The sequence below is a fragment of the Rutidosis leptorrhynchoides genome, chromosome 2, assembly GCF_046630445.1.
Source record: "Rutidosis leptorrhynchoides isolate AG116_Rl617_1_P2 chromosome 2, CSIRO_AGI_Rlap_v1, whole genome shotgun sequence".
Classification (NCBI taxonomy): Eukaryota; Viridiplantae; Streptophyta; class Magnoliopsida; order Asterales; family Asteraceae; genus Rutidosis; species Rutidosis leptorrhynchoides.
Genome location: NC_092334.1, coordinates 529415678 through 529487766, shown reverse-complemented (window position 1 = coordinate 529487766; position 72089 = coordinate 529415678). Strand labels below are relative to the sequence as shown.

Below are 72089 nucleotides of genomic sequence, written 5' to 3'. Positions count from 1 at the left end.
GTGGAATTGGTGCCACTTCATTCTCATTAAACTCGGGATTTGGATTTTCTAATTCACTAGCTTTTCGTTTCTTTCCTTGATCGTATTTTTCTTTCGTAATTTCCTCGGGTTCACTTTCCTCTTCGGGTTCACTTTCCGATATTTCTATAGTTGGTTCATCCGGAAATTGTGAGTCTTCCCCAAAAATACCACTTTCGTCATCGGATATGTTAATGACTGAAACACAATCTGAAGGTTCTGATTCGGAGTCGCTGAATGTGATAATAAGTTTCGAGCCCGACATCTATCACATAACAACTAACCCATTAGTACTTACATAATATTTACATATAAATTTTTAACCAACAGTGATAAGCAATGGTTTTTTTTTTTTTTTTAAAATCAGACCCGGTCAAAGTCCAGACTTTACTAATGTATCCTAACGACTTCTCGGTTAGACACACTAATGCAAACCTGGTTCGCTAAGACCAACGCTCTGATACCACATGTCATAACCCGTCCTTAACCATAAGAACGCGTTAGATAACGTATGATTTCATTGCGAGGTATTGACCTCTATATGAGACATTTTTGAAAGAAAACTGCATATATTATACATTACAAACCATAACCATTATTTTTGTTACAAGCTTAAGACAATAAAAAGAAGATTAACGTTTAGCGATAATCTTCGACTTACAAACTTTACAAATGATGACAACAACACGGTTTCTAGCATATTTTACAATACAACATCTCGGATATGCAGTTTTATTTTTGACACAAACATGCGTACGCAAGATCCTGGTTAGATCCAACATGATGCAGCGGAAGCTTTAGAAATCACCTGAGAATAGACATGTTTTAAAAAGGTCAACATAAAGTTGGTGAGATATAGGTTTAATGCCGGCAGCAATATATATATTGACCACAAGATTTCGTATATAAACAGTTTAATAAAAGTATTCTAAGTGGTTGAGCACTTGGTAACCATACTTAACATTTTCACGTCGCATATTCCCTTTAATATGAAATCTTACTACACCGTACCAAGTGTAGTCACAAAACGAAGTACTGTGCAACCGTTGAATACTGGTCGTCCAGTCCGGTTGGGGTTGTCAGGCCCGATAGATCTATCAACAGGATTCGCGTTTACAATACCGCTGTAAATATTAGTTACCAAGCTACAGGGAAGTATGCCAGTGGTACAACTCAACGTAGAACATATTTTTCAGTTACTTGTGTCAATATCGTAAAACATAAAATACATGTATTCTCATCCCGAAATATTTAGAGTTTAAAAGTGGGACTATATACTCACTTTTGTCTTGAAGATATGTAATTTCGACTTGGTCTCCGATTGATATCACGAACCTATCCATATATAGTTTATCAATATATTTCTATTTTAAACAATCGTCACATATATATACTTTTTATACTTTTAATAGTTTTAATAATTTCTTAGTCCGTAGTTAGCAGTCCGATGTTAGTAATTCAATTTTAATGGTTCATTTTTAGATGTTTAATATACCCGCAATGAAATAAATAAAACCCCCAACGAAATAAATAAAACCCCATCGTATATGTATTGGTCGAGATTAATCTTGACCCATGGTACCGGTGTTGTCAAATGACGTGTTGCGTACATAAAGTACCGGTGTTGTCAAATGACGTGTTGCGTACAATCATGGGATCTTATGATTAATCTTCTCGTGTTGCTTACGGGTGATCCTGAACCATATGAAATTGAATTATGAGTACATATATATAAAATATCATGTTATCTTAGAAGTATGTGATTTTATGTAAATTTTCCCAATGAATCCCGAAGTTGAAAATGTCTAGGATAGCCAATTTTGTTTCGGTCATAGTTTCTTCGTTACAAGTCCGTTTTCGTTGATTCAAATTGCCATCTTCTTGGATCGAGTTCTTCTTTAAGACTATGAACTGTAAATACCTTGGTTTGTATTCAAAATCATACGGCATAAGTGAAAGTTTAGTGAAACATATGAAGTTAAACATTTTTGTTACAACAAAATCATTTAATGACCATTTTTCCAAAAATACTTATACTTTGAAAAACCAAGTTTTACCTTGTTAAATTAACATATAAATAAGTTATGTTACATGTCTTGAAGTATTTTAAAAGTTAAGTTAGAAGGATCTATTTAGTTTGCAAACAAGTTTGAAAACATTCAAACTATGTTCTTGTTGTTAAACTTTTGTACCACAAAATAAGATAGCTATATATATATGAATTGAATAAGGTTATGAACATAGATTCTACCTCAAGTTCCTTGGATAAGTTTGCTGTAAAAGAGGAGTAAGAAGCTAGAATCAAAACGGTGATAGAAGTGGATGAAAGATTGGGAGTAAGTTGGTGTTCTTGGAGGGTTTTCTTGAAGTGTTTTTGTATGGTTTTCTTATGGTGTTTTAGTATGGTTTTTGAAGCTAGATCTTCTTGGAAACTTTGCTGAATTGATTAAGGGTTTTAAGGGTTGTGAAAGAGTGTGTGTTTAACTAAAAATGAGGTTAGAAAATGAACTAGAAATGGTGATACTTATAACCTAAAAAAAACGTGTATCATGTAATACATGATAAGATTTTTAGTTTGTAATTTTGTTAATTAGTCAAGTAATCATCCAAAAGTAATTACCTAGCTCTAAGGGCATGAATAATGGCTGGTTAGGTGGTGATTTTGATGTGTATTTACTATTAGTAAATACGTATAGGAGCTAGGTATGATACGAGTACAAATACTCTAGGTATACGTATAGAAATTTTGTGAAAAATGGAATGAGGATTCAAATATAGCTATCTTTTGTGAATACACTTATATGGTTTTATGTATTTAAGTCTTTAAAAGTGATTAAATACATTACTTATACAATATATGTATAAACATTATATGTCTTAAGTATTTATGTCAAATAACGTTACGTATAGTTATCGTTTTGAAAACTTAAGTTAGTAGTTTCAAAATACACATATAACTTGTTGTTATTAATATAAAATGAGGTATTAAAACATTCTTTAATCATGTTAAATATGTATATATACATATATATACACAAACGTATAATTATCACATATTGTATGGTTCGTGATATCATCGGTCAAACTAGACGGTCAAACGTTGTGTAAAACTCTTTTCGGAAATATAAGTCTCGACAATTTGGATTGCTTATCATGTTGGCAAGATTTAATTTATGTAAATATTAATCTTATAAGTATAGAATGATCGAAAAAGTGCGGGTCGTTACAACAGGGTACTAATCTACATCCTATAATCTATTCTTATCGAAAATCCTTCATCTGATCATACAAGATGAATCCCTCAACCAGTTCGAATTCCTCGGATTCCGACAGCTATTCCGATGTGGAGTTTCACCTAAGCTCCGGAAGCAGTGTCACCAGAATGAATCAACCAATCAGCCATCCCCAATTCATCTGATGGGTTCGTAGTCGACTTAATCCATGGAGACGCGAAGAAAGCGATCCTTTCTGTCAACCAAATTCACCTCTTGGTGAAGAACCTGAAGCACTTATCGGCGAACCTATTCGTAACACCATTTTCTCTCTCATTTTCAGAGTATCTCGTCACGACTATATACTATCTCGAATTCTAGATCTTATTCATCTGCTCGTTCTGATCGACAATCATCCTGGAGTAATGGAATAAGTCAACGAACTTCGCGCTCGTGTAATCAATTTGGAGAATATGGTGCAAAATTTACTAGCTTCAGCAACATCACCGGCACCAACAGTACCATCAGTAACAGCACCAATACCATCAACAATCCATGCCTCAGCATCTCATTATGTACCTCGAGTATAATCATCGTTCTACGTATCGTTCTACATCAAGTATCTTCGTTCTTCATGGCGATTATGTAATCTCTGAATTTTTAGAGATTATTCATTCTAATTCCAACCGAAAATCAAATGAGTTTAATATCATATAAACTCATTAAATCTATGATTACGTCTGAAGAAAATATATATGTATATATGTTTTCGTAATGATTGTAATTAAAATTCTTTTGTACAAATTGTTAATGGTGAAAATATTTTAACGGGTAGGTAATACCCGAGGAATATTTAGATTTCACATTAATAAGTTACACTGTACATTCTTCGAATCTGATTCAACATTCATTTACTATCCTACTTACATCTACAAAGATACAAATCCGTTCACCACAGAATAACCATTTTCATTCAATTTCATATTTGGATTTTGACCTATCAGAATCCAACAAGTGGCATAATGAAGAAAACATTGAACAAAATAAAATTTGTTAGAAACAAACAAATTAACTATGAAAAAAAAACTGTTAAGAATCCACTCTAACTGTTCCTACCTAACTGTTCCTAGCTAACTGATTATATTTATCGCAGTTTATTTATCGCAATTTAATTATCGCAATTTTATTTATCGTCATTTAATTTCTGTTATTTACTTTACGCACTTTATTATCGTCATTTAATTTCTGTTATTTATTTTACGCACTTTAAATATCAGGACACGTATACAAGGTTTTGACATATCATATCGATGCATCTATATATATTATTTGGAATAACCATAGACACTCTATATACAGTAATGCTGGAGTTAGCTATACAGGGTTGAGGTTGATTCTATAATAATATATATATACTTTGAGTCGTGATCGAGTTTGAGACATGTGTACGGGTCACGATACTTATTAATTAATTCGAATATTATATATGAGTTATTGAATTGCTAACTGTGGACTATCAACTGAGGACTACCAATATTGGAAATTAAAATGAATTAAAATATTGTTTATAACATATGAAACTAAACAATTCTTCAAGTTTGCCACTTGATTTCATCTTAAACCTCATTTGTATCTTGACGATTACAATCTGCCTTAAAACCTTTCATGATTCTTGAAAACACCTCAATCGAGAGGATGAACCAACCGCACTTCATCTACGAAAGGAAAGATTTATGTATATAGTTATGCACCTGAAGAACTCTCGGAAACCGAGTAAACGTTTAACACGTAGCTGTGCTAATTCCTTAGTGTTGTTATTACCTAAAATAACTCTACAATTCCTTTTCAAGGTAGCAAATTTTATCACAGCTCCAGCAAGCCAACTTCGACTTTTCGCTCGAAACAACTTTATTATAATCTTGATATATATGCGTGCTCTTTTATTGTTACCGGGGAACCTTTTATATTCCACCATATTACCATCAGTGTTTAATCATCTAAAAACACAATTCTCCTGAAACCACCTCGGATTGATAACCGATGATTCAGATATCGTAACATTAAATGCAGAGGAAACAGAAAAATCGTAGATGGTCTAAACGGCCAAAAGTTTGATGATAACGAAGGGAGTGTTAGGAACGATTGATAGAAAATTTGGTACTGAAAAACAGATTGAGCAAACCATGAAGGAGACCAAGGACAAATACAAGGACCATACCATATATTCAAAAAATCCAGGTAATTCTGGATCCGATGAAACCTTAAATCAATATCTTGCTCTGTACTCATGTTAAAATCTTGCGAAAAATCTTTCTTCATCAACCATCGAACTTAGAAATTCCAAAATATCATCATAAATATCTTCGATATTTCTGAAGATATTTTCATAAATATTCTTGTCCGAAATTATCTATCTCTTCGTGCTATCAGTGTTACATCATATAGAAACTGTTAGTTTCTATATTATGTAAACTTTTGAGCTTAAAATATGAATGTTATTGAAGTAATGTTGGGAACTGATGTATGAGTTAGTATAATATAATGACACTTGATCAACGTGATTATATTACAGTAAGTCATGCTGAGTTTCTAATGAAATGCGATGATGGTTCACAGTAGATCATACCATCATCATGTGTCATGTTACATAACTCTTTCATTCTATTTAACCTTTAAACTTATCAAGAACATATTTACTTGATATTTCTATCTTTTCTGTAATTTCTGGTAATTTGACAAATCAAATCGTGCTATTACCTTTCTTTTCTACATAGTATATTATGATCATTCGAAACTTCATACCTGCGAATCCGAGACGTCTTAATCGCTTTACTTAAGGTCAGGAAGAGAAAACAAGAGCATGAAGCTCTGAAATATAAGGAAAAATATAAAGCTCGACAACAACGCGGAAATTACAAACCGTGTATATCAATACGTATTGCAACGTAAAGATACGGGAGAATTAAAAACATTATAGCCCCAAGGTAATCATAGAAGTAAACAGATTCCTATGGTGATAAATGAAAAAGGAGGAAGACGGAAGCGATTGCCAGAAGAAGGACAAGGATCAGTACTGGATTAAGCATTTTCACAATCTTTTGGATGTATGAACTAAGAAAGAAAGTATAGGAATGGTGAGAATAATGGAACGGAAGAGTTTAATGTATAATGAAAATATCAGACAGAGTAATCGAGGCAGATCACCGTATGTAATAATAGAGATCTTAATTTCCTTACTCGCCGAAGAATCAAATCTTTTAGATTTCGAAGATTTTCTTTAAATCCCTTGAATTCCGGAATTCAACCCTGACTACGTCAAAAGCTAAGAAGAATCTCTATTCAAATCTTTTGCGATAACTTCTCTCATACGCTCTGAGTAATTTAATTATTCTATTCAAATACTTAGCAATGATAAAACTCTATTTATCAACTCATATTTGTCATGAAATTTTTTTTATGGTTAACCATGACGACTTTACTCAAATTTCGGGACGAAATTTCTTTAACGGGTAGGTACTGTGACGACCCGGAAATTTTCGACCAAATTTAAACTTAAATCTTATATGATTTCGACAAGATAAGCAAAGTCTGTAATGTTAAAGTCTCAAAAACTGCGAACTGTGTTTATATATTTATTTGACCTTTAACTACTCCCGTCGATTCACGAAAAATTGTTGTAAATAAATATGTATATATAATATTATAAATATAAGTGCATATTTAATAAATTAAATTAATAAAGTACACTTTAATCAAATGAGTTAATTATGTAAAACAATATACGAGATAAAAAGTTATTATTACAAATGAAGTATATATAAATATATATAATTTATATTATAGTATAATATATATATATATATATATATATATATATATATATATATATATATATATATAATAAATATACAATAAAAATTATTATATAATATATTATATGATTATTAAATATTACGAAAGTATAATACATATATATGATACAGGTATAATTATAGTTGTTAATATTATTATTATTATTTTTGATATTAATACCAATACTGGTATTATTAATATAATCTATTGATGGGAATTTGATATATATAAATTGTAATAGTATTTTTATTAATATTATTATTATGATTAATAAAATAGCCTTATTATAATTAGTATTATTATTATTATTAATAATATTATTTTTATAAATTTTATAGATATTATTATCATTATAATTAATAGTAATATTATTATAATTATGTCATTATAAACTTTTATTATTAGTATTTACAATATTAAGTGTATTATTAATAGTATTAATAATAATTATATACTAATTAATTAAAATTTAAGAACTAGAAATATATATATACAGATTAAGATTTATAAAAGAAATAAATTGTTACAGTACATATATAAAAGAACAGATAGATAATCACGCAGTAGGATCCAAAAAGTCGTTTGATATCTCTATCGATTCTGTCTCTAATTTGTTATCTGTCCCAATCAAATCCAGTACAATATTATTCTAGTTAAACAGACGCAAACAAAAATCAGTTTTGGTCACTTTCTAATTGTATTTGATTTTCTTCTGTTTGATATCTTCGTACAGAATTTGTTACACGTCTTAATCGAGTTACAACGCAAACATATCATCTTTATTAGCTTAAAATATTCGATTATTATCATAAAAATATCACTCTCTCTCCTGCAAATTCAAGAATGAAAATAGGAAAACATATAACACAGCTCGACGTCTCTATTCTTGAACCATTGAATACCTTACTCGACTGTTTTCCTGTTTTCTCTTCTTTCTCTGATCGAACACCATCATCCTAAACTTAAATCGTGAGCCACTGATCACCTATCATAAACCCTACAAGAACACAAAACACACCATCATCATAAATCTATTCGTTACTTCTGTTTGCCGAAGAGACCCACGACTACCACACCCTACAATCGCCACCAACGATCAAAACACAACCATCTGATGCCATTGCTACTTCAACAACTAAATCGAACCAGGTCCATGTATTGCAAGTATTTTAGTTGTAAACACGACTACAGTGGAGCGAGACTATAATCTACCAAAATAATCACCACTTTCGATCAATTGTATCCACCACAAACTCTTTCTTGTTTCTTCTTTTTGATGACAATCTTCCACCACCATGGGATACCAAACATTACCATCTATGATCATCATGAAGCCACCACCTTTGATTATCAAATAACTGCTAGACACTTCTATTACGCGTCTACCCAATTTCTGTTAGCAGCTGGTGAAGCTGCGTATATTTTTCCTCCCTTCCAAATCTTCCCAACGAAATAGATATAAATATTAGGAGAATATTTAAAGCATAATACAAGCAAGAGGGAATGCCTTTTCCTTTTATTTGTGGCGGACACCTTTTAATAAAGAATTCCACTTGAGTCCAACAATTATTGTTGATCACAACCGATTTAATCCATCAAAGTGAGCTGTAAAGTTTGGCATGATGATGTCTTCCATCATATTTTTCTAAATGTGATAAACCGATCGAACCCCACCCTTTGATTCCACCTAATCCACTAAATCAGATGGTTGCTTTATTCGTGGACCATGTCACATTCATTGAAAACGTTTAATTAAGTTTACTATGAATCTCTTTTGTGCTGTTAAGTTAGAAAGAAAACGGCCAGGTTTTTTTTTTTATTATTTTGATTTTCCACTTGGGCCTAGACTGCCATATTCTAATCGTTATTGGGTCAGAAATCACATATATGTTCTTTGATAGGCTGAAAAGATGATGATACAATAGATTAAGATTATGATACGTGACGATATTTAAGATGTTATGATGATCGATGTTTGTTGATGTTAGATGATTATAAGTATAAAGATCATGGTGATGGTGTTTCGATAACGGTATTAATGATACATATTGTTAATGATACGGTTATAACAATGATGAGGGTTGATTATAATGATAATTATTATGATGATCACGATCAGATGATACGTTGATATAGATCAAGTAGCGATGAAAATAATGATGATGACGGATGATGAGAGGATAATGATGCTCGTGTGTTGATTATGATGATAATCGAAATAGATGTTAACGGTTAGATGATGATGATTGGGGATTAGATTTTGATAACATTGATAACGGGTTAGATGATAGTGAGGATTATAGAGCGATGGGTATAATAATCATGGTGATAATCATATTATGATGTTGATCGGGTGAGCGGGAGGTCGCGGGTTCGAGTCCGAGCAGGAGCGTATTCTTTTTAGAGGTCCTATTTCTTGAGGTAGTGAATTATTATTATTATTATTATTATTATTATTATTATTATTATTATTATTATTATTATTATTATTATTATTACTAAATACATAATAAGAAAAATAGAAAATATGATAACTATACCATGAATATAATTATAAGTAATAAGTAATCCTTATTAAAAGATTATATTTATAAGTTATGTAAATATTAATAAATATAAAACCATTTTTTTATATACTAATTTAACTTATATAAGCTTAAATATATATAAACATATTTTGAAATAAGTATCTACATATTTAATTAACTTTTTAATTATTAAAATATTAAAACGAATATGAAAGTATATATATATATATATACAAAACAATTAAAATATAGATTGTAATAAAATAAGTTCTTTATATTGTTTGATATATATTACTGATATAGGTTCGTGAATCCGAGACAAACCCTACATTTGTTAAATGTCGTCATATGTATTTTTACTACAAAATACAGTATGGTGAGTTCATTTGATTCCCTTTTACTCTTTACATTTTTGGGACTGAGAATACATGCGCTATTTTTATAACTGTTTTATTAAATACTTTTGAAATATATTTTGAACTGTGAATACATGAACTGCTTTTACAAATGTTTGACGAGATAGACACAAGCAAAACATTCCTCGAATGAATTATTATGCAGACAGAAGTTCTGCGGATTATTATTGAATTATGTGGACATGATAATTGCCACCAGTGAATTATGTGGACATGATAATTGCCACCATTGAATTATGTGGACACGATAATTGCCACCATTGAATTATGTGGACATGATAATTGCCACCAGTTGATGTGAATGTTATGTATCGAGAGAATGATTTTTATACTCAGGTTATGTGTATTAGTTTTTGTGCATGAGATATGTGTACGGTTACTAAGATTTATGAAAAATGGATTTCGTACACGAGAAAGGTGTACTGTATTTAAAAGATATCGTATGTACATTACAGGTGGGTATAGGATTCGGGCCCATTTGTACCATGCAGAATTTAAATCTTGTGGTCTATCAAAATGATGAATTTTATTGTTTTATGATAAACCTATGAACTCACAAACCTTTTGGTTGACACTTTAAAGCATGTTTATTCTCAGGTGTGAAAAAAATCTTCCGCTGTGCATTTACTCATATTACATGGAGTCGTTCATGGCATATAGAGGTCAGAACCTCGCAATGGGACCAACTGTTGAAGACTTCGTCCAGATGGATTAGGACGGGTCCTTTCATAATATTGTTTAACGCATGTGCTTTTTACGTTGTAATGTTGCTCGACGCTCCACTAATTCACGCCCATAAGAGGCGTCGTTTTTTGCCCATCTACCGCATAGATTTTTAGACGGCATGTATAAGGCTTATTCCGAAAATCACGCCCCGTAAGACTACTTGTTACCATGACTGTGACGTGGATATATTTTTGAGTATTTTTAGGTGATTGAGTTAGTATGATTGTGACGTGACAATGTCATTTTTTTATGGTGTGTTATGGTGAGGGTCATGTTGATGGTTTTGACTTGGGTGATGTAACAAAATATAATCGGTAAATAAGTGAAAAATAGACAAAATAATAATAATGTAATATTGTTTAATGTTTGTGCTTTTTCGGTTGTAATGTTGCTAGTTGATCCAATTGCGTCATTTTTTTACCTCACGCCCCATAAGTAGGGATGACATCGGGTCGGATTTGGGTCGGATTTAGGTAATCCCATACCCGAACCCGTTTAAGAAACTCTGGCCCAAACCAGGCCCGAAACCCATCGGGTCCCCATTTACTTAAATACTATCGGGTTTTGGGTTTCCCCACGAGTAAACAGGTATACCCGTTTAGTTATTTCTGTATTTATTTTTCAATAATTTATCAAATCAAAATATCAAAAAATAACTTAACTACTTCATGTTTAAAGTATTATAGAATATCACATACAAAAAGTTGATTGAAAAGTTTATAAAATACTCAAATACACAAAGTATGTCAAATATCACATCTCGAAAACTTGTTGTATATGATTATATTGAATAAAATTATACTCGTTTTCAAAACAAATAAAAGAAATATTTCATACATACATTAACAATATAATACTAATACTAAAATTTTACATAAAAATTATTATTAAAATTCTTTATGCCGGGTATGCGGGTCAGGTATGCGGGTCGGGTAAACGGGTTTGTATCTAAAACCATACCCGAACCCGAACCCGGAATTTTTTTTGTAACCGTCCCCATAACCAGCCCATGACCCAACGGAATCGGGTCAAACCCGGTCTAATTGTAACGGATTTCGAGTTTCCCCATCGGGTAAGGGTCATTTTGCCATCCCTGCCCATAAGTGGCAGTCTGAGGGGCAAAAACTACGATCCTAAAGTGAAAGGACTAAATTCGTAAATATCATAAAGTATTGCTATAAGTTCATCTTCATCGACTGAAATTATCAACTGACCGGAAAAATGATGATAGATCTCGGATCATTTTCCGACGAAAAATTCGACGCTAAAAAATGGATAAACAATGCTTGTCAAGCACGTCACTCACAGGATCCATTAGACAAACACTTAGTGGATCTAGAAATGAAGTTACAAATGGTTTCTGAAGAGATCGCTGCCTCACTTGAAGAACAGAGCTCTGCAGCTATCCTACGTGTACCTCGTGCTACTCGTGACGTCATTCGTCTCCGTGATGACGCACTATCTCTTCGCCAATCCGTCGCATCGATCCTCCAAAAGCTTAAAAAAGTAAGATCTCTTGCTGTTGATTAAATTGTACGTATGCGGAGTTGTTTGATTTTTTTTTTTCGGTTTATAATAGGTCGAATTAACGTTTTTTTATATTTAATTAGAGATTTATATTCTAATTTCGACTTTTCAGAGCTGTATTTCTCGAGTTAATATTTATATAATCCTGCAAACTGCAATACAGTAATATATTAAAAATTATTATAATATACGGTGTTCTTAGAGTAGTGTAGGCTCAATATAATACTAAGTGTAGTTCTTTCACTGCTGAATACCAAATACATGTATATATTTGTTATATCAGCAGTTTATTGAAGTATATAGATATTGATTGATTAACTGATTAATTGTGCATCTTTCGTTAAATTAGGGTTTGTATTGTAATTTATCATTTCAGAGTTGTATAGTACGTTTTATACTGTGTTGTCTGCTATAGACATTTTTCATGCTTCTTGCACTGGTTATAATGCTGTTACTAAACAAAGCATTTAATATTATAGGCAAATCAAAATTGTAAGAACTTAGTGTTGATGACATGGGTCGTAATTTAGTAGTAATTGTTTAATAGCTGCACGATCCTTACTCTGGCCACTATTATACTGTAAGTAGTTGAATAAATCAATAACTTAGGCTAGTGAAGGATCATTGTTGGCAATGTGAACTGCTATATGTTAAGTATGGGCAAATGGTATGTATTTTATTTCTTTTATAAAGACCTTTTGTTGACGAGCAAGATGGGTAGAATACTGCATATAAGGGTAATTTCATGTTTGCTTTTCATTTTGTATCAGGCAGAAGGTTCATCAGCAGAATCAATAGCGATGCTTGCTAAAGTGGATACAGTCAAGCGGAGAATGGAAGCTGCTTATGAAACACTTCAGGTTGAACTATAGTTGATCTCTTAGAATTCATTAGCTTTGTTTACAATAACATCCTTTGATTTTGCAATAATTATTTCATCTTATCTTATAAAGATCTTGTGAGTTCTTATTTTCTTAATAAATATTTTAGGATGCTGCGGGGCTGACTCAATTAAGCTCCACTGTTGAGGACGTTTTTGCAAGTAACGATCTTCCTCGTGCTGCAGAAACCTTGGCTAACATGAGGCATTGCTTGACTGCTGTCGGGGAGGTAATAATTATGTGAACATGTATCATTTTGTATAAGACTAACAGAGGTCTTGAAATCTATTATAATGGTGTGTCCTGCGTCTTTTTTTTTCAGGTTGCTGAATTTGCCAATATTAGAAAGCAGCTTGAAGTTTTAGAGGACAGACTGGATTCAATGGTTCAACCTCGTCTAACAGATGCTATAACCAATCGCAAGGTGAAAATTGAGGAACAAAATCTTCAGATAGTGCTTAATGTGCTGCTTGTTTATCTGAAACGTCAGTTAACATGTGTTTACATTTCATTTGTTTAGGTTAATGTTGCCCAAGATTTACGAGAAATTCTCATTCGGATTGGTAGATACAAGTCCTTGGAGAATCACTATACCAAAGTTCACTTAAAACCTATACGGAAACTATGGGAGGATTATGAGTTGAAGCAACAACGTAGTAAAGCCGGAAGTGAAAGGAATCAAGTGGAAAGTATTTCGAGTTCCCATGATTATCAATCGAGTTTACCTACAGTTTCATTTCCCAGTTGGCTGCCAAGTTTCTATGATGAATTATTACTTTATCTTGAACAAGAATGGAAATGGTAATCATTGCTTTCTTAGTACCTACTCATTTTTGTCGGCTACATCAGTTTTATAAGAACAACTTATCGAACTCGAAACTCAGTTGTCCGTTGTTCAACAATGCTATGTGTTACATTGTCATACCTCTACACATAAAAGCAAGTCCTGCAAGTATATTTTAGTTTTTCTTTTCTACCTGAACTTGTTCAAAAATTCTTTTTTCATAGCGAATGGATCTCCGGAATAGGTAACTCTCAGGTAGCAATATAACATTTTCAGCTAACTTTTGATGAACCATATTCGATCCTGAGCATTTATTAGAGCTTTGTTTCAATGTATATGCCTATTTGCGTATTCTATTGTCATATTTAAGAGTGTGGTATCAGCACCTACTATATTAAAGGTATGCTGTCATTTGAATGACTATTTGTCTTAATTTTTTTCTTCAGGTCTATGCTTGCTTTTCCAGAAGACTATAAGACTCTTGTCCCGAAATTATTAATCGAAGCAATGGTGGCTGTAGGTGCCAGCTTTGTTTCCCGCATCAACCTTGCAACTGGAGATGTAGTTCCTGAAACCAAAGCATTAGCCAAAGGTTTCAATTCAAATTTTTATCTAAAATATTTAAATTTTGTTCTATGATATATGCTTCATTTTGATAAGCGGTAGCTAGTTCATTATTCTGTCATTCTACTTTGTTGTAAGGATAGTTTAAACATGTATCTAGTGGTCGACGACTCTATCAAGGTGTATAGGGCCTTCGTTTTTGCATTCTTCATAGGGTAGGGGCTAATGGTTCTTTTCTCCCGAGAGTCTAGGTTGTACCAAATTTTTTGTCCATTGCTATTGATATATGATTACTAAGAATTATATAATTCGTCTCTCTGATACTTGCTTTTTAGGAATTAGGATCCATCACTTCAATTTCTGCTCTGTCTAGCTTTTTGTTTTTAACGGCAATATCTTATTAGTGCAGTGATCAACGAAGAATGGTCAAAGTTTATCACTTTGCATGCAAGTTTTGAATGTTTTCTTATATTTCCATTTATGGACAGAGAAATGTGGAGGTGGCATAATGGGCTGGTGGATTGGTTAACGGTTTAACACGTGAATTTTTCTATACAATTTACTTCCTGTATGGTCGATATGATATACTTTTGCCCATAGATGTTTGTTTTAAAATGTTTTAAAATTGTTCACAATAATTACTCTGTATATCATTCAGTGAATTAGGGGGCTTTAAGCAGTAACCAAAGTTTGGACGACTGTTCACCCTGTTTTACCATTTCTTTGTTAGTGACTTCATTTATTAAAATTAAACTTCTTATGATTATTTTGATCGTATAATTTCAGGTTCGCTAGAATTAGATATCTTATATGGTGTATTAGATATCTTAGCTCCCATGTTATAATTTCAGGTGTATTAGATATCTTATCTGGGGACATGCCAAAAGGAGTCAAAGTGCAGACTAAGCATTTGGACGCATTAATCGAATTGCACAATATGACTGGCAGTTTTGCAAGAAATGTCCAACACCTATTCGGAGAATCAGATCTCAATGTTTTAAGAGACACTCTTAAGGCAATCTACCTTCCTTATGAATCATACAAGCAAAGGTAAAGTACGCAATTGACCAATTCATTTATGACAAAGGCACCAAATTCGTTGTTCTCTTAATATCCTTGCTTTTATCACTGTAAAGGTTAGGCATGTCAGAAAAAAAACCTTATGGACTTTCACTGAATTTGCAGATAAGCCCCTAACCTTTGTAACTTGAGTTATCAAACCTTTTAAATTTTAGAACTCAATGAAAAGTTCCTTTTTAAATCAAAAGTCGTTTTTCTGATCTGTTAGTCAACCTGAACGATAGCCTATGTCACCAACTATATGATTATAGATTATGTTTTCTATTCCCACACTGTTTACAGTTTTCCTATGACTGACCCATTTGACTTATGTTCTAGGTATGGGCAAATGGAGCGTGTTACCCTCTCAGCTGAGATCTCAGCCATCGATCTGAGAGGAGCTGTCACGCGTGGCATTGGAGCACAAGGAATTGAACTCAGTGAAACCGTTAGAAGAATGGAGGAATCGGTCCCACAAGTTATATTACTTCTAGAAGCTTCTGTTGACAGATGCATCAGCTTCACTGGTGGGTCAGAAGCTGATGAGCTCATTCTCGCTCTTGATGATGTCATGCTACAATTCATCTCAACTCTTCAAGAAATTCTTAAAACCCTGAGAATTGTATGTGGGTTAGACGTTTCTGCCCCTGATGGTCCGGGTTCAAAAAAAGACACGGGCTTTGAGAAAAGAGATGGGGCCCGTAAGTTTGAGTTGTCAAGTGAAGAAGAGTGGTCTTATGTTCAAAGTGCGTTGCAAATACTCACGGTTGCTGATTGTCTATCAAGTAGATCGTCTGTTTTTGAGGCTTCATTGAGAGCTACACTTGCTAGATTGAATACAAACTTGTCTTCTGCAGTGTTTGGGTCAAGTATTGACCCAAATGCTTCTCATGAGAATCTTGATGGAAATGGGGATTTATCAATGGCTGGTAGGGCTGCTTTGGACGTGGCAGCATTGAGGCTGTTTGATGCTCCGGAGAAAGCGAGGAAACTTTTTAATCTGTTGGAGCAGGTACATGTTAATTCTTATAATTATTGTTTTTATTATTCTTGTTAATCATGAACACAGATTCCTTTAATAATTCAACGTAGGAGGTTGAATGCATTGATAATGGACTTTGGGTGACTTTTGGCCTCTTCACAATCTCGTTTTAGCTAAATAAAAGATTCAACCAATCTGACCCATTTGAGATTGGCAAACCCACCTTTAATCGACGTATTTCCATTTTAGCCAAGCTTGATTTCTGTCAGCTGACTCGTGTTCGTGACAAAAACATAACAAAATCGAGCCATTCCTCTTTTAGTTTTGAATTTACCTATTGACTCATTTGAGATCAAATACGATCAAGATCGACCTGGTCGATAATTAAATGGGTCGATACTGCCACCCATAGGCAGATACGAAACTAGCTGCTTGACTACAAACTGGACCAAGTCTTTCTCCTACGAATTCAAGATTATACTTCTGCATATCTATGTATATTATTTTTTATTCTATGCATAATAACATTTTCTCTTTTTTTTTCTTTTAGTCAAAAGATCCACGATTCCATGCACTTCCAATTGCATCTCAAAGAGTTTCAGCATTTGTGGATACAGTGAACGAGCTTGTGTATGATGTCCTTATATCCAAAGTGAGAAAGCAATTCAACGGTCTATCCAATTTGGCCATCTGGTCTGCAGTAGAGGAACAAACTGCTTTTCACCTACCAAGTTTTAGTGCATATGCCCAATCATACATAACAACTGTGGGTGAATATCTTCTCACTTTGCCCCAACAGTTAGAGCCACTAGCTGAGACCATTTCTAACAATGATGCCAATGCTGAGGAGGCCCAGTTCTTTGCAACTGAATGGATGTTTAAGGTAATACACATTTTCCTTTCCAACCCATTTGACCCGTTTCTTTTTAAGGTTGTCTTCAAACAGCCCAAATCAACCCATCTGTAGGTAAATGGGTCGATGCTGCCACCTGAGTTACATGACGTATATGACAGCCAAGGTTCATTTAGTACAACATTTTCAATATGTTTCTTATTGATATAGGTAGCTGAAGGTGCTGCGGCTCTATTTATGGAACAACTGAGAGGTATCCAGTACATAACAGATCGGGGAGCTCAACAGTTATCGGTGGATATAGAGTATTTGAGTAATGTGCTGTCAGCATTATCTATGCCCATACCTCCCATTTTGGCCACATTTCACACTTGTTTATCAACGTCACGAGATCAACTCAAAGATGTCATAAAAACGGATTCAGAAAATCTTGATCTTCCAACAGCTAACCTTGTTTGCAAGATGCGACGTGTCAACCTTGAATGATATCTTAGAAAGGGTGAATGTTGTACTGTTTTTTGCTTATAATGTAGGATGCATAGATGTGATGCAAGATAATCTTTTTTTGTTATTTTTTCTACTCATAATTTTATTATATACTTGAATAGTTATGAATATGACAAATATAAGAAATTATCAAATTAAGAAAATATGTGAGATCTGGTTTGTGTCCAGAAACATCTACCTCATACAGTAATATGTTACTGTAATGTTTTGGTGGGCCTGCTTGTTTTGTGTTGTTTTTTGAGGTTTTGTGATTCCTCTCTATGGTTGTAATTCCTTAGACTCTTCATCTATTGGCAGAAGTCAGTCTTCATTTATACTGTATATTTTTCAGATTACTAAGAGAAACGTATTGATAAGTAAGATAAAACTTTATCTAAATATACATATTGCTTCTTGTATGATGACTTAACAGTCAAATAGTTCGAAGAAAGTGACCACTAGTCCCTTGATGTGTCAATGGAGTCATATAAACGAAGGTCAAAATTTGTGAAGCAAATTAAACTTAACTTTGAGTGGTGTTATGTTGAACGAAGAGGTTAATTGTAAAAAGATTGATATTTGAATAACCAAAACCAAAACCAAAAATATATTTATTCAAAATTACTTTACTAAAGCTACTTTAAAACAATCTTAACAACACTAATGTTACCCTCTCATATAAACTAGAGAGTTTTCTATCGCTTTCTTTCAAGTTAGCCGCTAAAGACTTTTCTAACGCTTTCTTTCAAGTTTTTCGCTTATTCCAATCTCAAAATGACAAATAAAATCTACTTTAATCTCAAAACTAAGTAACAACAACTGTTACATCAAGGTAGTAGAGAATGGTTAATAATTTAATGCTATCCCACATTTTCAAGTCTTATTGACTTTGATTCTTCAACAATATAAGTTTTCTCCACATTCACTAGCAATCTAGTGGTTGTTGAAGTTGCCATCTAGGTGAAGTTTCTACTTTTAAGGAGAGTATGTGGCAAAATTATCAAGCACACTGTACAATAGAAAGTCTAATGATGTATGTCCAAGAATGAAAACCCAATATGCATGATCTGATAACAAAACAATTCTTTATGCAGGGATTAATGTCAAAGTGTGTGTTGTCTCAAAGATTGTCACATCCTAACGAATCAAATTTGAGATTAGTCCCCGTATTGACTTATTAGTCCCTACAGTAGTCCCCGAGTAGGCGAGTATTGTTTGGGATTAAAACTCCATTACTGAATGCTGGTGTAAACAAGGAATTCAAGCATAGGTAGAATGTTGTGAATTAACCTTTTTCATGACTGTCAACCCTAACAGAAGTCTGAGGAAAATGCTCATTAAATACCTTACTAATTTGTTTTCTTATTACAGGTCAGCTTTTGTGAAGGTGTTATGGGTCAATGGCTCATATGAGCACATCTAATGTAAGGTTGTCTGGCGCATGCAGATTGCATAAACTGAATTTTGATACAAAAGCAAAATTAGTAACAAGAAAGTAAATGAACATCTATCATGTGCAAAAACATACATTTGAATTCCACACAGAATATAGTAAGTTAAAGTTCAAGTGCAATAATATTAATATCACTATAAAGATACATGGCAAAGTACAATTATGTCTATCATTTACCATTTGCATTCATTTGGCGTCTAAACTCGTTACATTTCCGGGCCTTCTCTTCCAACTCAGCAATGATTTTCTCTGACTTTTCATAGATCTCTTTAACCATTTCCACTTCCAAGTAATCAAAAAAGTCTCCTAGCGTCATCTTCTCTAAATCCCACCGAGCATTATCATGCAAAGTTTCCTTCCCCTCATCGCGCTCTCGCTTATCTTCCAACTCATTAACTACTTCTTTTCCCTTATCAACTTTTAACGAATCGTTAATTGAACTTCCACCATCCAAAACTTCATTCTCGGTCAAGCTACTAACTTTTACATTCTCCAATGAATCAATAATTTGCTTATCATGCGCAACCTCATTTACTTCATCAACTATAACACCATCTTCAACGTCCTTACTTTCTACATTCTCAACAATCAAATTATTATTTCCTCTTCTAGTCCTTTTATCACCTGCCGGAACAACAATATCCATCAGTTTTTTCCCGTCTAAACCGGGATCCTCAAGAGGTTTCGCCGGCAACTTCTTCCTCCCCCGCCTTTTCGGTTCATTCACTACAATATCCTGTTTTTCTTCTACATCCAAATTTCCCCTAATCTCATTCAATGCGGGTACAGAACACTCTTTCACTACATTTTTTGAACTTCTAAGATTCCTCTTATAATTCACCCCTTCAACCTCAACTTTGACATCGACAGCTTTCTTACCTCTGGGACGCAAATTCGGCTTCGATACCACCTCATTTCCACCCAAATCACCATCAAACCCTAACCCTAACGAACTCATTTCACTCGTAACAATAACTCCAGCTCCACGTTTCACTTTACGCCTAGGGTTTTGTTCTAACTGACTACCGGGTTGGACTCCAATTTTCAGAATCATTGAAGTGAACTCGCCGATTTTTATACAATCACCGTCATTAAGACTGGAAGGAACTAACGGCTTAAGATTTTGACCGTTCAAAATAGTTCCGTTGGATGAATCGAGGTCGGTTAGGGTCCATTTCATCAACTGATTATCGAATTGAATGCAAATGTGTTTAGATGATATACCTGCATCTTTAATTGCGATTGTATTGCCACGAACTACACGGCCGATTCTGATGACGGAGCGCGGTGTGTATTCTAGGGTTTCGCCCTGTCTTGGCCCTTTTTCTATTATCATCTTCAAATCCTCCATTGTTGATGGATGAATGAACACACAGGTGAGTGTATTGTGAGTATATGGTATAGCTGTGACAGAGGACTGATACAGAGCGAGGCAATCGAAATTTTTTGAACTTTAAAATACCAAATTTTGGTGGTTCAAAATGTGGGCCACATTTCACGTATAAAGTGATCAAATAATTTATCGGAAAATCTAAAAAGACCCCTCCATTTACCCTCCCTCATGCCTGACATCCTTTCGCTTAATTATTTTTACTTTTTTCCGTTTCTTAATTATTTTTTTATTGCTTTTAATAATTTTTGAATTTTAATCGTTGACTTTGTATATTGTTCTATCCGTACCATATTAATATTTATGTTGGGTGCAAGGTTGGAGAACTCGGATTTGGGGGAGATCTCGTTTGGACAATTTTAGGGAGAGATCTCGGCATCTCGAGAAAATCTCGGAGAGATCTCGGACATTGACTTATATTGACTTTTTTATTTTTTTTAATATAAATATATAAAAATAAATAGATATATGTATATTTATATACATTTTTACGAGACTTAACAAAACAATCCGATAAATGGGTGAGAAAACCCGAGATTTTACGAGAAAATCCGAGAAATGAGCGAGAAAATTCGAGAACTCGTGACTTTGACCAAGTTTGACCATGTTGATCGAGAAATCTCGGGAGATGGACATCTCGTCTCGGTCGCCTTCCAAAAATGAGATCTCGGAGAGATCTCAAGAGAAATAACGAGATTTACAACACTGGTTGGGTGTTTACATAGTCGGACCTATAATTGGAAACTAAAAATTGTCAGTGGAATATATTTGCAACTTACAAATAGTCTAGGGGTAATAGTTGTTACACCACAACATCTTTTAGGGTGTTTTACGACTGCAAGCAGCACAAACCAGTTTCTTTAGAAATTAGAAACCTGTTAAACATCCCCTCAATTTCACACACATTTGTGTGTTTGACCAGCTATTGAATTTAGTCAAAGGTATGGACAATTCTAAGGAGTTCCGATCAATTTTGATGTATTTAGTTAACATATATCATATATACGTATATATTTTTGATTACGTTACAATCATGAGCTTGTGTTAATTGATTACTTGTGATCGCAGATCAGATGGCGGATGGTGATAATCCATCGCGGTATGTAAAATTGAACAAAGATCAAGCGCCGGTTGAAATCAATCCCGGAGAACTCAATCAACCGATTGAAGTTCCTCAGGTTGATCTCAGTTTTTTGTTGCTGTATCGATTTTGCTATTTATAGATCTGTTCAATTGATAATTGTGTAGTTATTTGAAATTAGGGTTTTATCTTATTGTACGGACAACTAGTGTGATCATGTATCAATTGTTTGATCTGATTATATTAATGTAATTGTGGTGGGGGGGGGGGGGGGGGGGGGGGGGACCCTAACTTATTTTATATGTTTATGTACTTAGATCTGGGCATTACATTGTGAATTTGTGTTATTATTTAATGTTCTACGTAGATGACTTTAATGTGTTATATATTTTACTTTGGTTGTAGCAACTGAGTTCAGGATAATAATGTGGCTGTTTTATTGTGAAATGATGCTTGTTGTGTGCTTTGTTGTACAAATTGCTAATGCATTTAGATGATAATACAGTGTAGGTGCATAACTGCATATCTTGCTAGTGGACCTATCTGGGACTTGTGGTCAATGATGCTTGGATCTCATAGGAGAATCAATATGAACTTAAATATGAGCATACATTGTTATATGTTATTAGGAGTATTATTATATCCTTGTTGATAATATCACAAGCCATAAAAGGAACCTAATTGTTATACTATATATACCACTTTAGAGCCGTACTCTACTTTTTAGGTGATTATTCTTTGTTTATTCATCTCTCTGTTTTTTAAACAACTATAGTAAAATGGAATCCTGATATTTCAAATGTACTTAATTACAGTTGAATGTTCGCAAGTGCAATGAATGCGGGCAGCCTTTACCTGAGAGCTTTGAGCCTCCCGCTGTTGAGCCGTGGTCAACCGGTATTTTTGGTTGTGCGGAAGATACGGAAAGTTGTAAGTTTTTCCTTGACATTTAAGCAGTCCAACAGAATTAACTTGTAGTTTCGTTGTTCCAAACTTAAGATACACATGTTATAAAGAGAAATATCGCACCAATAGCCTGCAGATATATGAAATTCCGTTATTTACGTCTATGCAAGTCTGAACACGTGTTGTTAAACATAGGGAAAATAAAAGAATCGTTCACTGGACCCACAAATATTCAAACCAGTGACTTTGTAATTTACATGTCTCTAACTTCTCTGTTGTATTATGTCTTCAGGTTGGACAGGACTTTTTTGTCCATGTGTTTTGTTTGGGCGCAATTATGAAAACTTGAGAGATGATTATGGCTCTTCAACCACTCCTTGTGTTCTTCATGCAATTTTCATTGAGGGTGGTTTGGCACTTGCTGCAACAACAGCTGCATTGCATGGGTTTATTGACCCGAGAACATCGTTTCTCATTTGTGAAGGAGTTTTGTTCGGTTGGTGGATGTGTGGAATATACACTGGCATTGTTCGACAAATGTTACAGAAGAAATATCATCTTAAGGTATTTTTCTACTTCTCTGCGGCTATTACATTTTTTTCATTTTATTTATTGAAGAACAATCTTTAAGGACACCCTCTATAATAGCATGGGTGATAAATGGTTGGATGACATGAGTGAAAAAGGTTTTGTTTTTATCATAATTTTTTTTATATTATTAAGGCTTTTAAACAGGCCCAATCGGTTCGGGTTAATGGGCTAATAACGATTGCAGATAATTAAATACTCTTATCAATACTACTCCAAGAGATTGTTTGCACTAAAAATAGACTGTGAGTGGTTTTTAACGCTTACTACCCGTTCCCATTTACATAAATAAAATTGATAAGTATGTGACTTAAAGGTGATAAAATCAAACCTTATCATAAATAATGTAAGTTTTGATTTAGTTATCGAAAAATGGGTAAGTTTAATACTTTAATATATATGATAAAATCTTCGTTACCATCTCCAACGCATCAAGTATTTATAAAGTTCAAGAGAAAAGGAAACAATATGCTGGGAGGTTAATCCAACCTAAGTCGACCCATACTATCATTAAGAAAGCCCATTTGTTCTGAGCCAAACCCGTTACCTTGGGCCAATAACGATGTATAATTGGCTAATTGTAGTCTTTCAAGTTATGATATTACTGTTTGATTGTTTGTACATGCAGAACTCACCATGTGATCCGTGCTTGGTGCACTGCTGCATGCATTGGTGTGCATTGTGTCAAGAACACAGGGAAATGAAAGGACGTTTATCTGATAACTTTGTGATGCCAATGACCTTGGTCAATGCCCCTCCCGTTCAACAAATGAACTCTGCACAAGACAATCAAGACTCATCCTCGGCACCATCATCCTCTGCAAATGGTCATGAACATCATACCAACTTAGAGATGCAGCCGATATGATGGTGTTATATGGTGTTAATCTTAAATCAGTAAACCACCTGCTGCTGCTGCACACATAATTAAATTGGTTACTTATGTTCTCTATTTTTTATGTTTGATAGTAGGGACAATATGAACTTTATATTAGCTTTCGAATCATTGGTTTATGATGGTTAGCGTATTATATTTATAATTGACATTTCCATTTTTCATCAAAAAACAAAGAAAGTTATATTCCCTCACGCGTCGAGTGTTTTTTTTTTTCTCACTCTCATTGATATTCCTATGGATGGTTGATTTCTCTAAAATAAATATATCAACATTGCTCAATTCTGCCGAGAGTGAGTATAAGAAAGATAAGATGTAGAGTCATAATTATACGCCAAGATAAAGAGATTGTTTTCAATCACCAACATGCTCACATGAATACAGCAAAAATGGAATACTAATCACTAGAAGTAATAAGGACAATATATTATACTACTTATTAAGATTTAATTTGATCTGAGAATCGATGTTTCAATATTAACCCCTTCAAGCTGAATGTTGAGTTTTAGAATGAAGAGTCCCATAGTATTAAAGGAAATAGTGTTGTCAACTAGTCTGACGACTAATAATCTCACAAAAACCAGATATTGAATGGAACATTTTTTTCCAAACTCAAGTATATCATTACTAATCAGAAATATAAAAGCCCCAAAGATGTAGATGCTCTGCGCAGTCGTAACATTTGCAAACCCCCTGCATCCGCCTTTGCATATCACTGAAGCACGACTGATCTGTTTCAGATAATACGAACTGTCAGATCTTGTGAACCGTGTAAAGTACATCATCAACGTATAAGGTCAGAAAACGTAAAACTATGCAGGTGAACACAATTGTCAATATGACTTGTTAAAACAATGCAGTAACTTTAGGGTACAGAAGTAACCTTGCACAAAGTGACGAGTATTTTATGACCTGGGAGCAGCCATTTGCTGCTTCTTTACCCTGTCATCGTGTTTTACCATACTGCAAGGATACATTATAGCAAGTATTTTAAACTTTCTTTCACCATATGTAAATAAAAGATACTCTTTTGTAATGTACCAAAATGGTATAATAACTGTGGCCTTGTTTAAGTTATACCTTATATCATGAGGTGTGATAAATATCCATTGAGATCCTTGTGCCAGAGCAAAATCAACAATCGTGTCCAAGCTGATTTTCCGGCTGACAGCATCCTGGAAATAAAACAACAATAGATAAAATCGATGAAACTGTTCATCTTTTAAGGAACGTTTGCACATCTTTACATGTTGAAGGAAAAGCAATAAGCATATGACACTAAACAAAAAGTACCATAAACACATCAAACTCGTCCATAGCTCGAAATGGAGCTTCTGTCATCTCATGAAGAGCTAGTGCAAAACATAGTGTTGAGAATGAACGTTCTCCACCTAATCAACCAACACAAATTAAATATACAGTGTTTAAATAGGTGAGTTACATGTATCAGTAATATTTTTAAAGCTTCATCTAACATGGTTAGTTATTGCAAGGATATCATGACACCCCAACTACGAGGGTTAAAATGGATTCAAACTCAAAACAGCTAGTTCTTTGATTTTGGCATATGATTACATTTACAACACATTCTTATCAACAATTGTATATGTTTTTTTAATGATTATGTTACAGAAAACCGTCACGGGATATCGCTACGTCGTGTACATATGAGTAGGGAAAACCTTACCCGTTTACATTTGTAGGAGGTTCTAAGCGTCAATAATACAATTTGGGTGATTCTTTTTACCAATTTAAACAATATCCTTATAGTAGGCCAGATACAGTTTTTTTTTTTTTTTTTTTTTTACCTGTTTGGCCCACTAGAGATGAAAGACAACTCAAAGCAACCCGTTCACAATAAATGGGTCAAAATTGTCACCTTAAACACGCAGTTAACAGATACACTGTAAAGATGTTTGAACATATAAAAAAAACCTGATAGGCCTCTAGTGTCACGAACATTGCTGGTAGATGCATCTTGGGGCATCTTAACCTGAACAAGATGCAAATTAGAATTTAGGTATTTACAATAATTTGCAACAATATGTCTGTTTCTTCGTACCTGACTCAGTAAAATATTTTCTTAAATAGGTTAAGTACCTCTATCGAGAGCTTCTGATCTTCATAGCTAACTTTAATATGTCCACTGATCCCCTTTTTCCTAAGATGACCATTGAATCTACAACAAAAATTGTAGTGTAGGTAGTGTTAAACATTGTAGACGACAAAACATAGATTCTTTAGAGATTTAAAAGGGGGGGAAGTTCATACTGCCAAGTCAGTTGTCGTTTTAAAAGAGTAGCATTCCTCTGAAACTTGCTCCAACGTTTGTCAAGAGCCCTACGAATTGCCTGGAATTGGCATGAAAATTATATAAAGTTAACAGATAACAATTTCCCAACTATGAAGAATAACTAAAGATAAAAATAAGATACATAATATATTAAAATTACTATGACAAAAGTTTGAAAGAAAATTTAGTAACTTACAGAAAGTTTCTCTCTAAAGGCTTTGTATGTTTGCTGTTGTTTGATAATCTTACGCTCTTTCTTATCATACAATAAGCGAAGTTCCTCAATGGATTCCTGGTGCCTGTATAGCAAAACATTTGTTAACTGTATAGTATCTCATTGCAAATACACAGACGAAATACAAAACTGGCTTTCTTTAAAGCGGCAGCCATCTCTCCAAGGTGACATACTTTGGGAGACGTTTCCCTCACGATGCTTAACTTACCCGTAAATCAGCAATACTAATAAGCATACAAAAACCGTATCTCATAATCCTATCTCTAGAGTTAGTTAGTGGTTACCTATTATATAGCATAAAGATGTTATCATTGCATGGATTGATCAATCCAACTACCCTTGTTGTCTACTTTACTAAGTAACCTTGAATAACACGACTCTAACAACATTTTACATGAACTGAAAAGGGAAATGTTCAACATTACCTTAGGCTCTCTTGCTGGAGTCGTAGCTTTAACCTTTTAAGGTGGGCTTGAATTTGTTCAGATGTTGAGTCACCACATCCACCTAAGGCTTCAATCTCACTCTCGGGACATATGATAGAAGCCTTATCGTAACTTACCTACAGTTCCATAATTCAAAGCATCATATGACTAATGTTAAAAGTAGTGCAACGGTTACAGAAATAAAAATGAAAAAAAAAAAAAAAAAAGTTTTCTAAAGGAAAAAACATCATCAGTTATTATTTATATGTACATCAAGCTAGATAAATCTGGCTATTCAGGTTTTAAACAGTGACAACTTGATTTATCTGTTACAAGGGTTGGTCATTGAATCTTGACTTATTAAGTCGTAATTGGAGACATATTTTTGTTATAAGAAAAGATAGATGAATACGAGTAGTATCTACCTCAACCTAGTAATTTTCAGTTCTATAAATAATGATATAAACAAGTTATATGTTCAATGCAAACAGAATCTATGTACCCACCTTTCTCTCATTTTCATACTCTTTACATCGTTGCTTTGTTTCTTTAATTCCCTGATGGACCTTCTGCTGCATAAGTCCTTCATAATGACGCTTTTCCTATATAGGTTAGGTAAAAGAGTTAGCAGTTACAAACACTAGATGAGAATAAACTAGCAACAGATAGGCAATAATATAATGCAGTATTCAGGAGAGATATATTACCGCATCTGCATGTCTCAGTTCATCCTCGATTTGAGACAACTCACGTGACGCTTTCTCTAAAGCATCGACGTCTGCTTTCGCCAACTCTATATTAGGAAAAGGGTAGAAAGCAAAGATGAGAAAGAAGAAGTGTATGAAAATCTGTATAAATCCAGGTTATAATAATAATATATATTAAAAAATAGTAATAATAAGTGTACCACGTAGCTCCTCGAGCAACGCTTTCTGTTCATTAACTTTAGCATTGGCTTCCTTCCATCTTTCCTCAATCTTCTCGCACATAATCTCACATTCGTTTTTATCACTTTCAAGTTTCTGAATTTAGTAAACTTTAGTTCATTGGCAAAGAAAGAGAGAACCAGACTAGAAAAATCAAGTAAAGGGTTGAGAAAACAAACTGAAATATCGATTTGTAAGTCGTCAACATTAGACACAGATGAATTAATGGCTTCTGCAGCACGAGAATTCTTCAAATCTTTTAGCTTCAGTGTCTTAGACATACAAACCTTTTCCGCACCCATGCGTTGTCTCTGGACGAACATGAGTACTAATTAAAAATAACAGTGGTATATACTAATCTGCCCTCATACAATGAATATTGAATTTAACAAGAATTGAAGACTTCGTTAAAGATTACTTTTAGGATAGATATGTTTTTTCAAAGATAATTTTATTACTAATATGATCTTACCTTTGCATTTTGTAGTTCCTCTTGAAGATCATGAACCCGTTGCTCAAAACTCCTTTTCTTACCACGAACTTCCCGACCTTGTTCTTGCATGTGTAGTGCTTCTCTTTCATAATTTTTGATTTGATCATCATATGAACTACAAAGCCTCCCAGCCCTTGCGTGCTTATTTGGGGGTAGAATCGTTTGGGCTGAACCGCGAGAAAACCTAAAAAGGAACCAAAATTTTAGATGACATCAGCATATTCTGCAAATACCTCCATATCAGTAAATTATTTATTCATTATCATATTATGAGGTCTTTACAAAAAACAGACACAAAGCATACAAGAACAGCAAAGGTTACTATATTTTGAACAAGTTCCCTCTTTTGTACTATTAAACTGACATAGTCAACGATTAAATGTACTTGAAATAAATATTTATCTTTAAGGCTTGTTGGTCAGAGACCAATATGAATTTATGAAAAGTAACATATTAACGGAAGGAAAAAAAGCAAGCAATTTTGCATGCTAGTAATAATTAACTGACTTCTGTGCTAGCTAAATGATTTTCTATGTGCTTATTTAGTTGAAAAGTCAATAACATTGGCCATCGCCAGCTCAACTATCAAATCACACGAACGATACTTAAGGTGGCAAGATGGGCAGATTTGGAATAATAAATAAATAGTATAATTATATGTATATGTATTGGAATAATAAATAAATAGTATAATTATATGTTACTTGATTGACTTTAGCAACTTTCAGCCTAAATCATCCGCTTTAAACGTTGCCCTATTGGTTAAATTTATAAGTTGGCCCACTTAATATAAAAACAACCCATTCATCAGTAAATGAGTAGAAATTGCCACTTCTAATCAATACATCCATACGGGCGCACGGGCGCACACATACGTCTGTGTGTGTCTTAAACTTACATCTTATGACCCTCTAACGTGTAAACCTCCTTCAGATTTGGAACCCTTTGATTAAAGGCAACCGTAGTTCCCATATCATAGTCTCTTACAAGCACTTGTCTCTCAGCCGATCCCTATAATAAGAACAATTGTTTTTTAAACAAAAGTAATCGGTCAATGGAAAGAAATGCAAAATCATTAAAAAGAGAGTGACGTTATAGACCAACATGCATGCTAGAAGTAGTTTTAATTAAACTCCTAGGGTCGTTTCGTATACCCCATACATTTGCTAACCACTTTTAAGGTTCCGCAAAAAAGGGTTTTTAGAAAATTTCCGAAATTAGTTTAGAAGCATATTGCAGAACCCATTTTGTTTTTGTAAAATCTTGCAAAAGGCGGGTTTTACGGAAACCTTCGCAAAACTGAATTTTTATGCAAGATTTCTGAAAGACAACTTTTATACGGAATTTGTAAAAAATAACCTTTTTTTTTTGGAAATATGTGTTTTTTTCTTACATTTTAAAATTAACTACGCAAATGGAGGCAATCTCTTAAAAGGCATGGCATACGTGATGCTGGATAAAAAGATCACCATTATTTATATAAAGGAACAAGTAAACTAAACTAATAAATTTTTAAGTGAAAATTACTACAGTATGACGTACCATATCAACCAAGACATTCACTACTGTCGGACTGTCAGATTGTATTACTGAGAGCGTAGTTGGATGATTTGTCTGGGGAAGCTTATCATTTGGAATTTGCAGCCTACATTAAAAGCTTTATTATTGTCATATTAATATATTATGATATATATCAAGAATGCTTAAAAAATGTTGTCATGAATACACATACCTAGGTCTAGAAAAATCATATATGATGATCTGAAGGTGGCCGTAGTTTGCTTCTTTAGCACATGATCTCAATAGGAGGGAATCTTTGTAATCTGTCACTATGAAAGCATTAAGTAACCCGCCAATCGCATTTTCAACGGCAACAGCCCATTTGTCACCATTAATCAATGCCTGGAATCATGAAACTCAAGATAAAGATATGTAACTAGATGCATAGAAATGGACCGAGTAGCCTTAGAAACTACTATAACTGATAACCGATATTACATCAAAATTCAACAAGCATCAAATATACAAATTAATTTCAGGTAATTGATCAGTAGTTGGAAAGAAAAGGTTAATGAAAGTTCGTATGACCTAATTCAGGGATATAGTTAAAAATGGGTATAGGTATGATGAGTTTTACTACTGACCACATGTGATCCTATAGGACCAATGGGGGGCTTTCTGAATTTGTGGTGGTTCCTCTCAATAGACTGTAAAAGATTGGAAACTTTATATCCTCCAAAAGCTGTGACCTGTAACATATGAAGAAATAATAATTACATATAAGTAAAAGTAATTAAATAATAAAATAAAATATGATGGCAGAGATATATAGATTCCAGTTTCACTGAAACACCAATTCTGTACAAAGTTCTTTTTGCCTACACACACATTAAGAGTTATGGTTTCATACATTCCTTTTAGGAGGCATTTCAACCGATTTATTTTGGATAGGGTCGAGTTGTGTTTTATCTCAAACAGGTTTATGGGCCAAACCAAATATTATCGCATGAGAAGGAATGTACCGAACTGTCTGTAAGTCATTCTTATTCTATTTAAAATGCAAACAATCTTTTGAACCAATTTAGATTATTATTATTATTATAAGATGTTATTGTATTTATAATAAACACGATATTGATTGACTAAAAATGGACAAAAAGGTGTAAGTTGTCAAAAGATGCACTTCAACCCAAAGCCATTATAGAATTATAAACTGCAAGTCTGTAGCAAAAAAAAATAAAAAAATAAAATAAAGCCAACTATCATGATACCTCTACATACAGTACATCTGAGTGAAACACAGAACAATAGAATATAGAATTGACAAACCTTGTGTGTCTGATTCAGTCGCAGTTCATGAATGCGCGCCTGACTCTCATCGTACTTCTTCTGATAATCATTAATCTGGACGAAAAAAAGGAACCAGTTACGTAAAAAAACAACAAAAACGTGACTGCAGACATAGAAACAACAACAAAAATACCCAATCTAACGATAATCAAAATTTATCAAATAATCAAAACATCAATAATATTTGTGGATTTATCAAAAGAGGTCAGATCCAATACTTTTTAGTGACTATTATTAAACAACATAAGGTAAAAATTTAAATCCCTTGAATAAAAGAATGTAGTAAAACATATGAATCCATTGTAGGTTTCATAAACTAGGTATACAAGTTCATACCTCAGAATTGATCATCCTAAGTTCATCCCTTGCAGCTCCTAAACGTTCCGATAACTCATCTTCAAGTTTTCTCAGTCTGAAAATTGACATTTATAACTCAAAGAGAATAAGCCTCAAATCAGGTTAGACCCAAACATGCAATGATAATATTGAATACTACTATGTACACAAGACAAATGAAACCGACAAACACCTTTGACAATCTGATTCAGCAACATGTATCTCATCCTGAAGCTCCCTCAACTTTCTCTCCATCTCATCATCTTCAGCCTACAATATACCGAACCAGAACTATTATGCTATGCTACACTTTTAGTGAATATTATGAAATATCATATAAGCCAACTAAAGAAATCATATTTTGCAACCATCACTCTATTTGAACAGAAAGTAAGTAGCCAATCATATGTGAATTTCACATAAAAGTATTAAAAACCTGTGTGTCCCTCATTTGTTGTTCATTGGCTTCACTGATTTGTTGCTCAAGTAACTTGATCTGCTTGGCAATCTTAGCAATGTTATTATTTTTGCGTTGACGTTCTTGCTCTAGCTCAAACTTCTCTTTTGTAGCCTTGTGAATCAAATATTTGTATTAGTATCACAGCTCATAGTTGTGATAAATAATTAGCCAAGTGCATAGATGGTAACAAGCACGAGTAAAATAACTCCGCCCTTCTAACTGATTCTCAATACATAATTTAAGAAAAAAAGTTCATACAAAGGTGTCAAGTATAAAAATAAAAAAGAAACAGGATAAGAAATTATAGATTTGAAATGAACAGTAGAATACACAAGTCTAAAATTGATTATGTTTTCCAGTTTTTTGATCAGAATTATTTATAAAAAAATAGCATTCAGAATATATGTTGTCTTTAAACATACCATAGAAATTTTCTGCTCCAATTCGTTCTTCTTTTTTCTCCATTCTGAAACACTTTCCATCAAATTGCCACTACGAGCTTTCTTTTGGTCTAGCGAATCCTGCAATTCTGCTACTTTTGCCTGCAAAGCATAATAAGTATCTTCCTCTTTTGTCCTTGATCATAGTAATACATCAATACAAACTTAAATGCATGTTGTGATCTAATAAGCTAAGATACATTTACAACTACAAAACCTCTATATAGTAAATTTGCTGTTAGTAGTTTAAAGTTGTTTCTTTCTAATACCACTTTGATGCAAGCATAGACTAATTTTAAAAGCATAAAAATAGAATTTAATGCTGATTTCTGAAAATTTCAGACCAACTAAGAATGTATGTGTTGTGACAATTTAGCATTCATAATTAAAGCATCAAGTATTTATGAGGTAAAAACTAAGGTTGCAGAACTCGGAATTACTCGGCGAGTACTCGGTTTTTGAGAAGCTCCAATGCCGAGTAATCAAAGTCGGTCAAAAAGCCGGTAAAAACTCGGTTATAATCGGAAAATCGGTCAAAACTCAGTAAAAACTCAGTAAAAACTCAGCCAAAACTCGGGATTACTAGGGAAACCAGTCAAACCTCAGTAAAAACTCGACCGAAACTTGGGATTACTCGAAAAATCGGTCAAAGTCAAACTTGGTCAACATAACATCCGAGAACAAGTACTCCCCTACTAGCGGGATTTGCAACCTTGGTAAAAACAAAACAAAATCACACAGAAGGTACACAAAGTCTCTTACAATTTGCTGATCGATTTTAGCCTGACATCGAGGTATCCGTTCTTCTAGTTTTCTAAGTCTCGCTGTCTCTTCCTGGATTTGTTTGTCTATGTCATACACCACTGACCATGCACATTTTTTGGTCAACAACTGCACCTGTTGAGCAATTTCTTCAATATGCTCCATGCTTTTAATCTTCCCTTGCAACTCATTCAGTTCCTTTTCTATAGGTGCTATTGACCTTTCCAACTCAACAACCTCACCATTTGCCATGTCAAGATTGTCCTTGACACTTTTTAGAAGATCGTCTACTTGACTCAGAAGTGTAGCCTTGAAAAAGAACTGAACAAAATCATATCAGAAAAAAGAATATCAAGAAATTATATTATCTGTACCAAAAATGAAGGTGACAATTTCCTTTACAATTTACTTTTACATCCAAATTGTTACATGTTGATGAGAGATGAAGTCACACAGATAAAAATATTGCTTAGTTTAACTTCAGACCTTAAACTTATCTTTGTCATTTCCTGAATGCAAAAACTCTCTACTCTTGTCCTGGCTCATTACCACACAAGGATTCTCAACATCAATCTGCACGTGAAAAAGCCAGATGTCTAAATCATGTAAAAGCTATGAAGTATAATGAAACTTATACACATAAGAATGAAGTATGGGGGAATCAATAACAAAGGTAACACATGTTATTTGGATAGATTACCCACATTAAAGTGTTCCACAAGCTCACGAATTTCTTCTCTTCGGCTAGCCACCTTTTTTCCTGTTAAAAGTAGTAAAATTTAGTGAATAGGATGGTTTATAAACATATACACAGTCGGATATAGTTTTAAACATCCAGCAATTGAAACCCTATCATGTTTCGAACAGAGAAATCAACTTAGGAACCACCGAAAAATTAGGTGAACAAAAATTTTTTGACATATATAAGGTTAAATCCATAACAGATGATCATGGTAGGTGCTTTGAACTTATATTTGTGAAAGAGCGTGAATCTTATAGACACTGAAAGGTAAGATTTTGAACGTGAACAAACCAAACCAATATAAAACGAACACAAAGTACTAAAAGAAGGCACTGACAACCACAAAAATGCATGAACACCAACATAAAGAAGTATAACCAATTGGGAGTACATAAAAGAGCAAGCATTGCTGAGTAACCAAGTATATGTTAACTATCACCAACAGCAATTACCATATGGAAGAACGCTATAACAGAATAAAAAAATTAAGAACTATATATAAAAATGGATAGCTTGCACGATCATCTTGCTATAAACCTTCCACAGAAGACATTTGTGACAGATTTAGCCAATAACTTGTAATTAGCAGCACAATTCATATATATAATCTGAAATCCAACAAGATAAACTACAAATTTAACAATAGAACAAAAACCTTGATGATCTTTAAGAACACTTGTACTGGTAGATTCTGTGATCCTTCGCTCTAAGATTATGACATCACCATATACATCATGCTTAAAAGCATCTTCCCCGCGATTTTTAATTTCCAAATGAACAAGTGCAAAGCTGTAAACAAGATTGTGATAATGAAAGTTCAAAACAAAAATCTCTATCAAGAAAGAACCTATCTTTATCTACAGTTAAGATCAGATGCTATCACTACAAAGGATTACCCAATTTACAACCTTTTTAAACATAAAACACACAATCAAACTTATTAGTTATTACCGTGACAAAAAGTCAAAAACTATAACGTTCATGAAACTACATGAAGTGACAAATTTCTGGCAAATCTCTACATTAACAAATTTTAAACAAGTCACCTATAAAGTGAACTTGTGTATAACTTCCAGTCATTATTAACTATATGCAATTGAAAGCACAAACTTATTATTACTGCAAACTTTTAACATAGCACACCACCCGCGTTCGATTGCTGGCTATGCCAAATCTTTTCAGAAAGGGAGTTCGACTAGATGGTGCACATCATGCGCAATTCGCCCTGTACCAGGTCTCGCACTCGGGGGGCTTGATTACCCGAGGTTTACCCTCTATGGGGAGCCAATGTGCTCGTTCATAGGGGGTTTCTTCGCTAATCCAAAAACTTATACATGTAAAGACTTAAATACTTCATTAAGACATCTCGGTTTCATATACAAATACCTGCAACCAGTTTTTATAAACTCCTTCAATGTAGTAGCCCTATCTGTACTCTTAGCTCGACAACCAAACCCTATACACAACGCGGTCAAAATTGCACTCTTTCCACCTATGATTTACAACATACAACACATAAAAAGAATATCAATAAAATTAATTTTATATTACAAAAAGAATGATACTTACAGAGACGATATTATAAAATGCACAAATCGACTTACTTCCGTTTTGTCCGGTGATAAAATTGACACGATCGCCCAATTCGATCTCCATATTACTATGACACATGAAATTTTCTACTCGGATTTTGGTTATGATGCCTGCTTGCAGTGCCTTATCTGCTCCGGTGAAAACCCTAGCATCATCCATTTTTTAGGGTTTTGTGACTAGCAAAATAAGTGAATCAAATGAGTTATAGAAACATCTAATATGAGTGACGTGGAATTCGGAATCGAATTCAGTTTCTCTTCATCATCATCTACGGAGTAACAAGTTTTCGCAAACCCTGGGGAACTGTGACAATAATTGGGGAGGAAATGGCGGGAAGAAGTGCTCTGGTTGTGTTAGTAATTGAGAGTTTGGGCCTGTTCGGCCCTACATGAACTTTTTGTGGGCCATAAGAACTATTTAGGCCTTTTGGTCAAGAACTGTTTCAAACCTTTTTGTAAAGGGTGATGATATGTAGTGTTGTAAAAAACCCGATTATTTATCGATTAATCTCCGATTAATCATTTTTAAGAGCAATCCGTTTCGATTTTCAAAAATTCATTTAATTAAACAGTCAACGTCAATTGATAGGTCAAAACCGAATTTGGTAACCAAAATCGGTTAACGTAAAAAATGGTTAACATTTTAACATGAATTTAAACTAGAATTTTATAGTTTTGGAGCAAAATGAACAATTTTAAGCAATTATGTTAAAGTTTATTTTTATATTTATGGTTTTTTCTATATTTACACATATAATTTGTAAAATTTAATATTTAAATGTATACAGTACAATCCGATTAATCCCCGAATTGCCGATTAATCTTTTTAGAGTCCCGACCAATTAATCTCCGAATAGATAATTTTGCAACCTTGTATACACAACTACTTTTTACACATACACAACTAAACATGCTTTACAGTGTTGTACAATACAGTACTGTAAAGCATGTTTGGTTGTGTATGTATAAAAAGTGGTTGTGTCCATATCGTTCCCTTTTGTAAAGGGTGATGATATGTACACAAACATTTTTTGTTATGTACACAACCAACATGTTTTACAGTGTTGTACTGTACAACACTGTAAAGCATGTTGGTTGTGTACATATCACTAAAAGAACTTCTTTAATTTTGTAATGACAATTTCAAGAATTACCATTGAAAAGTAGAGCATGCATATTTTATTGAGCAAAAGATGTGAATTCGCAGGAACACTTTGATTTCGTATGCTTTTTAAGCACCAGACATTGTCCACCCTACAAGTCATAAGAAACAGTTACGAGCAACTCCCCTACCTTGAATTCACAACCATGTGACAGACTGACTCCCGAAGGGATCGAACCTACATTTGTATTGGGAAAACTTCCACATGGTGTGTCCCAAAGCTTTGCGGGTGTGGATACCGCTGATCCAAAAGTACAATGTTGTACATGCATATTTTGTTTATATAATTGAAATAACCACCTACATAAAATAATTAACTTATTAACTTTCTTGTAAAATTATATAAAAAAATTTTAGAACATGGCTTTAGGGCTTGTTAATTTTTACTTAATGATCTGTTTCTATATAGTTGTTAATTCAGTAAATAAGATTGATGTTTCTTTGTTACTTATATGAAAATTGGTATATTTTAGAAAACATAGAACCATACACCCCTTCAGATTTAAAGTCAAATAAACACGACTTAATATAGGAAGAAAGTACTTAATACTATCTTTAAAAAACTCTTTTCTTAAATGTAGCATTTAGGCTCTTGTTCACATACGTAAAATAATCATCAATCTAAAACTAATTTGTCTTCTATTTCATTTTAATTTTCTTGTTGTTATTGTTTATTTTATTTTTATTTTCGTAAATTAATCGTGTATCAAATTTTGATAAGGTTTGAAATGTCTTATGAGTCTTTCTTCCAATGAACCTATCCTCAATTCATGAAACCAAGTTTAAGTGGGTTTTCTTGTGGTCGAATGCGCTACATTTCTGGGAATGTTTCGGGGCACAGAGAATGTGTTGCATTATTTGACATGCATAAAAAATTGTCGTATTTTTATGTGTCGTTTTTTAATCGTTCCATTTTTAATGCATTTTGGATGGACATATTTTTAATGCATACATCTCATCTCCTTCATATTTCGCCGAATAATTTTATTATTTTCGTCCAAAACTAATATTTACATGCTGCACACAATATAATATTTTTATGCATGTTAACGATGAAGTACATAAAAAAAATACTTTTAAAAAAAACATTTTTCGTGGCTATAATTAAAACCAAATTTAGTAATTTTATGTTGATTGTAACAGAAGAGATCCTACCACCTGCTGAATATCATGTTACCCTTTTTATGAAAAAAATAAGAGTATGTCAAATGAACACTAAACGTGTCCTCAAATTTTGGCAAGAAATGAACAAAAAAAGGTTTTATAAGTTCACATTCACAACTTCGAGAAACTTGCCATCTCGAAATTAGCCCAACTCGCAGGATCATTCGGCCTAAAGGAATAAAATAATCCGAAGAAATGGTGACAAATTTTTGGCAAGAAAAAACTACATGCTCTCAAGTCTCACCTGAAAAGTCAACTGTTGACTTCAACCCATGTACTCTAAACGTGCCCTCAACAAAATATACTCCGTAACTAAATTTAAGTCAAAGGTGGACCTCCATGCAACCATACTTCCATAAAATACCATCAGTTAGTACTCGCAAAATAACCAACAGAAAAAACCTCTCTAAAATGGATCACACACCTTGCTCCGGCAGCCCTTACCCACTGCCGCTCGCCGGAAAACAGCCTAATACTCGCCTCGTACGTTGCAAAAGCGAAAAATCGTCCACATCTCCTCCCAAATCTCGCTCAAGATCAAACGCGAAAGCCAGAAGTTTTAGAGAACCCGAATCAAATAAACTATCACTTAACATCCATAGTCCAAAGAATATCAACACTCGTATTACTAGTCCCGTGGCTAAGAAGAAAAAGACGGTCAACGAAAGCAATTTTGTTCAAATTTTGCCACGAAAAAAACCTACTTCTCCTTCTGCTTGGGCATTGTCACCCGGCCGAGTTGCCCCTTGCCCCTCCCCAGTGCCCCCGAAGCCACCAAGTCCCGGCGGTAAGATGAACGGTGAACGTAGTAATCGTGGTGGTGGAATAAGTGGCGTTTTAAAGTATTTTAGGCAGAAAAAGGCGGTGTCCACAGAAGAAGCAGATCGACTTTATTACACTTTGATGAGTAATCGGTTACTGCAATGGCGGTTCGCTAATGCTAGAGCAGAAACCGCTATGTCAACGGTTAAAAACTTGGCAGAGGTAACATCAAAAAAATGATTTATGTTAAGAGAATTAAATTAATAAAAGTTTAAAGTTGATTTATTGACTAATGTTGTTATGTAGAAGAAGACATTTAATGCATGGCTCAAGATACTTGCTATAAAGAATTCAAACATGGCAAAACAAATGGAAGTACAAAAGCTGAAAAATGACATCAAATTATATCATCTCATGAACTCGCAGTTGTTTTTGTTAGAAAAATGGTCGAAATTAGAGGCTAAAAACTTTGAATCGGTGGGTCGAGTGGTTAGGAAATTATCGGTGGCGTCCCTCAACGTTCCATTAGTCCATGATTCGAAGGTATTTTTGTATGTTTTTTTATCGTTTAGTATGTGATACTATACTACTAGCGTAATTCAAAGGTTATCGTATTGTTGGTAAACGCAGGGTGATGCTTTAGCAGTTCGTGATGTCATGGATAACGCTGAGACACTGTTGGAAAATATAGAATTGACGATCACAAACTTAGACCATCAGGTACGACGTACTCTGATCCTTTTGTTATCTGTCAAAATGAAGAGTTTGTCATCAAACATTGATAGTGCGCGGACATGTTTGGCTTTTGTTAACAGGCTGAGAAGTCATGTTATCTGTTAACCGAGCTCTCAATTATTGTGAAGCAAGAGAAAGATTGTCTTGAAGAGCTAGTGTCATGGATAACAATCGTTTCGTCACTAAAGGTCAGAATTTGATGGTTTTTACAGAGTTTTCAGTTGCATATAGCTCGATCCAAACTTGCAAATCAAGAAATGCTTTCTTTACTAAATGTATTATGATTTCAAGTTCCAAATGATGCAGGAAAAAGAAAGAAGTTTGCGAGCGCATTTAATCCAACAGGAGTGAAGATTCTAAATGGCAACCATTTTCAGCTACTTTCTTCAACCATCTTTAATGATGTAACTTCAGCTCGTAACCACCTTTCGTGTTTAGCGCCATGATTTCCAGCAACCATTTTTGATCTTGTAAAAAATTCATAACCATCACTAAAGTCATGTAAGATATATGGTTTGTTCATCATTCACCAAACAACATTTACCATCAAGATTATGAAGGTATAAAAACAAGATGTATTATTTCATCTTGATCTTCATTTTGAACCTTCAACAATTTAATCCCACATTTCATTTTATTTTCTGCAGAATCCATGCTTATGATATAACCCACGAGTTTTAGAACAATTCAATTCATAACCCAAATTTCATAATTATCCATGCTTATCAATTTATCATATAACAGAGTAAATATCCAAGCAAGACAAAACCACCACACTTTTAGAACAAATTTATAACCCAAAAAGTGTACTAAAACTGGATCTAAAAGCAGCATTACAAGCATAAATATAACCGTAAAAACGTCAGATAATGCATTAAGATATTGATGAAGTCAAATATCTTAAAGATGATGAACTCAACTTTGTTCAGACCACATTTAACCAAAAACAACTGGAGCCCCAAACAGCAATGTTTAATATCCTCAAAATAGAAGCTGGAAACTAGTAAAAAAACAACTGACACCACCACAAAACAATGCATGAAGTTATGAAGTTATCAACGGTAACGGCGGAGAGATAGAGTGTTGTTCCTCTTCCAGGTAGCCCTTCTTGAAGGACGTTGTTTGTGGTTCAAGTGTCCCTTACCACGCAGACCTCTGTACTTCTTACCAGCAGATGTGAGTCCACGAAGCTCTCTGTGCTTGTGCACAGGGTTGCAGATCCAGTTGATACGTGGATCGTTGCGGATAGCAGTGTGAGCAGGATCAACCAAGATCACCTCAAAGTACTTGTAAGTTGAGTCCTGCATTACAGAGTTGTACTTAGCACCCAATGCGTCTAACATGGCAATCAAAAAAGGTTTTGCACGCCTTATTCACCAAAATATAATTATTATTCATATAACTATAGGTGGCAAGATGAATAGATTACTGTGAGTAGTAAATGTCATACTACTATTAAATACCAAACTGAAGTCACAGATTCAAATATTATAAACAAATTAATGCCTTAACTAGACTCAAGGTTGCAAAAATCGCTACTCGGGGAGTACTCGTTCGGGTTTTTATAGGGAATAATCGGCAACTCGAGAATACTTAGATGTTGACCAAGTTTAACTTTGACCGGTTTTGACCGAGTTTTGAACAATTTTAACTGATTTTCCAAGTAATCCTGAGTTTGACAGAGTAATCGTCAATTATTCCCCGAGTTGCAAAAAACCGAGTAAATCGAGTTCCACTGATTACACATCCAAAAAATATTGTTACAACACCAAATTAGATGCTTGTAGAAAATTATTTATGGTGTTGAAATAATTAATATAACATGGAACTTGGTGAGGAACCAAATTTCATCTGAATCATTTCAGAAATAGACGCCAACCTGTTAAAGCTTAGACACGACCAAATTGAGTGTTTCAGAGTAAAAGACTGAAAATTGTGCCTACGCCCTTGTCGTACAATATGATAAACTTGATAAAATAAACAAAAATGGTCAAACAAGTCAGTAGCATACCTCATTCAACCAGTAAGAGTTGAGAACCTTAAGACCTCCCAATTTCCTTCCAGCACGTTCCTCAGCAACAGACCTCTTGCTACGTTGGAATTTAAGTTGAGTGACACCCTGGTTTGTTGGCTTTCCATACACAATACCCTTTGGAACTGGCCTCTTCCTTCCACCACGCCTCACACGAACTCGGTAAATTACATAGCCCTGCAAAAAATTCAAACACCACATTGTTGCACATTTTTTATATCATGCATCATTTGGCAGAAATCATTCAACCCAAGAGTAATGAAACTATTCCACTCAAATTAAGGTTAATAAACACAGTATGAAAAGGTGTTGAGCACACATGAAATAAACAGAGGCGTACAGAATTACTGATATTTGATGATTTTACATACTAAACAAGTTATAAATCTATTGACAGCATACTGTACAAAAAAAATTAATACCAACAATAATATTATTTTTCAATAAACGATTTATTGTTGCAAATTTATGGCCTCGTGGATCAAATCGTATCTATAATTCATGTAATATAAACATATACTCCGTACATAGTAACACAGTACACTTAATCATGATTATTTTAACACAATAAACATGAAGATTAGCAAATAAGCTTACAAATGTCTCAAACTAAACAAATAATACAATGAGAAAAAGTGTTTGATTATTACCAGTTAACTAATCTTTTAATTTAGAAAGCTAAATTATTTGTTGAACTACAAACTATCAAATTAGCATACATTTCATAAGTGTTAGCAATACAGCATATAAAATATAGCATCGATAAAGCTACCTGTTTGGCTTTGTAACCCATGCGACGAGCCTTATCGGGTCGGGTTGGGTGAGTGACCCGAACAATGGAAGGAAGCTGACGGTACTCCCAGCACCTAACTCTCTGCATAAATCTCATCACATCTGACTGTTTCTTCCTCCATAACTCACTCACATACGTATATGCACCTATTAATTACACCATCAAAAACACACACAAAACATTTCACCTAATTAAAATCCTAATTATCCACAATCAACTAATCAAACGGGAAAAACTATCACGTAGTAAACAACATATACATTAACTGTATTAGATTCATGATAAAATATAACATAACGTAGAAATATGTAACGAATTTGCGCAGAGCGTACCCATTGTTACGTTCTCTAAGTGGTGACGAACTGCACGGCTAGGGCTGCTATTGAAGCTGGAATTAGGGTTATGGTACGGGCAACATATACTAGGAATAGGTTGGGCTTCGTCTTGGGCTTTTTATTAAATGTGAATCATGTATCTATTGGGCTTTACATTAAAAATTATTTGAGCCTTACTTTTGGTTAGAGCTATCATATACTTTAATTATTTTTATATAGGTTATATATTCAAAAAAATGTTAGTATAAACTTAAACTATATACTAAATACTAATGTTTTGTTAAACTTACATAGTGATAACGTGACATTTTTACAGATGTATTTGCTGAGTTGTTAATTCCAAGTCATTTCTATTTAATTTATTTTATTATCTTTTTTTTCCCCCGAAAATCAATATCATCTTCCTCAATCAAACTAAAAACAAAACCTGATCTTAAACAACTTTCATCATCTCCCAGTACATTGTAATAAAAAAATGGATGTATCTGTTAAATTTGGCAGTGGATGTCGTGAGGGCATCGAATGTTTTTAATAGTTCATCACCGTCGACGGGAATAATATTTATATACCGAATTATTTTCTAGATAGCCATAAGTAAACAATACATCAGATTATTTAAAATAATTCAAACTCCTAGACACCAAGCTTGCTTACTTGTAATCTAATGTGATTCTTTTGTCTCTAATTCTACTGCTTTCCAATTATTTGTGACGACCCAAAAATTTCCGACCAAATTTAAACTTGATCTTTATAAGATTCTGACACGATAAGCAAAGTCTATTAAACCTACTCCCAAAATTGTTTGAACTACTTTTCATAAATGCATTGGACCTTTGACTATTCCCGACGATTCACGAATAATTGGGTGTAATATATATATATATATATATATATATATATATATATATATATATATATATATATATATATATATATATATATATATATATATATATAAACAAAAGTATATATAATGATTTAAGATAATAAAATACAACATATCAGTAAGATTAAGTATGTAAAATAAAATACAAGATAATAAACTGATTATTAAAATAAGGTTATATATAAATGTGTATGAATTCTATAAATAATTATTATGATATATACGTTAGATATAAATATTATATGTTATTTAGATATGATTAATAATATGTAATATTAATATATTAAATTTAATTACAAGTTATAATATAAGTTGTTATTATTATTAATACCTTCATTAGTATTACTAACATTAATATTAATATAAATATTAACATTAGAATTATTAATATTATTACTTTTAATACATATATAAATATGAAATGTGATACATGTAAATTATTTTATTATTATTAAGGTATCATTATTTTGATTAACATTCAATTAATTATCATGATTATTAACAATACTATGATTGTTATTGATATTATCATTTAAATTATTATGATTACTAAAAGTACTAGTATTAACTTGAATACTAAGATTTCCATTCTATTTACAGTTACTATTATCATTATTCCTATTATGATAATAATATCATTAATATTACTATTATTTATGTTATTGTTAATATTAATTTCATTATTATTATTATTAATATTAATATGAATGTTAAATATTAAAGTTTGTATTATTAATAATAGTATGATCTTTTAATATGCAGAATACAGATTAAATTAGATAATCAGATATACAGATTACATATATACAGATATATATATATAAATATATAAATACCTTATATACATTTGATTTATTATATTATTATCATTATTAACACTATTATTATTATTAGTATTATCATTATCATTAGTAATAATATTATTTTTATACTAGTATTATTATTATTAGTTAAAATAGTAAGGGTATTGTAACGACCCTGGAATTTCCAACGTTTATTTATTAATAATTCTGGAATTTCCAACGTTTATTTATTAATAATAATTATTATTAATACGTGTGATAAAACGAATGTATGTTATTACATTTACATGTTGCCATGATTGCCCGAACTTGACTTTTAAGTGCCCGAAACGTCTTTGTGACACGCGAAACTTGCACGAATAATATTTTCAAGTATTATTTACATTCATGATTAATTTTATTAATCATTTTAATTAACTATGGTGATTAGTTAGTTACTTGGGCTTTATTTGGGTTTAATTGTTAATTACGTGAACTTGGACTTTATTAGTGTTATGGACTTGTGACCTTGGGCTTATAAGCCCACCATACCTTTTAAGTGAACTACTTAGCCCATGTCTTTCAAAGTGTAAGTATCATTTAGTGACATAACTAGCTAGTTTGTTCATTTGGAATCTAGTTAACTCTTAATCCCCATGGAACTACACCTTTTATCCACACTTTTAAGGCTTTACATGCAAGGACCCAAAGAACAAATCCCTCCCCCTTTTGCTCAACCAAACCGTCGGTTTGGGGACACCCATAAGGGGTTTTGATTTCATTTTTTTTCTCATAACTCTCACACTTGTATGCTCTCTCAAAAACACACTTCAACTTGCACTTCAACTTTCCTTTCTTTTTCTCTCAAGATTGTAAGTAACTTGAGACAACTCTTTCTTCTCTCTTTCTTGCTAAAACCGAATTCCACATTCACATATCATCATCATCTTTGTTCTTTAATATTGTAAAATTACTTGATACTTGTTAGATGTTGTTGTTATTTAGTTACATGAACTTTATTGATATTATTTTCTTACTAGTTTCAAGAATCAACTCTTTAGTTGATTCTTCATAATATCTTGTATTTATCAAGAACATAAGAACAAAAACTTACTAGTTTATGATTCTACATTTAATGTTTTCAAAGATTTAATGTTCATGTGTTGATAAACTCATACTTGTAGTTCTTGAAGTAAACTTAAAGTTTACTTTACTTAAAGATCAAACCTTGGTTGAATCTTTAAAAGTATGAACAAACCATGAACTTTTACTTGATTACTTAGTTTACTTTATCATTTTGTACACTTTAATTTCATGTAATTAGTTTAAATGGTCAAGTACTACAAGTTAGTCTTGATCTCATTAATCTTGAACTAAAAGTTAACTTTGAAAGTTCAAGAACACACAAATAAGTTTTTCTTTAAATATAACCTTGTATACTTATGCTTGATCTAGACTTTTGAGTCTTGGATCTTCAAGATCTAACTAAGAACTATGTTCTACATCTTAAGATCTTGATTAGTTAGTTTACTTTCAAGTTTGTAACTTATTATTAGTTTTAAAGTTCATGTATGTGTTAGATCTAAGACTTTGATGTAACTTTGGTTCATCAAAACACTTACAACTCTTAAGTGAAGTTGTGCTACATGTCTTGGACTTTCACAAGGGTTATGATGGTCAAAACTTGGTAAATATGATGTAAACACATCAATGAGTTATACACTTGAAGCTATAGGCATCAAGGATGAGAACCGTGATGAACATCAAACACCAAACCCACCGGAACCCATTATTTTTCTGCTTACTGTTCTCTGCCTACTGTTCTGCTGTTTCTGTAACAGACCAGTGGACCTGGGCTGTTGTGTTATGATTTTCAAATAGGTCTTTTCGAGTAGATAACTTTTCATATAAGACTCGTCTTAATCCGAGTTACGGTTTAGGATTTATGGCCCTCCGATCGTCACTATGTCCTTTAACGTTGTGCAGAAATTTCTGACCTACTCGCACTTAGACCGTCGCCACGGTCAAACGAAGACGAGTTGCTTCTGTAAATTTTACCACACTTAAGGGACTCATATACGGAGCCATGGCCACTGGTCTCACCTTATTTCAGTAAGGGTAGAGGCCGTGGTGACTGATCGAAGTCAGCTTTTGTTTTAAACTACTTTCATAAACGAAACTTACTTTACGCCTTTTGTTTGATGATGAATGATGATGACCCTTAAGACCTTATTTACATACTTTTAAACCTATTAAGATGATTTACTGACCTAGTACTATTTGCCTTAGGTTGAGGACCTTCGGACCGATTACTTGCACACCTTTTTCGAACCGACTTTACGACTACATTATCATTGTGAGTTATAGCATTCCCTTTTTACTTTAACATATTTTGGGAACTGAGAATACATGCGGATTTTATGTTTTACATACTAGGCACGAGTACTTAAACTTATATATGTGTGGGTTATACAACGGCATAAACATTCCCTTAGCTCGGTAACGTTTAATCATTGGTTTTTGAACCGTGAACGCGAATCTTAGATATGGATCCACAGGGTTTGACATCCCCACTCGGGCTAGTAGCGCTAGCATTTAATGGGTGTTTAATACTTCGTAGACATACGCACTTGCCAAGTGTACTTTCAGGGGGTATAAACGTTAAGTTAGTTACCAAGTGCCCACGGTTAACATATACTTTATCATACTGTTTTAAAACGCTCTTTGTAGCACTGAAATCTCGTGGCCTACCTTACATACTGTTATACTTAAACTATAGCTCACCAACCTTTGTGTTGACATTTTTAAGCATGTTTTTCTCAGGTGCTTGAGGTTAGCTTCCGCTGTGTACTAGTCGTGCTGTAGACACCCGCGGCTTAGAGTTGTTATCGCATGGACTACTTTATTTTGCATTCAAACATTAGTACTTTTGAACTATGACTTGTAACGACCATTGTGGTCACATACACTTATTATTTGCTTCTACTTAGTGAAGCATGCTTTTGGATTGTAAAACATTCGATGTTGGTTTAGACATCACTTTATTATTGAATGCAAACTCTTTTTGAAAATGCATATAGTACTTAACCTTGTAATGATCCTGTTGTTGATGATTCGTACACGATGGTTTTGTACGGGGCATCACATTTGGTATCAGAGCATTGGTTGTAGGGAATTAGGTTGCATTAGTGAGTCTAAGACCGACCCGAGTAGGATTCACTAATAGGACTAATCTACAACTTGCTAGTTTACTTGTTTCCGCTAAACTTACTGCATGCTGCTGCTTACTGTTACTGCTATATGCCGTATGCTACTACATGATTTCACTACTGCATGCTATTACTTGCTTTCGATTGCATGCTACCTTCGTACGATTTGCTGTTATTGCCATGCTACTTATTGTTATACATGATTTAAACTGTTGGCTTAATACGTGCTTGCTTTATGACTTACTGACATGGAAAATTTATTTTCCTTGTTCAGATGTCGGATGTACCACCTGCTAGCGTTTTGGTCAGTTTAGACTCTTCAGTTACTCCACCTACCACCGTTGCCGATCCACCGATCCCGATACGCACAAGTGACCCCGGCGCTTCATCTTCCGGGACTAGCAGCCAGCCGCCTGCACCAATGACTACTTCTGATGGACACGTGAGCCCTACGGAGATTCCAGCTCCGTCTGCTCCCGGACCCTCGGAGTCACAGCCCTGCATCGGTGGTGTTGTGATCCCCGCGGAGTTCGGGGAAGGGCCATTCCGTAACCATATGCGCATGCCGTGCCGACGTACTCCAGATGGACGTTTAGTGCCGATTCCGCCAGGCAGACACAGAGAGATGTTGGCCGCCTTCGGACTGCCAGTTCAGCCACCCGTGCCACCACCGCATGATTCGGATGACTCATCATCCGCCGATTCTTCATCAGATGATTCTTCATCAGACTCCAGTGACGACGAAGACCCGGCTGACGTACCTATACAGGCACCCTCCACCCCACCGAAGAAGCGGTACCGTCCTGACGGAACCGTCATTCCAGGGGTGAATGGGGGTCGTGCTTTCACTGACGCTTTTGGTCGGCGTCGGAGGGTTACTGCCCGTAAGCGGCTTGTGCAGTACCCTGCCGACCCACTCATACGTAAGGCACCTCGTTACGTGCTGACTATTTCTGGAGCCGGGACTTCTGCACCCCGTTTCGTGCGGTCTGCACCACCCGCTCCACCAGCACCACCTGCACCACCTGCCCCACCATCTCCCACTGTCGAAGAATTGACAAGGGAGGTGGGAACCCTCCGAGCTCGGGTTACTGAGCTCGAGGAGCAGTTGGCTCAGGTTTTAGACATCCTACACCCACCTTCACCGTAGGACCTTTTGTATTAGATTTCGTTATGTAATCTAGTTGTAGTTTTATGTTTCACTTATGTATTGTACGGACTTATTCAGATGTATGAAACTTATTATTATTAATGAATGGAACTTTGCGTTATTTAATTCTTGCACGATGTCCTATTTACATTACTGTACGATGATTCTATGGTATTTGTACCTAGATGCGTTCTTTAATAACATGTGATGTTTTGATTCCATGTTGGTTACTATATACTGTATTATTACTACTTGCATACTGAATTTTGACTTGAGTCAAAATTTTTGTTTAGAACATCATGGCTAACGGTCGATCCACACCTACTGCTGCTCAAATTGAAGAGATGATCCAAGAACGTGTAGCTGCAGCCCCAGCAGAAAGAAACCTCCAAGCTCCACCGCCACCACCACCGGTTATCCCACCCGTTCGAAATGGGTGTACTTACAAGGAATTCCAGAGCTGCAAACCGCATAACTTCAGTGGAACCGAGGGACCGGTTGGTCTCACCAGATGGTTCGAGAAACTTGAATCAGTATTCCGAGTTAGCAACTGTTCAGAGGACAACAAGACCAAGTTTGCTTCGTGCACGCTATCTGACGGTGCGCTAACGTGGTGGAACACGTTAGCTCAAGCGAAAGGTATCGATGAGGCGTATGCTATGCCATGGAAGGAATTCAAAGCGGCTATGATTGATGAGTATTGTCCGAGAATCGAAATACAAAAGATGGAGATGGAATTCATACAGCTAAAGGCCGTTGGGAACGACCTTGATGGTTACAACAGGAGATTTTTGGAACTAGCTCTTATGTGTCCAACAATGGTCACCCCAGAATTCAAGCGTATGGAGAGATACTTCTAGGGACTCCCTAAGTCCATAGAAGGAAACGTCACATCGTCCAAACCACCGAATGTTCCCGAAGCAATGCGCATGGCGCATACTCTCATGAACCAAATCATTATTGATGAGCCGGAGAAGGCTAAGTTTGAAGCTGGTAGTAGCGAAAAGCGAAAGTGGGATAATAACAACAACAACAACAACAACAACAACCACCACCACAACAACAGAGGGAGAACCTATGACCAGACCCCCGCCAAGAGGCACAACAACGGTGGAAACCCCAACCCCAACAACAACACCAACTCAAACCCGAACTACAAAGGAACCTTACCACAATGCAAGAGGTGTTACAAACACCACACTGGGTATTGCAATGTTGTCTGCGAGAAGTGCCAACGGGCTGGGCATATCGGGAAGGACTGCAAGGTCACCACTTTGAATGGGAAGCCGAACACCAATGGACCTAAGAAGTGCTACGAATGTGGACAGACGGGCCATTTCAGAAATGCGTGCCCAAACAAGCGAAAAGACAGCGGACCACCCCGTGGTAGAGCTTTTAATGTTAATGCAAGGGATGCACGCGATAACCCCGACTTGGTGACAGGTATATTCACAATCAACAATCTTTTAGCTTTTGTCTTGTTTGATACTGGTGCGGATAGAAGTTATGTATGTAGACATTTTTGCGATAAGATTAATTGGTCATTAGTCCCATTAAAAGAATGTATGCTTGTCGAGGTCGCCAATGGAAAACTTGAAAAGGTTTACCATATTAGTCATGGAGCTATTATCAACATAGCTGGTGCAGATTTCGAAATTGATTTGATACCTATCAAACTGGGAAGTTTTGACGTGATCGTTGGTATGGATTGGTTGAGCAAGATAAGGGCCGATATTATCTGTGGATATAAAGCACTTCGCATACCACAAGGAGATGGCGAACCACTAGTTATCTATGGAGAGAGATGTACCTCGAAGTTGAACCTCATTAGTTGCGTGAAAGCGCAAAAGATCATGAAGAAGGGACGTTTTGCTGTCCTAGCACATGTGAAAGCGGTAGAAACTGAGGTGAAAAGCGTGAATGACGTTCGAATTGTGAACGAATTTTCTGATGTCTTCCCAGAGGAGTTGCCTGGATTGCCGCCGCAGAGAGCCGTAGAGTTTCAGATTGATTTAGTGCCAGGAGCTGCACCTGTAGCTCGCGCACCTTATAGACTCGCACCTTCCGAGATGCAAGAATTACAGAGTCAACTACAAGAGCTGTTAGATCGAGGGTTTATCCAACCAAGTTTCTCGCCTTGGGGCGCACCTGTTCTGTTTGTGAAGAAGAAGGATGGATCCTTCCGTATGTGTATCGACTACCTTGAACTCAATAAATTGACTATCAAGAATCGGTATCCTCTTCCACGAATTGACGATCTTTTGATCAACTACAAGGATCGAGTTTCTACTTAAAGATCGATTTGCGATCCGGTTATCACCAGTTGAGGGTGAAGGAAAGTGACGTGATGAAGACTGCATTCAGGACCCGTTATAGTCATTATGAGTTTCTCGTGATGCCATTCGGTTTGTCAAATGCACCTGCCGTGTTCATGGACCTCATGAATCGTGTCTGCAAGCCGTACTTGGATAAGTTTGTTATCGTATTCATAGATGATATCCTCATCTACTCTAAGAGCGAAGAAGAACATGAGCAACACCTCCGACTAGTACTTGAACTCTTGAGACAAGAGCAACTTTACGCCAAATTCTCCAAGTGTGAATTTTGGTTGAAGGAAGTTCAGTTTCTGGGTCATGTTGTGAGCGACCAGGGTATCAAAGTTGATCCCGCCAAGATTGAAGCCATTAGCAAGTGGGAGACCCCCACTACTCCGACGCATATTCGCCAATTCCTAGGTCTCGCCAGTTATTACCGAAGGTTTATCGAAGGATTCTCTCTGATTGCGCGTCCTTTGACCGCGCTGACTCACAAGGGTAAGAAGTTCATTTGGGAACCCGCACACGAATCAGCATTCCAAACTTTGAAGAAGAAGTTAACCACCGCACCTATCCTATCTCTTCCCGAAGGCAGTGACGACTTTGTTGTTTATTGTGATGCATCGAAGAGTGGTTTTGGTTGTGTACTGATGCAACGATCAAAGGTTATCGCTTATGCCTCCCGACAACTGAAGATTCACGAGCGGAACTACACTACACATGATCTTGAACTTGGAGCCGTTGTCTTTGCGCTCAAATTGTGGAGACATTATTTTTATGGAACTAAGAGCACTATCTTCACCGATCACAAGAGTCTCCAGCACATCTTCGATCAGAAGCAACTGAATATGAGACAGCGTCGATGGATCGAGACGCTCAACGACTACGATTGTGAACTCCGTTATCACCCTGGCAAGGCCAATGTTGTAGCTGACGCTTTAAGCCGAAAGGAGAGGACGGCACCTCTTCGTGTTAGGGCTCTGAACATCACCATCCATTTGAACCTCAACAGTCAGATCAGAGTAGCCCAAGATGAGGCTCTCAAGGAGGAGAACATATCTCACGAACATTTGAACATACTTGTCTCTCGATTCGAGGTTAGGGAGTCTGGACTCCGATGTTATGCCGGAAGAATTTGGGTACCTCTTTATGGAGATCTACGGAACCTTATACTAGATGAAGCACACAAATCAAGATATTCGATTCACCCTGGAGCGGGCAAGATGTGCCACGACCTTAAAAAACAGTATTGGTGGCCGAATCTTAAGAAGGACGTTGCGACTTATGTTGGTAAGTGTTTAACTTGCTCGAAGGTTAAAGCCAAGCATCAGAGACCTTCTGGGTTACTTCAGCAACCGGAGATCCCACAATGGAAGTGGGAAAGGATCACAATGGATTTCATTACTAAGCTGCCGAAGACGGTGGGCGGATACGATACTATTTGGGTTATTGTTGACCGCCTTACCAAATCTGCACACTTCCTAGCGATGAAGGAAACTGATACGATGGAAAGACTTGCTCAATTATACATTAAGGAGGTTGTATCACAACACGGTGTACCTTTATCGATCATCTCAGATCGCGATCCCCGTTTTGCTTCTAGATTTTGGCGTTCTTTGCAAGAAGCCATGGGAACTCGTCTTGACATGAGTACTGCTTATCATCCACAAACCTACGGGCAAAGTGAACGAACGATTCAGACGTTGGAAGACATGTTGCGTGCATGTGTCATTGATTTTGGAAAGGCCTGGGAAAGGCATTTGCCACTAGCTGAATTCTCGTACAACAACAGTTATCACTCAAGCATTAATGCCGCACCTTTCGAAGCATTGTATGGCTGTAAGTGCCGATCTCCTATTTTTTGGGCCGAAGTAGGCGAAAAGCAAATCACCGGACCCGAGGTAGTCCATGAAACGACGGAGAAGATTCCTCAGATTCAAGCTAGACTTAAGACTGCCCGTGATCACCAAAAGAGTTATGCCGATATTAAACGAAAAGACTTTGAATTCAATGTTGGAGATCGTGTAATGTTGAAGGTTGCACCTTGGAAGGGTGTGATTCGCTTTGGAAAACGTGGAAAGTTAAACCCACGATACATTGGTCCTTTTGAAATCTTGGAACGTGTTGGACCCGTTTCATAGCGTTTGGATCTACCAGCACAATTGAGCTCAGTTCATCCTACCTTCCATGTGTCAAACTTGAAGAGGTGTCTTGCTGCACCTGAACTTATCATACCACTTGAGGAACTTACGATTGACGACAAACTCCACTTTGTGGAAGAACCAGTTGAGATTATGGATCGTGAAATAAAAACTTTGAAACGCAACAAGATTCCGATCGTCCGAGTGCGATGGAATGCCAAACGAGGACCTGAGTTTACTTGGGAGCGAGAGGATCAAATGATGTGGAAGTATCCTCACCTTTTTCCGACTCCTCCATCTACCTCAGCTTAAATTTCGGGACGAAATTTTCTTTAACAGGTAGGTAATGTAACGACCCTGGAATTTCCAACGTTTATTTATTAATAATTCTGGAATTTCCAACGTTTAATTAATAATAATTATTATTATTAATACGTGTGATAAAACGAATGTATGTTATTACATTTACATGTTGCCATGATTGCCCGAACTTGACTTTTAAGTGCCCGAAACGTCTTTGTGACACGCGAAACTTGCACGAATAATATTTTCAAGTATTATTTACATTCATGATTAATTTTATTAATCATTTTAATTAACTATGGTGATTAGTTAGTTACTTGGGCTTTATTTGGATTTAATTGTTAATTACGTGAACTTGGGCTTTATTAGTGTTATGGACTTGTGACCTTAGGCTTATAAGCCCACCCTACCTTTTAAGTGAACTACTTAGCCCATGTCTTTCAAAGTGTAAGTATCATTTAGTGACATAACTAGCTAGTTTGTTCATTTGGAATCTAGTTAACTCTTAATCCCCATGCAACTACACCTTTTATCCACACTTTTAAGGCTTTACATGCAAGGACCCAAAGAACAAATCCCTCCCCCTTTTTCTCAACCAAACCATCGGTTTGGGGACACCCATAAGGGGTTTTTATTTCATTTTTTTTCTCATAACTCTCACACTTGTATGCTCTCTCAAAAACACACTTCAACTTGCACTTCAACTTTCCTTTCTTTTTCTCTCAAGATTGTAAGTAACTTGAGACAACTCTTTCTTCTCTTTTTCTTGCTAAAACCGAATTCCACATTCACATATCATCATCATCATCTTTGTTCTTTAATATTGTAAAATTACTTGATACTTGTTAGATGTTGGTGTTATTTAGTTACATGAACTTTATTGATATTATTTTCTTACTAGTTTCAAGAATCAACTCTTTAGTTGATTCTTCATAATATCTTGTATTTATCAAGAACACAAGAACATAAACTTACTAGTTTATGATTCTACATTTAATGTTTCCAAAGATTTAATGTTCATGTGTTGATAAACTCATACTTGTAGTTCTTGAAGTAAACTTAAAGTTTACTTTACTTAAAGATCAAACCTTGGTTGAATCTTTAAAAGTATGAACAAACCATGAACTTTTACTTGATTACTTAGTTTACTTTATCATTTTGTACACTTTAATTTCATGTAATTAGTTTAAATGATCAAGTACTACAAGTTAGTCTTGATCTCATTAATCTTGAACTAAAAGTTAACTTTGAAAGTTCAAGAACACACAAATAAGTTTTCTTTAAATATAACCTTGTATACTTATGCTTGATCTAGACTTTTGAGTCTTGGATCTTCAAGATCTAACTAAGAACTATGTTCTACATCTTAAGATCTTGATTAGTTAGTTTACTTTCAAGTTTGTAACTTATTATTAGTTTTAAAGTTCATGTATGTGTTAGATCTAAGACTTTGATGTAACTTTGGTTCATCAAAACACTTACAACTCTTAAGTAAAGTTGTGCTACATGTCTTGGACTTTCACAAGGGTTATGATGGTCAAAACTTGGTAAATATGATGTAAACACATCAATGAGTTGTACACTTGAAGCTATAGGCATCAAGGATGAGAACCATGATGAACATCAAACACCAAACCCACCGGAACCCATTATTTTTCTGCTTACTGTTCTCTGCCTATTGTTCTGCTGTTTCTGTAACAGACCAGTAGATCTGGGCTGTTGTGATTATGATTTTCAAATAGTTCTTTTTGATTAGATAACTTTTCATATAGGACTCATCTTAATCCGAGTTACGGTTTAGGATTTATGGCCCTCCGATCGTCACTATGTCCTTTAACATTGTGCAGAAATTTCTGACCTACTCGCACTTAGACCGTCGCCACGGTCAAACGAAGACGAGTTTGCTTCAGTAAATTTTACCACACTTAAGGGACTCATATATGGAGCCATGGCCACTGGTCTCACCTTATTTCAGTAAGGGTAGAGGCCGTGGTGACTGATCGAAGTCAGCTTTTGTTTTAAACTACTTTCATAAACGAAACTTACTTTACGCCTTTCGTTTGATGATGAATGATGATGACCCTTAAGACCTTATTTACATACTTTTAAACCTATTAAGACGATTTACTGACCTAGTACTATTTGCCTTAGGTTGAGGACCTTCGGACCGATTACTTGCACACCTTTTCCGAACCGACTTTACGACTACATTATCATTGTGAGTTATATCATTCCCTTTTTACTTTAACATATTTTGGGAACTGAGAATACATGCGGATTTTATGTTTTACATACTAGGCACGAGTACTTAAACTTATATATGTGTGGGTTATACAACGGCATAAACATTCCCTTTAGCTCGATAACGTTTAATCATTGGTTTTTGAACCGTGAACGCGAATCTTAGATATGGATCCATAGGGTTTGACATCCCCACTCGGGCTAGTAGCGCTAGCATTTAATGGGTGTTTAATACTTCGTAGACATACGCACTTGCCAGGTGTACTTTCAGGGGGTATAAACGTTAAGTTAGTTACCAAGTGCCCACGGTTAACATATACTTTATCATACTGTTTTAAAACGCTCTTTGTAGCACTGAAATCTCGTGGCCTACCTTACATATTGTTATACTTAAACTATAGCTCACCAACCTTTGTGTTGACATTTTTAAGCATGTTTTTCTCAGGTGCTTGAGGTTAGCTTCCGCTGTGTACTAGTCGTGCTGTAGACACCCGCTGCATAGAGTTGTTATCGCATGGACTACTTTATTTTGCATTCAAACATTAGTACTTTTGAACTATGACTTGTAACGACCATTGTGGTCACATACACTTATTATTTGCTTCTACTTAGTGAAGCATGCTTTTGGATTGTAAAACATTCGATGTTGGTTTAGACATCACTTTATTATTGAATGCAAACTCTTTTTGAAAACGCATATAGTATTTAACCTTGTAATGATCCTGTTGTTGATGATTCGTACACGATGATTTTGTACGGGGCATCACAGGTATTATTATGATACTTATTAAAAGAATAATCATAATCTATAAATATAAATATAATTATCTAAATAAAAGAGAAATACAAATAAAAATATAAATACAGATATAGAAAATTGGATATATATAATTACATATATATAAATAACAGATATATATTTATATATAAATGTTTATACAAATAAATATATACATATACGAGTATATACAGATATTACAGCGGATTCTGTTTCAAATCCTTATCAAACTGTAGGTAATTTCTTCTCTGTTCAAGATAGTACAAATCACGACCATAATGATATTAAATCTGTTAGTAGTTGCAATCAAACTTTTATTTTTTGTTTTTCTTGTTTGTTCGTTCTTCTGCTGGATTCCTTGTGTCGATCCATCAATCTGCCATAAGTAATCGATATGCTTAATAATATGGATTAACTCATTCATTTCTTCAATACCATCCTCCACTCATTTAAACTTTCACAAACCACCATTTAATCAACATTTGCTACTGCTAATGTACTGCTACAGCTGCTTGTTTTCTGTTTATATTTTAATCTCCCTGAATCATCCACTATCATTGTTTACGTTTTCTTGTTTCTTGTTTCTGCATATTCGATCAAACCACCATTTCTTGTTCTTTAAATAGTGTTCATCCATCAACAATCAAACCAACACAACCCATTTGTTCTTCTTCCTTATACAAACCGAGAACACCATTCTTGTTGGACCCATAACCATCGACCAATAACCACCATGAAACCATTCGGGAATCACCATCACTTGAATTCACCATCCCCACCATTCTTTTCCCTGTATTCTTCGATGTTGTAAATGAAATGTCCCGTTCTTATTGATTAAAAACGTTCCATATTAATTGATTTCTTTGCGAGGTTTTGACCTCTATATGAGACATTTTTCAAAGACTGCATTCATTTTTAAAACAAACCATAACCTTTATTTCATCAATAAAGGTTTAAAAAGCTTTACGTAGATTATCAAATAATGATAATCTAAAATATCCTGTTTACACACGACCATTACATAATGGTTTACAATACAAATATGTTACAACAAAATAAGTTTCTTGAATGCAGTTTTTACACAATATCATACAAGCATGGACTCCAAATCTCGTCCTTATTTAAGTATGCGACAGCGGAAGCTCTTAATAATCACCTGAGAATAAACATGCTTAAAACGTCAACAAAAATGTTGGTGAGTTATAGGTTTAACCTATATATATCAAATCATAATAATAGACCACAAGATTTCATATTTCAATACACATCCCATACATAGAAATAAAAATCATTCATATGGTGAACACCTGGTAACCGACAATAACAAGATGCATATATAAGAATATCCCCATCATTCCGGGACACCCTTCGGATATGATATAAATTTCGAAGTACTAAAGCATCCGGTACTTTGGATGGGGTTTGTTAGGCCCAATAGATCTATCTTTAGGATTCGCGTCAATTAGGGTGTCTGTTCCCTAATTCTTAGATTACCAGACTTAATAAAAAGGGGCATATTCGATTTCGATAATTCAACCATAGAATGTAGTTTCACGTACTTGTGTCTATTTTGTAAATCATTTATAAAACCTGCATGTATTCTCATCCCAAAAATATTAGATTTTAAAAGTGGGACTATAACTCACTTTCACAGATTTTTACTTCGTCGGGAAGTAAGACTTGGCCACTGTTGATTCACGAACCTATAACAATATATACATATATATTAAAGTATGTTCAAAATATATTTACAACACTTTTAATATATTTTGATGTTTTAAGTTTATTAAGTCAGCTGTCCTCGTTAGTAACCTACAACTAGTTGTCCACAGTTAGATGTACAGAAATAAATCGATAAATATTATCTTGAATCAATCCACGACCCAGTGTATACGTATCTCAGTATTGATCACAACTCAAACTATATATATTTTGGAATCAACCTCAACCCTGTATAGCTAACTCCAACATTCACATATAGAGTGTCTATGGTTGTTCCGAAATATATATAGATGTGTCGACATGATAGGTCGAAACATTGTAAACGTGTCTATGGTATCTCAAGATTACATAATATACAATACAAGTTGATTAAGTTATGGTTGGAATAGATTTGTTACCAATTTTCACGTAGCTAAAATGAGAAAAATTATCCAATCTTGTTTTACCCATAACTTCTTCATTTTAAATCCGTTTTGAGTGAATCAAATTGCTATGGTTTCATATTGAACTCTATTTTATGAATCTAAACAGAAAAGTATAGGTTTATAGTCGGAAAAATAAGTTACAAGTCGTTTTTGTAAAGGTAGTCATTTCAGTCGAAAGAACGACGTCTAGATGACCATTTTAGAAAACATACTTCCACTTTGAGTTTAATCATAATTTTTGGATATAGTTTCATGTTCATAATAAAAATCATTTTCTCAGAATAACAACTTTAAAATCAAAGTTTATCATAGTTTTTAATTAACTAACCCAAAACAGCCCGCGGTGTTACTACGACGGCGTAAATCCGGTTTTACGGTGTTTTTCGTGTTTCCAGGTTTTAAATCATTAAGTTAGCATATCATATAGATATAGAACATGTGTTTAGTTGATTTTAAAAGTCAAGTTAGAAGGATTAACTTTTGTTTGCGAACAAGTTTAGAATTAACTAAACTATGTTCTAGTGATTACAAGTTTAAACCTTCGAATAAGATAGCTTTATATGTATGAATCGAATGATGTTATGAACATCATTACTACCTTAATTTCCTTGGATAAACCTACTGGAAAAGAGAAAAATGGATCTAGCTTCAATGGATCCTTGGATGGCTCGAAGTTCTTGAAGCAGAATCATGACACGAAAACAAGTTCAAGTAAGATCATCACTTGAAATAAGATTGTTATAGTTATAGAAATTGAACCAAAGTTTGAATATGATTATTACCTTGTATTAGAATGATAACCTACTGTAAGAAACAAAGATTTCTTGAGGTTGGATGATCACCTTACAAGATTGGAAGTGAGCTAGCAAACTTGAAAGTATTCTTGATTTTATGAAACTAGAACTTTTGGAATTTATGAAGAACACTTAGAACTTGAAGATAGAACTTGAGAGAGATCAATTAGATGAAGAAAATTGAAGAATGAAAGTGTTTGTAGGTGTTTTTGGTCGTTGGTGTATGGATTAGATATAAAGGATATGTTATTTTGTTTTCATGTAAATAAGTCATGAATGATTACTCATATTTTTGTAATTTTATGAGATATTTCATGCTAGTTGCCAAATGATGGTTCCCACATGTGTTAGGTGACTCACATGGGCTGCTAAGAGCTGATCATTGGAGTGTATATACCAATAGTACATACATCTAAAAGCTGTGTATTGTACGAGTACGAATACGGGTGCATACGAGTAGAATTGTTGATGAAACTGAACGAGGATGTAATTGTAAGCATTTTTGTTAAGTAGAAGTATTTTGATAAGTGTATTGAAGTCTTTCAAAAGTGTATAAATACATATTAAAACACTACATGTATATACATTTTAACTGAGTCGTTAAGTCATCGTTAGTCGTTACATGTAAGTGTTGTTTTGAAACCTTTAAGTTAACGATCTTGTTAAATGTTGTTAACCCAATGTTTATAATATCAAATGAGATTTTAAATTATTATATTATCATGATATTATCATGTATGAATATCTCTTAATATGATATATATACATTAAATGTCTTTACAACGATAATCGTTACATATATGTCTCGTTTAAAAATTATTAAGTTAGTAGTCTTGTTTTTACATATGTAGTTCATTGTTTAATATACTTAATGATATGTTTACTTATCATAGTATCATTTTAACTATATATATATCCATATATATGTCATCATATAGTTTTTACAAGTTTTAACGTTCGTGAATCACCGGTCAACTTGGGTGGTCAATTGTCTATATGAAACCTATTTCAATTAATCAAGTCTTAACAAGTTTGATTGCTTAACATGTTGGAAACATTTAATCATATAAATATCAATCTCAGTTAATATATATAAACATGGAAAAGTTCGGGTCACTACAGTACCTACCCGTTAAATAAATTTCGTCCCGAAATTTTAAGCTTTTGAAGGTGTTGACGAATCTTCTGGAAATAGATGCGGGTATTTTTTCTTCATCTGATCTTCACGCTCCCAGGTGAACTCGGGTCCTCTACGAGCATTCCATCGAACCTTAACAATTGGTATCTTGTTTTGCTTAAGTCTTTTAACCTCACGATCCATTATTTCGACGGGTTCTTCGATGAATTGAAGTTTTTCGTTGATTTGGATTTCATCTAACGGAATAGTGAGATCTTCTTTAGCAAAACATTTCTTCAAATTCGAGACGTGGAAAGTGTTATGTACAGCCGCGAGTTGTTGAGGTAATTCTAGTCGGTAAGCTACTGTTCCGACACGATCAATAATCTTGAATGGTCCAATATACCTTGGATTTAATTTCCCTCGTTTACCAAATCGAACAACGCCTTTCCAAGGTGCAACTTTAAGCATGACCATCTCTCCAATTTCAAATTCTATATCTTTTCTTTTAATGTCAGCGTAGCTCTTTTGTCGACTTTGGGCGGTTTTCAACCGTTGTTGAATTTGGATGATCTTCTCGGTAGTTTCTTGTATAATCTCCGGACCCGTAATCTGTCTATCCCCCACTTCACTCCAACAAATCGGAGACCTGCACTTTCTACCATAAAGTGCTTCAAACGGCGCCATCTCAATGCTTGAATGGTAGCTGTTGTTGTAGGAAAATTCTGCTAACGGTAGATGTCGATCCCAACTGTTTCCGAAATCAATAACACATGCTCGTAGCATGTCTTCAAGCGTTTGTATCGTCCTTTCGCTCTGCCCATCAGTTTGTGGATGATAGGCAGTACTCATGTCTAGACGAGTTCCTAATGCTTGCTGTAATGTTTGCCAGAATCTTGAAATAAATCTGCCATCCCTATCAGAGATAATAGAGATTGGTATTCCATGTCTGGAGACGACTTCCTTCAAATACAGTCGTGCTAACTTCTCCATCTTGTCATCTTCTCTTATTGGTAGGAAGTGTGCTGATTTGGTGAGACGATCAACTATTACCCAAATAGTATCAAAACCACTTGCAGTCCTTGGCAATTTAGTGATGAAATCCATGGTAATGTTTTCCCATTTCCATTCCGGGATTTCGGGTTGTTGAAGTAGACCTGATGGTTTCTGATGCTCAGCTTTGACCTTAGAACACGTCAAACATTCTCCTACGTATTTAGCAACATCGGCTTTCATACCCGGCCACCAAAAATGTTTCTTGAGATCCTTGTACATCTTCCCCGTTCCAGGATGTATTGAGTATCTGGTTTTATGAGCTTCTCTAAGTACCATTTCTCTCATATCTCCAAATTTTGGTACCCAAATCCTTTCAGCCCTATACCGGGTTCCGTCTTCCCGAATATTAAGATGCTTCTCCGATCCTTTGGGTATTTCATCCTTTAAATTTCCCTCTTTTAAAACTCCTTGTTGCGCCTCCTTTATTTGAGTAGTAATGTTATTATGAATCATTATATTCATAGATTTTACTCGAATGGGTTCTCTGTCCTTCCTGCTCAAGGCATCGGCTACCACATTTGCCTTCCCCGGGTGGTAACGAATCTCAAAGTCGTAATCATTCAATAATTCAATCCACCTACGCTGCCTCATATTCAGTTGTTTCTGATTAAATATGTGTTGAAGACTTTTGTGGTCGGTATATATAATACTTTTGACCCCATATAAGTAGTGCCTCCAAGTCTTTAATGCAAAAACAACCGCGCCTAATTCCAAATCATGCGTCGTATAATTTTGTTCGTGAATCTTCAATTGTCTAGACGCATAAGCAATCACCTTCGTTCGTTGCATTAATACACAACCGAGACCTTGCTTTGATGCATCACAATAAATCACAAAATCATCATTCCCTTCAGGCAATGACAATATAGGTGCCGTAGTTAGCTTTTTCTTCAATAACTGAAACGCTTTCTCTTGTTCATCATTCCATTCAAATTTCTTCCCTTTATGCGTTAATGCAGTCAAGGGTTTTGCTATTCTGGAAAAGTCTTGGATGAACCTTCTGTAGTAACCAGCTAGTCCTAAAAACTGGCGTATGTGTTTCGGAGTTTTCGGGATTTCCCACTTTTCAACAGTTTCTATCTTTGCCGGATCCACCTTAATACCTTCTTTGTTCACTATGTGACCGAGGAATTGAACTTCTTCCAACCAAAATGCACACTTTGAAAACTTAGCATACAATTCTTCCTTCCTCAATACTTCTAACACCTTTCTCAAATGTTCACCGTGTTCTTGGTCATTCTTTGAGTAAATAAGTATGTCATCAATGAAAACAATGACAAACTTGTCAAGGTATGGTCCACACACTCGGTTCATAAGGTCCATGAACACAGCTGGTGCATTAGTTAAACCAAACGGCATGACCATAAACTCGTAATGACCGTAACGTGTTCTGAAAGCAGTCTTTGGAATATCATCTTCTTTCACCCGCATTTGATGATACCCGGAACGTAAGTCAATCTTTGAATAAACAGACGAGCCTTGTAGTTGATCAAATAAGTCGTCGATTCTCGGTAGTGGGTAGCGGTTCTTGATGGTAAGTTTGTTCAACTCTCGGTAGTCGATACACAACCTGAATGTACCATCTTTCTTCTTGACAAACAAAACAGGAGCTCCCCACGGTGATGTGCTTGGTCGAATGAAACCACGCTCTAAAAGTTCTTGTAATTGGCTTTTCAGTTCTTTCATCTCGCTGGGTGCGAGTCTGTAAGGAGCACGAGCTATTGGTGCAGCTCCTGGTACAAGATCTATTTGAAATTCAACGGATCGATGTGGGGGTAATCCCGGTAATTCTTTCGGAAATACATCGGGAAATTCTTTTGCAATGGGAACATCATTGATGCTCTTTTCTTCAGTTTCTACTTTCTTGACGTGTGCTAGAACAGCATAGCAACCTTTTCTTATTAGTTTTTGTGCCTTCAAATTACTAATAAGATGTAGCTTCGTGTTGCCCTTTTCTCCGTACACCATTAAGGGTTTTCCTTTTTCTCGTATAATGCGAATTGCATTTTTGTAACAAACGATCTCCGCTTTCACTTCTTTCAACCAGTCCATACCGATTATCACATCAAAACTCCCTAACTCTACTGGTATCAAATCAATCTTAAATGTTTCGCTAACCAGTTTAATTTCTCGATTCCGACATATATTATCTGCTGAAATTAATTTACCATTTGCTAATTCGAGTAAAAATTTACTATCCAAAGGCGTCAATGGACAACTTAATTTAGCACAAAAATCTCTACTCATATAGCTTCTATCCGCACCCGAATCAAATAAAACGTAAGCAGATTTATTGTCAATAAGAAACGTACCCGTAACAAGCTCCGGGTCTTCCTGTGCCTCTACCGCATTAATATTGAAAACTCTTCCACGGCCTTGTCCATTCGTGTTCTCCTGGTTCGGGCAATTTCTAATAATGTGGCCTGGTTTTCCACATTTATAACAAACTACATTGGCATAACTTGCTCCGACACTACTTGCTCCGCCATTACTCGTTCCGACACCATTTGTTCCTTTCGTTCTATTAACCCCTGGTCCGTAGACCTCACACTTCGCCGCGCTATGACCATTTCTTTTACACTTGTTGCAAAATTTGGTGCAGAACCCCGAGTGATTCTTTTCACACCTTTGGCATAGCTGCTTCTGATTGTTGTTGTTGTTGCGGTTATTATTGTTGTTGGGATGATTGTTGTAGTTGCTGTTGTTGTTGTTGTTGTTGTTGTTGTTGTTGGGCCGTTTGTTGTAGTTGCGATTGATGTTGCGATTGTTGGGATAATTGTTGCGATTATTGTTGTAATTGCTGTTGTTGTTGTATTGGTGATTCTTATCACCGTTTTCCTCCCACTTTCTTTTGACTTGCTTCACATTGGCCTCTTCAGCAGTCTGTTCTTTAATTCTTTCTTCAATCTGGTTCACTAGTTTGTGAGCCATTCTACATGCCTGCTGTATGGAGGCGGGCTCGTGTGAACTTATATCTTCTTGGATTCTTTCCGGTAATCCCTTCACAAACGCGTCGATCTTCTCTTCCTCATCTTCGAATGCTCCCGGACACAATAGGCACAATTCTGTGAATCGTCTTTCGTACGTGGTAATATCAAATCCTTGGGTTCGTAACCCTCTAAGTTCTGTCTTGAGCTTATTGACCTCGGTTCTGGGACGGTACTTCTCGTTCATCAAGTGCTTGAATGCTGACCACGGTAGTGCGTACGCATCATCTTGTCCCACTTGCTCTAGATAGGTATTCCACCATGTTAACGCAGAACCTGTGAAGGTATGCGTAGCGTACTTCACTTTGTCCTCTTCAGTACACTTACTTATGGCAAACACCGATTCAACCTTCTCGGTCCACCGTTTCAATCCGATCGGTCCTTCGGTTCCATCAAATTCCAAAGGTTTGCAGGCAGTGAATTCTTTGTAGGTGCATCCTACACGATTTCCTGTACTGCTAGATCCAAGGTTATTGTTGGTATGTAGCGCAGCCTGTACTGCGGCTATGTTTGAAGCTAGAAAAGTACGGAATTCCTCTTCATTCATATTCACGGTGTGTCGAGTAGTCGGTGCCATTTCCTTCAAAATAGTTAAATGGAACAAGTTAATCATACAGAATATTAAGAGTAGTTAATAGTATTTCGTAGCATAATATGAACTCATTTATAAAAGCTTTTTCTTCATATTAGCATTTTATAAGTTTAAATTCGGGTAGTACCTACCCGTTAAGTTCATACTTAGTAGCTAATATACAATTCAACTACTACAATTCTATATGAAAAACTGATTATAATAATATTTCGCGTTCAAACTTTTATACAATATTTTACAAACTTACAATACCGCTTATTTTACATAAAGCATGAAATATAGCACACAATAACTTTGATACAAGATAGTTGTGAAGATAATTCTAGCTAGTACACAAGTCGTTCAGCAAAGGCAATAAAGACACGTAATTCATACGTCCAGAAACAAGTCATGCATTCTGGTTTTACTAGGACTACTTCCCATCCTTGGTCTTGTGCAACATAACCGTTATGGCCGTTGATAAGACAGCGTGTTGTAACGTCGTCAAAGGGACGAGGGTTACGTAATGTCCAACAGTCCCGTAACAATCTAAAAACCTCATTTCTTACCCCAATTACCGACTCCGTCACTTGTGGAAACGTTTTGTTTAATAGTTGTAGCCCGATGTTCTTGTTCTCACTTTGGTGAGAAGCGAACATTACTAATCCGTAAGCATAACATGCTTCTTTATGTTGCATGTTAGCCGCTTTTTCTAAATCACGAAGTCCAATATTCGGATATATTGAGTCAAAATAATTTCTTAACCCGTTGCGTAAAATAGCATTTGGGTTCCCCGCAATATATGCGTCAAAGTAAACACATCGTAACTTATAGGTTTCCCAATGTGATATCCCCCATCTTTCAAACGAAAGTCTCTTATAAACCAAGACATTCTTGGAACGTTCTTCGAATGTCTTACAAACTGATCTCGCCTTAAATAGTTGTGCCGAGGAATTCTGACCGACTCTAGACAAGATTTCATCAATCATGTCTCCGGGTAGGTCTCTTAAAATATTGGGTTGTCTATCCATTTTGCGTTTTTATACTGTAAAATAGACAAGAGTTAGATTCATAAAAAAAAATACTTATTAATACAAGCAATTTTTACATATATCATAAAGCATAAGCACACTACATTACATATATTACACCACATGAATACAACTATCTTATTCCGACTCGCTTGTTTCTTCTTCTTCGGTTTTGGTTCGTTTTGCCAAGTTTCTAGGGATATATGATTTTCCCCTAATACGAGCCGTCGTTATCCACATTGGTTTAGAAAAACCTGGTGGTTTAGAGGTTCCCGGGTCATTGTTACAACTTAAGGACTTCGGGGGTTGACGATACATATAAAGTTCATCGGGGTTGGAATTAGATTTCTCTATTTTTATGCCCTTTCCCTTATTATTTTCTTTTGCCTTTTTAAATTCAGTTGGGGTAATTTCTATAACATCATCGGAATTCTCGTCGGAATCCGATTCATCGGAGAATTGGTAATCCTCCCAATATTTTGCTTCCTTGGCGGAAACACCATTGACCATAATTAACTTTGGTCGGTTGGTTGAGGATTTTCTTTTACTTAACCGTTTTATTATTTCCCCCACCGGTTCTATTTCTTCATCCGGTTCCGATTCTTCTTCCGGTTCCGATTCTTCTTCCGGTTCCGACTCTTCTTCCGGTTCCTCTTCGGGAACTTGTGAATCAGTCCACAAATCATTCCAATTTACATTTGACTCTTCATTATTATTAGGTGAGTCAATGGGACTTGTTCTAGAGGTAGACATCTATCACATAATATCAAACACGTTAAGAGATTAATATATCACATAATATTCATATGTTAAAAATATATAGTTTCCAACAAAAATGTTAAGCAATCATTTTTAAAGAAAACACGGTCGAAGTCCAGACTCACTAATGCATCCTAACAAACTCGATAAGACACACTAATGCAAATTTTCTGGTTCTCTAAGACCAACGCTCTGATACCAACTGAAATGTCCCGTTCTTATTGATTAAAAACGTTCCATATTAATTGATTTCTTTGCGAGGTTTTGACCTCTATATGAGACATTTTTCAAAGACTGCATTCATTTTTAAAACAAACCATAACCTTTATTTCATCAATAAAGGTTTAAAAAGCTTTACGTAGATTATCAAATAATGATAATCTAAAATATCCTGTTTACACACGACCATTACATAATGGTTTACAATACAAATATGTTACAACAAAATAAGTTTCTTGAATGCAGTTTTTACACAATATCATACAAGCATGGACTCCAAATCTCGTCCTTATTTAAGTATGCGACAGCGGAAGCTCTTAATAATCACCTGAGAATAAACATGCTTAAAACGTCAACAAAAATGTTGGTGAGTTATAGGTTTAACCTATATATATCAAATCATAATAATAGACCACAAGATTTCATATTTCAATACACATCCCATACATAGAGATAAAAATCATTCATATGGTGAACACCTGGTAACCGACAATAACAAGATGCATATATAAGAATATCCCCATCATTCCGGGACACCCTTCGGATATGATATAAATTTCGAAGTACTAAAGCATCCGGTACTTTGGATGGGGTTTGTTAGGCCCAATAGATCTATCTTTAGGATTCGCGTCAATTAGGGTGTCTGTTCCCTAATTCTTAGATTACCAGACTTAATAAAAAGGGGCATATTCGATTTCGATAATTCAACCATAGAATGTAGTTTCACGTACTTGTGTCTATTTTGTAAATCATTTATAAAACCTGCATGTATTCTCATCCCAAAAATATTAGATTTTAAAAGTGGGACTATAACTCACTTTCACAGATTTTTACTTCGTCGGGAAGTAAGACTTGGCCACTGTTGATTCACGAACCTATAACAATATATACATATATATTAAAGTATGTTCAAAATATATTTACAACACTTTTAATATATTTTGATGTTTTAAGTTTATTAAGTCAGCTGTCCTCGTTAGTAACCTACAACTAGTTGTCCACAGTTAGATGTACAGAAATAAATCGATAAATATTATCTTGAATCAATCCACGACCCAGTGTATACGTATCTCAGTATTGATCACAACTCAAACTATATATATTTTGGAATCAACCTCAACCCTGTATAGCTAACTCCAACATTCACATATAGAGTGTCTATGGTTGTTCCGAAATATATATAGATGTGTCGACATGATAGGTCGAAACATTGTAAACGTGTCTATGGTATCTCAAGATTACATAATATACAATACAAGTTGATTAAGTTATGGTTGGAATAGATTTGTTACCAATTTTCACGTAGCTAAAATGAGAAAAATTATCCAATCTTGTTTTACCCATAACTTCTTCATTTTAAATCCGTTTTGAGTGAATCAAATTGCTATGGTTTCATATTGAACTCTATTTTATGAATCTAAACAGAAAAGTATAGGTTTATAGTCGGAAAAATAAGTTACAAGTCGTTTTTGTAAAGGTAGTCATTTCAGTCGAAAGAACGACGTCTAGATGACCATTTTAGAAAACATACTTCCACTTTGAGTTTAATCATAATTTTTGGATATAGTTTCATGTTCATAATAAAAATCATTTTCTCAGAATAACAACTTTAAAATCAAAGTTTATCATAGTTTTTAATTAACTAACCCAAAACAGCCCGCGGTGTTACTACGACGGCGTAAATCCGGTTTTACGGTGTTTTTCGTGTTTCCAGGTTTTAAATCATTAAGTTAGCATATCATATAGATATAGAACATGTGTTTAGTTGATTTTAAAAGTCAAGTTAGAAGGATTAACTTTTGTTTGCGAACAAGTTTAGAATTAACTAAACTATGTTCTAGTGATTACAAGTTTAAACCTTCGAATAAGATAGCTTTATATGTATGAATCGAATGATGTTATGAACATCATTACTACCTTAATTTCCTTGGATAAACCTACTGGAAAAGAGAAAAATGGATCTAGCTTCAATGGATCCTTGGATGGCTCGAAGTTCTTGAAGCAGAATCATGACACGAAAACAAGTTCAAGTAAGATCATCACTTGAAATAAGATTGTTATAGTTATAGAAATTGAACCAAAGTTTGAATATGATTATTACCTTGTATTAGAATGATAACCTACTGTAAGAAACAAAGATTTCTTGAGGTTGGATGATCACCTTACAAGATTGGAAGTGAGCTAGCAAACTTGAAAGTATTCTTGATTTTATGAAACTAGAACTTTTGGAATTTATGAAGAACACTTAGAACTTGAAGATAGAACTTGAGAGAGATCAATTAGATGAAGAAAATTGAAGAATGAAAGTGTTTGTAGGTGTTTTTGGTCGTTGGTGTATGGATTAGATATAAAGGATATGTTATTTTGTTTTCATGTAAATAAGTCATGAATGATTACTCATATTTTTGTAATTTTATGAGATATTTCATGCTAGTTGCCAAATGATGGTTCCCACATGTGTTAGGTGACTCACATGGGCTGCTAAGAGCTGATCATTGGAGTGTATATACCAATAGTACATACATCTAAAAGCTGTGTATTGTACGAGTACGAATACGGGTGCATACGAGTAGAATTGTTGATGAAACTGAACGAGGATGTAATTGTAAGCATTTTTGTTAAGTAGAAGTATTTTGATAAGTGTATTGAAGTCTTTCAAAAGTGTATAAATACATATTAAAACACTACATGTATATACATTTTAACTGAGTCGTTAAGTCATCGTTAGTCGTTACATGTAAGTGTTGTTTTGAAACCTTTAAGTTAACGATCTTGTTAAATGTTGTTAACCCAATGTTTATAATATCAAATGAGATTTTAAATTATTATATTATCATGATATTATCATGTATGAATATCTCTTAATATGATATATATACATTAAATGTCTTTACAACGATAATCGTTACATATATGTCTCGTTTAAAAATTATTAAGTTAGTAGTCTTGTTTTTACATATGTAGTTCATTGTTTAATATACTTAATGATATGTTTACTTATCATAGTATCATGTTAACTATATATATATCCATATATATGTCATCATATAGTTTTTACAAGTTTTAACGTTCGTGAATCACCGGTCAACTTGGGTGGTCAATTGTCTATATGAAACCTATTTCAATTAATCAAGTCTTAACAAGTTTGATTGCTTAACATGTTGGAAACATTTAATCATATAAATATCAATCTCAGTTAATATATATAAACATGGAAAAGTTCGGGTCACTACAGTAAACTCCCAACAAACTCAATCCATCCGCCACCTTGTTCGGTTTCTGTTCCATCTCGAATCAAACCTAACTCAATCACCTTGACAGCTATTATATTGCATACTTTTACTTACGTGATCCTGTTGCTACTTCTTCCTGGAATTTTAACCAACGAGGTTATGTTAATATCAGAGGTAATCGGACCATTTATGAAATAAAAAGGAAGAATATTTTAACAATTCAAAGCTTTGTAGAGGTAAATATAGTGAATATTAAATTACTTGCTTTATCAACCTCCAAGAAAAAAGCTATGCAAGTGGAACTTGTTAGGACTTGATGGCCGACATAATGAGTCATGTAAAGTGATGTGATAATATATATAAGATAAACAAATGACTTAATAATGCGGATATATAAGCTCCTGCATTTTTTTTCTTTCTCTCGGACGAAATTCCGGAAAAACAAATCGACCCATGAAGGTGTGCTTGGGCCAATACCTGATAAGCGGGCCTATAAAGTTATATTGGACCTTGGGCTTCAAGAATTCTCAAAAGAATATCATACACACATGCAATGTAATTTTTTTTCTTTCCCTTTTCTATTTTATCGAGCAGCAACATAAGGTGCTGCAGTTCTAGTCCGTGCCCAACCCTACGGTGATGATATTCGAATAAAACCATAACTAACCAAAACCTTACATATTAAATTACTACCCGTTACTATTGTTAATCAGTTGCCCATGTTGCTGTTATTGGACCGCTATGCTTCGACTCTATCGGGCTGCCAAATTTCGGTTTCTTTTTGGGCCGAAATCCAAATCTCATTTTGTATAATGATGGCATTAATAATGATCGAAATGATGTTGATGATGATCGGGATGATCATGGACAATGGTGATGGTAAACGAAGATAATCAATGATGAAGGAGATGATAATCATGAATGATGATATGGCGAAATAACGAGATGATGATCATTCAGACGATGGGTTGATGAAATGATCATGAAGGTGATAATGAAAATGATATAAGATTATGTTGAAGATGATACAAGAAAATGGAAACAGGATTAATCAGGTTGGAAAGAGGGAGTCCAGGAATAAAATTATAAAAAGAAAAAGAAAAAAACAAGATAGCGTAGTTGGTTTGGGTGTGTGGTGCTTAAGCAAGAGGTCGCGGGTTCGAGCTCAGGATGAGGCAGTTAATTTCTTTTTGGAGCTTTTCTTGTGAGGTAGTATTTATTATTACTCTTATTATTATTACTATTATTGTTATTATTACAAATAAAAATTATGTTACAAAAATAGATTACAAATATAGTAATATTACATATTACTAATCTTTTATTATTAAACAATAATATTAAGTAAGCTATATATAAAATATATTATTAATATAAATGTATATATTCTTATCATATATAAATCTTGAAATAAATTTTTATTTTTACTATATTATGATATGTAACACCCGTTTTCAGTTACGAGATATTTCGAATGACATTCGAAATACGAGGCATGTAAGTGTATATTTGGATCCCAAATAAAGTTGGAGTTGATGTTCTAAAACCTTACCATTGGATAGTAAATCTCATTACGTTTCCAACGATATTTGATTCGTCGAAAACGGAGTTACGGTTTGAAAGTTACGACCA

The 72089-nt window shown here is 34.7% G+C and overlaps 6 protein-coding genes across 8 annotated transcripts; 3 read left to right on the top strand and 3 right to left on the bottom strand.

Moving 5' to 3' along the window:
• The first annotated feature begins 11973 nt into the window (after window positions 1–11973).
• Window positions 11974–18179, top strand: LOC139892956 (conserved oligomeric Golgi complex subunit 7). The gene is made up of 10 exons (XM_071876088.1): window positions 11974–12258; window positions 13050–13139; window positions 13270–13389; window positions 13483–13584; window positions 13681–13961; window positions 14391–14536; window positions 15360–15558; window positions 15907–16579; window positions 17100–17432; window positions 17613–18179. The coding sequence occupies exons 1-10, from the start codon at window positions 11974–11976 to the stop codon at window positions 17886–17888; spliced, it is 2505 nt and encodes an 834-aa protein (XP_071732189.1). The 3' UTR covers window positions 17889–18179.
• A 1241-nt stretch (window positions 18180–19420) lies between these two features.
• Window positions 19421–20770, bottom strand: LOC139892955 (FHA domain-containing protein At4g14490-like). 2 transcript variants are annotated; one of them, XM_071876087.1, is made up of 2 exons: window positions 20566–20672; window positions 19421–20455 (listed from the first exon to the last, which is right to left on the bottom strand). In XM_071876087.1, exons 1-2 carry the CDS (start codon window positions 20569–20571, stop codon window positions 19511–19513), a joined length of 951 nt encoding a protein of 316 aa, XP_071732188.1. In that variant the 5' UTR covers window positions 20572–20672; the 3' UTR covers window positions 19421–19510. The 2 variants fall into 2 exon arrangements, with proteins under 2 accessions (XP_071732188.1, XP_071732187.1); XM_071876086.1 differs by having other exon boundaries at window positions 19421–20770.
• An 806-nt stretch (window positions 20771–21576) lies between these two features.
• Window positions 21577–24388, top strand: LOC139892954 (cell number regulator 6-like). Of its 2 annotated transcripts, none has more exons than XM_071876084.1 (5): window positions 21577–21672; window positions 21800–21909; window positions 22628–22742; window positions 23011–23282; window positions 23935–24388. In XM_071876084.1, the coding sequence occupies exons 2-5, from the start codon at window positions 21805–21807 to the stop codon at window positions 24172–24174; spliced, it is 732 nt and encodes a 243-aa protein (XP_071732185.1). In that variant the 5' UTR covers window positions 21577–21672; window positions 21800–21804; the 3' UTR covers window positions 24175–24388. The 2 variants fall into 2 exon arrangements, with proteins under 2 accessions (XP_071732185.1, XP_071732186.1); XM_071876085.1 differs by having other exon boundaries at window positions 21634–21672; window positions 21805–21909.
• Window positions 24389–24642: 254 nt separating this feature from the next.
• Window positions 24643–36164, bottom strand: LOC139892953 (structural maintenance of chromosomes protein 6B-like). The gene is made up of 29 exons (XM_071876083.1): window positions 35768–36164; window positions 35550–35655; window positions 34819–34952; window positions 34126–34181; window positions 33908–33994; window positions 33422–33742; window positions 32642–32761; window positions 32196–32330; window positions 31953–32029; window positions 31760–31835; window positions 31403–31477; window positions 30718–30822; window positions 30306–30475; window positions 30116–30218; window positions 29472–29584; window positions 28553–28757; window positions 28260–28391; window positions 28062–28176; window positions 27862–27947; window positions 27661–27756; window positions 27155–27291; window positions 26691–26793; window positions 26473–26552; window positions 26302–26380; window positions 26137–26194; window positions 25495–25592; window positions 25282–25376; window positions 25085–25164; window positions 24643–24932 (listed from the first exon to the last, which is right to left on the bottom strand). The coding sequence occupies exons 1-28, from the start codon at window positions 35913–35915 to the stop codon at window positions 25107–25109; spliced, it is 3168 nt and encodes a 1055-aa protein (XP_071732184.1). The 5' UTR covers window positions 35916–36164; the 3' UTR covers window positions 24643–24932; window positions 25085–25106.
• A 2328-nt stretch (window positions 36165–38492) lies between these two features.
• LOC139889601 (QWRF motif-containing protein 7-like) lies at window positions 38493–39929 on the top strand. Its single transcript, XM_071872544.1, has 5 exons — window positions 38493–39065; window positions 39150–39386; window positions 39474–39563; window positions 39659–39766; window positions 39870–39929. The coding sequence occupies exons 1-5, from the start codon at window positions 38493–38495 to the stop codon at window positions 39927–39929; spliced, it is 1068 nt and encodes a 355-aa protein (XP_071728645.1).
• Window positions 39930–40633: 704 nt separating this feature from the next.
• On the bottom strand, window positions 40634–41811 carry LOC139889600 (large ribosomal subunit protein eL15z-like). The gene is made up of 2 exons (XM_071872543.1): window positions 41590–41811; window positions 40634–40879 (listed from the first exon to the last, which is right to left on the bottom strand). The coding sequence occupies exons 1-2, from the start codon at window positions 41809–41811 to the stop codon at window positions 40634–40636; spliced, it is 468 nt and encodes a 155-aa protein (XP_071728644.1).
• Between the last annotated feature and the right edge of the window lie 30278 nt (window positions 41812–72089).

What these genes read in the sequence shown, in the direction of transcription:
- LOC139892956 (XM_071876088.1), top strand. Translation starts at nt 11,974, where the DNA reads ATGATGATAGATCTCGGATCATTTTCCGACGAAAAATTCGACGCTAAA. An exon ending in TCCTCCAAAAGCTTAAAAAA is followed by an intron (nt 12,259 to 13,049) that starts GTAAGATCTCTT and finishes ATTTTGTATCAG; the next exon opens with GCAGAAGGTTCATCAGCAGA. An exon ending in ATGCTATAACCAATCGCAAG is followed by an intron (nt 13,585 to 13,680) that starts GTGAAAATTGAG and finishes TCATTTGTTTAG; the next exon opens with GTTAATGTTGCCCAAGATTT.
- LOC139892955 (XM_071876086.1), bottom strand. Translation starts at nt 20,692, where the DNA reads ATGGAGGATTTGAAGATGATAATAGAAAAAGGGCCAAGACAGGGCGAA.
- LOC139892954 (XM_071876084.1), top strand. Translation starts at nt 21,805, where the DNA reads ATGGCGGATGGTGATAATCCATCGCGGTATGTAAAATTGAACAAAGAT. An exon ending in AACCGATTGAAGTTCCTCAG is followed by an intron (nt 21,910 to 22,627) that starts GTTGATCTCAGT and finishes ACTTAATTACAG; the next exon opens with TTGAATGTTCGCAAGTGCAA. An exon ending in AGAAGAAATATCATCTTAAG is followed by an intron (nt 23,283 to 23,934) that starts GTATTTTTCTAC and finishes TTGTACATGCAG; the next exon opens with AACTCACCATGTGATCCGTG.
- LOC139892953 (XM_071876083.1), bottom strand. Translation starts at nt 35,915, where the DNA reads ATGGATGATGCTAGGGTTTTCACCGGAGCAGATAAGGCACTGCAAGCA. An exon ending in AACTGAGACATGCAGATGCG is followed by an intron (nt 27,757 to 27,861) that starts GTAATATATCTC and finishes TAACCTATATAG; the next exon opens with GAAAAGCGTCATTATGAAGG. An exon ending in TGACACTAGAGGCCTATCAG is followed by an intron (nt 25,593 to 26,136) that starts GTTTTTTTTATA and finishes TTGGTTGATTAG; the next exon opens with GTGGAGAACGTTCATTCTCA.
- LOC139889601 (XM_071872544.1), top strand. Translation starts at nt 38,493, where the DNA reads ATGGATCACACACCTTGCTCCGGCAGCCCTTACCCACTGCCGCTCGCC. An exon ending in CATTAGTCCATGATTCGAAG is followed by an intron (nt 39,387 to 39,473) that starts GTATTTTTGTAT and finishes TGGTAAACGCAG; the next exon opens with GGTGATGCTTTAGCAGTTCG. An exon ending in CAATCGTTTCGTCACTAAAG is followed by an intron (nt 39,767 to 39,869) that starts GTCAGAATTTGA and finishes TATGATTTCAAG; the next exon opens with TTCCAAATGATGCAGGAAAA.
- LOC139889600 (XM_071872543.1), bottom strand. Translation starts at nt 41,811, where the DNA reads ATGTGGTGTTTGAATTTTTTGCAGGGCTATGTAATTTACCGAGTTCGT. An exon ending in ACTCTTACTGGTTGAATGAG is followed by an intron (nt 40,880 to 41,589) that starts GTATGCTACTGA and finishes TCTGTAATGCAG; the next exon opens with GACTCAACTTACAAGTACTT.